At 44.5% G+C, this 71,822-nt stretch overlaps 4 protein-coding genes across 6 annotated transcripts; 2 read left to right on the top strand and 2 right to left on the bottom strand.

Annotated features, from left to right (window-relative positions):
* Positions 1-31,565: 31,565 nt before the first annotated feature.
* On the bottom strand, positions 31,566-33,851 carry LOC147990176 (uncharacterized). Its single transcript, XM_087537377.1, has 8 exons — positions 33,627-33,851; positions 33,176-33,534; positions 33,008-33,081; positions 32,783-32,898; positions 32,657-32,727; positions 32,472-32,613; positions 31,856-31,979; positions 31,566-31,771 (listed from the first exon to the last, which is right to left on the bottom strand). Exons 1-8 carry the CDS (start codon positions 33,849-33,851, stop codon positions 31,566-31,568), a joined length of 1,317 nt encoding a protein of 438 aa, XP_087393503.1.
* Positions 33,852-47,576: 13,725 nt separating this feature from the next.
* LOC125509934 (Tetratricopeptide repeat (TPR)-like superfamily protein) lies at positions 47,577-49,443 on the top strand. The gene has a single exon (XM_048675026.2). The coding sequence runs from the start codon at positions 47,743-47,745 to the stop codon at positions 48,835-48,837; it is 1,095 nt and encodes a 364-aa protein (XP_048530983.1). The 5' UTR covers positions 47,577-47,742; the 3' UTR covers positions 48,838-49,443.
* Positions 49,444-51,084: 1,641 nt separating this feature from the next.
* Positions 51,085-54,749, top strand: LOC125549002 (putative pentatricopeptide repeat-containing protein At3g23330). 3 transcript variants are annotated; one of them, XM_087514066.1, is made up of 4 exons: positions 51,085-52,957; positions 53,101-53,815; positions 53,920-54,350; positions 54,502-54,749. In XM_087514066.1, the coding sequence occupies exon 1, from the start codon at positions 51,129-51,131 to the stop codon at positions 52,674-52,676; it is 1,548 nt and encodes a 515-aa protein (XP_087370192.1). In that variant the 5' UTR covers positions 51,085-51,128; the 3' UTR covers positions 52,677-52,957; positions 53,101-53,815; positions 53,920-54,350; positions 54,502-54,749. The 3 variants fall into 3 exon arrangements, with proteins under 3 accessions (XP_087370192.1, XP_048568473.2, XP_048568467.2); XM_048712516.2 differs by lacking the exon at positions 53,101-53,815 and having other exon boundaries at positions 54,026-54,350; XM_048712510.2 differs by lacking the exon at positions 53,101-53,815.
* Positions 54,750-54,888: 139 nt separating this feature from the next.
* On the bottom strand, positions 54,889-58,656 carry LOC147990175 (uncharacterized). The gene has a single exon (XM_087514060.1). It carries the CDS (start codon positions 58,500-58,502, stop codon positions 56,787-56,789), a length of 1,716 nt encoding a protein of 571 aa, XP_087370186.1. The 5' UTR covers positions 58,503-58,656; the 3' UTR covers positions 54,889-56,786.
* Positions 58,657-71,822: the final 13,166 nt, after the last annotated feature.

The following is a 71,822-nucleotide window of genomic DNA, read 5'->3' as shown; positions in this document are numbered from 1 at the left end:
CAAACGATCAGATATGGAGCCAAAACCCTAATTCCACCGCCGTATCTTTCTGTATCCACGAGATCCCATCTTGGGGACTGTTCCGGAGCTCCGTCGGAGGGGGCATCGATCACGGAGGGCTTCTACATCAACACCATAGCCTTTCCGATGAAGTGTGAGTAGTTTACCTCAGACCTTTGGGTCCATAGTTATTAGCTAGATGGCTTCTTCTCTCTTTTTGGATCTCAATACAATGTTCTCCCCCTCTCTTGTGGAGATCTATTCGATGTAATCTTCTTTTTGTGGTGTGTTTGTTGAGACCGATGAATTGTGGGTTTATGATCAAGACTATCTATGAACAATATTTGAATCTTCTCTGAATTCTTTTATGTATGATTGGTTATCTTTGCAAGTCTCTTCGAATTATCAGTTTGGTTTGGCCTACTAGATTGATCCTTCTTGCAATGGGAGAAGTGCTTAGCTTTGGGTTCAATCTTGCGGTGTCCTTTCGCAGTGACAGTAGGGGCAGCAAGGCACGTATTGTATCGTTGCCATCGAGGAGAACAAGATGTTTTTTATCATATTGCATGAATTTATCCCTCTACATCATGTCATCTTGCTTAAGGCATTACTCTGTTTTCTTGAACTTAATACTCTAGATGCATGCTTGATAGCGGTCGATGAGTGGAGTAATAGTAGTAGATGCAGGCAGGAGTCGGTCTACTTGTCTTGGACGTGATGCATATATACATGATCATACCTAGATACTCTCATAACTATGCTCAATTCTGTCAATTGCTCAACAGTAATTCGTTCACCCACAGTAAAATACTTATGCTCTTGAGAGAAGCCACTAGTGAAACCTATGGCCCCCGGGTCTATCTTCATCATATTAATCTTCCAATACTTAGTTATTTCCTTTGCTTTTTACTTTGCTTTTTATTTTACTTTGCATCTTTATCACAAAAATACCAAAAATATTATCTTATCATATCTATCAGATCTCACTGTCATAAGTGACCGTGAAGGGATTGACAACCCCTTATCGCGTTGGTTGCGAGGAGTTATTTGTTTTGTGCAGGTACTAGGGACTTCGCGCGTGACTGATACGTCTCCAACGTATCTATAATTTTTGATTGCTCCATGCTATATTATTTACTGTTTTGAATGTTTATGGGCTTTATTATACACTTTTATATCATTTTTGGGACTAACCTATTAACCCAGAGCCTAGTGCCAGTTTCTATTTTTACCTTGTTTTAGGGTTTCAAAGAAAAGGAAAACCAAACGAAGTCCGATTGACCTGAAACTTCACGGAACTCATTTTTGGAAGGAAAGAAGCCCAGAAGACTTGGAGTGCACGTCAGGGGATCTGCGAGGAGGTCACGAGGCAGGGGGGCGCGCCCTCCACCCTCGTGAGCCCCTCGTGCCCCCCCCCCCTGACGTACTTCTTCCGCCTATATATCTCCATATACCCTAAAAACACCCGTGAGCACAATAGATCGGGAGTTCCGCCGCCAGAAGCCTCCGTAGCCACTGAAAGCCAATCTAGACCCGTTCCGGCACCCTGCCGGAGGGGGCAATCCTTCCCCGCTGGCCATCTTCATCATCCCGGTGCTCTCCATGACGAGGAGGGAGTAGTTCTCCCTCGGGGCTGTGGGTATGTACCAGTAGCTATGTGTTTGATCTCTCTCTCTCTCGTGTTCTTGAGGTGATACGATCTTGATGTATCGCGAGCTTTGCTATTATATTTGGATCCTATGATGTTTTCTCCCCCCTCTACTCTCTTGTAATGGATTGAGTTTCTTCTTTGAAGTTATCCTATCGGATTGAGTCTTTAAAGATTTGAGAACACTTGATGTATGTCTTGCCGTGCGTATCTGTGGTGACAATGGGATATCACGTAATTCACTTGATGTATGTTTTGGTGATCAACTTGCGGGTTCCGCCCATGAACCTATGCATAGGGGTTGGCACACGTTTTCGTCGTGATTCTTCGGTAGAAACTTTGGGGCACTCTTTGAGGTTCTATGTGTTGGTTGAATAGATGAATCTGAGATTGTGTGATGCATATCGTATAATCATACCCACGGATACTTGAGGTGACATTGTAGTATCTAGGTGACATTAGGGTTTTGGTTGATTTGTGTCTTAAGGTGTTATTCTAGTACAAACTCTAGGGCTGTTTGTGACACTTATAGGAATAGCCCAACGGATTGATTGGAAAGAATAACTTTGAGGTGGTTTCGTACCCTACAATAATCTCTTCGTTTGTTCTCCGCTATTAGTGACTTTGGAGTGACTCTTTGTTGCATGTTGAGGGATAGTTATGTGATCCAATTATGTTAGTATTGTTGAGGGAACTTGCACTAGCGAAAATATGAACCCTAGGCCTTGTTTCAACGCATTGCAATACCGTTTACGCTCACTTTTATCATTAGTTACCTTGCTGTTTTTATAATTTCAGATTACAAAAACTATTATCTACTATCCATATACCACTTGTATCACCATCTCTTCGCCGAACTAGTGCACCTATACAATTTACCATTGTATTGGGTGTGTTAGGGACACAAGAGACTCTTTGTTATTTGGTTGCAGGGTTGCTTGAGAGAGACCATCTTCATCCTACGCCTCCTACGGATTGATAAACCTTAGGTCATCCACTTGAGAGAAATTTGCTACTGTCCTACAAACCTCTGCACTTGGAGGCCCAACAACGTCTACAAGAAGAAGGTTGTGTAGTAGACATCAAGCTCTTTTCTGGTGCCGTTGCCGGGGAGGTGAGTGCTTGAAGGTATATATTTAGATCTTGCAATCGAGTCTTTTAGTTTCTTGTTTTATCACTAGTTTAGTTTATAAAAGAAAATTACAAAAAAATGGAATTAAGTTTGCCTCATACGCTTCATCTTTTTAATATCTGTCGTGAGTATGATGGAAAGGATAATTGTGCTCAAGTGCTAGAAGAAGAAATATATAAAATGTTTGGCACTAAATATTTGAATGATGAGCATGATTGCAATGTTTTTAGCATGAATTCCTTGAATATCCATGATGCTAATGATATGCAAAGCCACAAGCTTTGGGGAAGCTATGTTTGATGAAGATGATATTTTTTGTCCCCCAAGCTTTGATGAGCAAATTTATTATGATGAAAGCATGCCTCCTATCTATGATGACTATTGTGATGACACGTATGCTTTAAAGAATAATGATAACAATGAAACTTGTCATCTTGATTTCAATTTTCAATCCCATGATAGTTACTTTGTTGAGTTTGCTCCCATTACTATTCATGAGAAGAATTTTGCTTATGTGGAGAGTAGTAAATTTTCTATGCTTGTAGATCATGAAAAGAATGCTTTAGGTGCTGGTTATATTGTTGAATTCATTCATGATGCTACTGAAAATTATTATGAGGGAGGAATATATGCTTGTAGGAATTGCAATAATATCAAGTTTCCTCTTTATGTGCTTAAAGTTTTGAAGTTATGCTTGTTTTACCTTCCTATGCAAGTTGATTCTTGTTCCCATAAGTTGTTTGCTCACAAAATCCCTATTCATAGGAAGTGGGTTAGACTTAAATGTGCTAGTCATATTCTTCATGATGCTCTCTTTATGTTTCAATTCTTATCCTTTATGTGAGCATCATTGAAATCATCATGCCTAGCTAGGGGCGTTAAACGATAGCGCTTGTTGGGAGGCAAGCCAATTTTATTTTTGTTCCTTGCTTTTTGCTCCTGTTTAGTAATAAATAATTCATCTAGCCTCTGTTTAGATGTGGTTTTATTGTTTTAATTAGTGTTTGTGCCAAGTATAACCTTTGGGAAGACTCGGGGAAAGTCTTGTTGATCATGCTGTAAAAAACAGAAACTTTAGCGCTCACGAGAATTGCTGCCATTTTTATTTGGAGAGTAATATTTAGTTAATTCTTTTTGAAGATGATTAATAGATAAATTCCTCAGGTCCAGAAATTTATTTGAGAATTTTATGAGTTCCATAAGTATACGTTTGATCCAGATTACTACAGACTGTTGTATTTTTGACAGATTCTGTTTTTCATGTGTTGTTTACTTATTTTGATGAATCTATGAGTAGTATCGGAGGGTATGAACCATAGAGAAGTTGGAATACAGTAGGTTTAACACCAATATAAATAAATAATGAGTTCATTACAGTACCTTGAAGTGGTCTTTTGTTTTCTTTCGCTAATGGAGCTCACGAGATTTTCTACTTTAAGTTTTGTGTTGTGAAGTTTTCAAGTTTTGGGTAAGGATTCGATGGACTATGGAATAAGGATTGGAAAGAGCCTAATCTTGGGGATGCCCAAGGCAACCCAAGGTAATATTCAAGGATAGCCAAGAGCCTAAGCTTTGGGATGCCCCGGAAGGCATCCCCTCTTTCGTCTTCGTTCATCGGTAACTTTACTTGGAGCTATATTTTTATTTACCACATGATATGTGTTTTGCTTGGAGCGTCAATTTATTTTGTTAAGATTTTCTTGCTGTTATTTATAACAATGTTTTGCATCTTTTATTTCAATAAAAGTGGCATTGATAGCCTTTACTATGCCTATTTTAGAAGTCCACATGTTGCTGTTTGAAAACAGAAAGTTTACCGCTGTTGCAATAATTCCCTAGAAAAGTCAGAATGTGATAAAATGTTGAAACCTTTTGCATATTAAGATCTGATAAATTTAATACAGTGGGAATTTTCTTTCATAATTTTTGGATCTAGGGAAGTATTGATGTTGCAGCATTCTTTACAGACTATCCTGTTTAGGCAGATTGCTGTTATGTTTGCATTGTTTGCATATGTTTGCTTCTTTAATGATTCTATTTGAGGATAGGACTATTAAATATTCATAGGCATTTAGTATGCAATGTTGAATAATAATTTTAGTGATTTGCTACAATAGAGTATGATAAGGTTTTGGCAATGGTTTATACTAACTTATCTCACGAGTCCTTGTTGAGTTTTGTGTGGATGAAGCTTTTGAGATTTAGGGAGACCATGATATGAGAGGAATTAAGGAGACACAAAATCTCAAGATTTGGGATGCCCAAGGCACCCCAAGATAATATTTCGAGAAGTCTCAAGCATCTAAGCTTGAGGATGCCCCGGTTGGTATCCCACCTTTCTTCTTCAACAACTATCGGTTAGTTTCGGTTGATCCTAAGTTTTTGCTTCTTCACATGATGTTTGCCATTCTTAGAATGTCATTTTATTTTGCTTTGCTTGCTGTTTGAATAAAATACCAAGATCTAAAATTCTTAAATGTTAGAGAGTCTTCACATAGTTGCATAACTATTCAACTACTCATTGCTCTTCACTTATATCTTTCGGAGTAGTTTGTCATTTGCTCTAGTGCTTCACTTATATCTTTTAGAGCATGGTGGTAGTTTTATTTTGAAGAAATAGATGAACTCTCATGCTTCACTTAGATTATTTTGAGAGTCTTAATAACATGTTAATTTTCTTAAAATCCTAATATGCTAGGTATTCAAGAATAATAAAGCTTTCTTATGAGTGTGTTGAATACTAAGAGAAGTTTGATGCTCGATGATTGTTTTGAGATATGGAGGTAATAATATCAAAGTCAGGCTAGTTGAGTAGTTGTGAAATTGAGAAATACTTGTGTTGAAGTTTGCAAGTCCTGTAGCATGCACGTATGGTAAACGTTGTGTAACAAATTTGAAACATGAGGTGTTATTTGATTGTCCTCCTTATGAGTGGCGGTCGAGGACGAGCGATGGTCTTTTCCTACCAATCTATCCCCCTAGGAGCATGCACGTAGTGCCGAGGTTTTTGATGACTTGTAGATTTTTGCAATAAGTATGTGAGTTCTTTATGACTAATGTTGAGTCCATGGATTATACGCACTCTCACCCTTCCATCCTTGCTAGCCTCTTCGGTACTGTGCATTGCCCTTTCTCACATTGAGAGTTGGCGCAAACTTCGCCGGTGCATCCAAACCCCGTGATATGATACGCTCTTTCACACATAAACCTCCTTATATCTTCCTCAAAACAGCCACCATACCTACCTATTATGGCATTTCGATAGCCATTCCGAGATATATTGCCATGCAACTTTCCATCATTCCGTTCATCATGACACATTCATCATTGTCATATTGCTTAGCATGATCATGTAGTTGACATAGTATTTGTGGCAAAGCCACCATTCATAATTCTTTCATACATGTCACTCTTGGTTCATTGCATATCCCGGTACACCACCGGAGGCATTCACATAGAGTCATCTTTGTTCTAGTATCGAGTTGTAATCATTGAGTTGTAAATAAATAGAAGTGTGATGATCATCATTATTAGAGCATTTGTCCCAAGTGAGGAATAAATAAATAAATAAATAAAAAGATAAAGGCCATAAAAAAGAGAAGACCCAAAAAAAGAGAAAGGCCATAAAAAAAGAGAAGGCCCAAAAAAATGAGAGAAAAAGAGAGAAGGGACAATGTTACTATCCTTTTACCACACTTGTGCTTCAAGGTAGCACCATGATCTTCATAGTAGAGAGTCTCTCATGTTATCACTTTCATATACTAGTGGGAATTTTTCATTATAGAACTTGGCTTGTATATTCCAACAATGGGCCTCCTCAAGTGCCCTAGGTCTTCGTGAGCAAGCAAGTTGGATGCACACCCACTAGTTTCTTTTGTTGAGCTTTCATACATTTATAGCTCTAGTGCATCCGTTGCATGGCAATCCCTACTCCTTGCATTAACATCAATCGGTGGGCATCTCCATAGCCCATTGATTAGCCTCGTTGATGTGAGACTTTCTCCTTTTTGTCTTCTCCACATAACCCCCCTCATTATATTCTATTCCACCCATAGTGCTATGTCCATGGCTCGCGCTCATATATTGCGTGAAAGTTTATAGGTTTGAGATTACTAAAGTATGAAAAAATTGCTTGGCTTGTCATCGGGGTTGTGCATGATGATAGCATTCTTGTGTGATGAAAATGAAACATGACTAAACTATATGATTTTGTAGGGATGAACTTTCTTTGGCCATGTTATTTTGAGAAGACATGATTGCTTAGTTAGTATGCTTGAAGTATTATAATTTTTATGTCAATATGAACTTTTGTCTTGAATCTTTCAAATTTGAATATTCATACCACAATTAAGAAAAATTACATTGAAATTATGCCAACTAGCATTCCACATCAAAATTTCTTTCTTTTATCATTTACCTACTCGAGGACGAGCAGGAATTAAGCTTGGGGATGCTGATACGTCTCCAACGTATCTATAATTTTTGATTGCTCCATGCTATATTATTTACTGTTTTGAATGTTTATGGGCTTTATTATACACTTTTATATCATTTTTGGGACTAACCTATTAACCCAGAGCCCAGTGCCAGTTTCTGTTTTTACCCTGTTTTAGGGTTTCGAAGAAAAGGAAAACCAAACGGAGTCCAATTGACCTGAAACTTCACGGAACTTATTTTTGGAAGGAAAGAAGCACAGAAGACTTGGAGTGCATGTCGGGGGATCTGCGAGGAGGTCACGAGGCAGGGGGCGCGCCCTCCACCCTCGTGAGCCCCTCGTGGCCCCCCTGACGTACTTCTTCCACCTATATATCTCCATATACCCTAAAAACACCCGTGAGCACAATAGATCGGGAGTTCCGCCGCCAGAAGCCTCCGTAGCCACCGAAAGCCAATCTAGACCCGTTCCGGCACCCTGCCGGAGGGGGCAATCCTTCCCCGGTGTCCATCTTCATCATCCCGGTGCTCTCCATGACGAGGAGGGAGTAGTTCTCCCTCGGGGCTGAGGGTATGTACCAATAGCTATGTGTTTGATCTCTCTCTCTCTCTCATGTTCTTGAGGTGATACGATCTTGATGTATCGCGAGCTTTGCTATTATATTTGGATCCTATGATGTTTTCTCCCCCCTCTACTCTCTTGTAATGGATTGAGTTTCCCCTTTGAAGTTATCCTATCGGATTGAGTCTTTAAAGATTTGAGAACACTTGATGTATGTCTTGCCGTGTGTATCTGTGGTGACAATGGGATATCATGTGATTCACTTGATGTATGTTTTGGTGATCAACTTGCGGGTTCCGCCCATGAACCTATGCATAGGGGCTGGCACACGTTTTCGTCGCGATTCTCCGGTAGAAACTTTGGGGCACTCTTTGAGGTTCTATGTGTTGGTTGAATAGATGAATCTGAGATATTGTGATGCATATCGTATAATCATACCCACGGATACTTGAGGTGACATTGGAGTATCTAGGTGACATTAGGGTTTTGGTTGATTTGTGTCTTAAGGTGTTATTCTAGTATGAACTCTAGGGCTATTTGTGACACTTATAGGAATAGCCCAACGGATTGGTTGGAAAGAATAACTTTCAGGTGGTTTCGTACCCTACCATAATCTCTTCGTTCGTTCTCCGCTATTAGTGACTTTGGAGTGACTCTTTGTTGCATGTTGAAAGATAGTTATGTGATCCAATTATGTTAGTATTGTTGAGGGAACTTGCACTAGCGAAAGTATGAACCCTAGGCCTTGTTTCAACGCATTGCAATACCGTTTACGCTCACTTTTATCATTAGTTACCTTGCTGTTTTTATAATTTCAGATTACAAAAACCATTATCTACTATCCATATACCACTTGTATCACCATCTCTTCGCCGAACTAGTGCACCTATACAATTTACCATTGTATTGGGTGTGTTGGGGACACAAGAGACTCTTTGTTATTTGGTTGCAGGGTTGCTTGAGAGAGACCATCTTCATCCTACGCCTCCTACGGATTGATAAACCTTAGGTCATCCACTTCAGGGAAATTTGCTACTATCCTACAAACCTCTACACTTGGAGGCCCAACAACGTCTACAAGAGGAAGGTTGTGTAGTAGACATCAGTGACCTCCTACTGGATTGATACCTTGGTTCTCGAAAACTGAGGGAAATACTTGCGCTACTTTGCTTCATCATCCTTTCCTCTTCAAGGAAATCCAACACAGTGCTCAAGAGGTAGCAATACCCCGAAAGGCATCCCCTCTTTTGTCTTCGTTCATCGGTAAGTTTACTTGGAGCTATATTTTTATTCGCCACATGATATGTGTTTTGCTTCGAGCATCTTGTATGATTTGAGTCTTTGCTTTTTAGTTTACCACAATCATCCTTGCTGTGTACACCTTTTGAGAGAGACAAACAAAAATCGGAATTTATTAGAATACTCTATGTGCTTCACTTATATCTTTTGAGCTATATAGTTTTTGCTCTAGTGCTTCACTTATATCTTTTAGAGCACGGTGGTGGTTCCATTCTGTAGAAATTATTGATCTCTCATGCTTCACTTATATTATTTTGAGAATCCTTTAGAACAACATGGTAATTTGCTTTTAGAAATAATAAAAACTTTCATATAAGTGCATTGAATACTATGAGAAGTTTGATACTTGATAATTGTTTTGAGATATGGAGATGGTGATATTAGAGTCATGCTAGTTGAGTAGTTGTGAATTTGAGAAATACTTGTGTTGAAGTTTGTGATTCTCGTAGCATGCACCTATGGTGAACCGTTATGTGATGAAGTCGGAGCATGATTTATTTATTGATTGCCTTCCTTATGAGTGGCGGTCGGGGACGAGCTATGGTTTTTTCCTACCAATCTATCCCCTAGGAGCATGCGCGTAGTACTTTGTTTTGATAACTAATAGATTTTTGCAATAAGTATGTGAGTTCTTTATGACTAATGTTGAGTCCATGGATTATACGCACCCTCACCCTTCCACCATTGCTAGCCTCTCTAGTACCACACAACTTTCGCCGGTACCATAAACCCACCATATACCTTCCTCAAAACAGCCACCATACCTACCTATTATGGCATTTCCATAGCCATTTCGAGATATATTGCCATGCAACTTTCCACCGTTCCGCTTGTTATGACACGCTTCATCATTGTCATATTGCTTTGCGTGATCATGTAGTTGACATCGTATTTGTGGCAAAGCCTCCATTCATATTTTTTTCATACATGTCACTCTTGATTCATTGCATATCTTGGTACACCGTCGGAGGCATTCACATAGAGTCATATTTTGTTCTAAGTATTGAGTTGTAAGTAAAAAGAAGTGTGATGATCATCATTATTAGAGCATTATCCCAGTGAGGAAAGGATGATGGAGACTATGATTCCCCCACAAGTCGGGATGAGACTACGAACGAAAAAAGAGAGAAAAGAGGCCAAAATAAAAAAAGGCCCAAATAAAAAAGAAAAAAGAAAAAAATGAGAGAAAAAGAGAGAAGGGACAATGTTACTATCCTTGTTCCACACTTGTGCTTCAAAGTAGCACCATGATCTTCATGATAGAGAGTCTCCTATGTTGTCACTTTCATAAACTAGTGGGAATTTTACATTATAGAACTTGGCTTGTATATTCTAATGATGGGCTCCCTCAAATTTCCCTAGGTCTTCGTGAGCAAGCAAGTTGGATGCACACCCACTTAGTTTCTTTTGTTGAGCTTTCATACACTTATAGCTCTAGTGCATCTGTTGCATGGCAATCCCTACTCACTCACATTGATATATATTAATGGGCATCTCCATAGACCATTGATACTCCCAGTTGATGTGAGACTATCTTCTCCTTTTTGTCTTCTCCACAACCACCATTCTATTCCACCATAGTGCTATATCCATGGCTCACGCTCATGTATTGCATGAAAATTGAAAAAGTTTGAGAACATCAAAAGTATGAAACAATTACTTGGCTTGTCATCGGGGTTGTGCATGATTTAATATTTTGTGTGATGAAGATAGAGCATAGCCAGACTATATGATTTTGTAGGGATAACTTTCTTTGGCCATGTTATTTTGAGAAGACATGATTGCTTAGTTAGTATGCTTGAAGTATTATTATTTCTATGTCAATATTAAACTTTTATCTTGAATCTTTCGGATCTGAACATTCATGCCACAATAAAGCAAAATTACATTGAGAAATAGGTTGGGAAGCATTCCGCATCAAAAATTCTGTTTTTATCATTTACCTACTCGAGGACGAGCGGGAATTAAGCTTGGGGATGCTTGATACATCTCCAACGTATCTATAATTTTTAATTGTTCCATGCTATTATATTATCTGTTTTGGATGATAACGAGCTTTATTTTACACTTTTATATTATTTTTGGGACTAACCTATTAACCGGAGGCCTAGCCCAAATTGCTGTTTTTTGCCTATTTTAGTGTTTCACAGAAAAGGAATATCGAACAGAGTCCAAATGGAATGAAACCTTCGTGAGCATTATTTTTGGAACAAACGTGATCCAGGAGACTTGGAGTGGGCGTCAAGAAACAATCGAGGAGGCCACGAGGCAGGGGGCGCGCCCTCCACCCTCGTTGGCCCTGATGAAGCTATGTTCCTAGGGTAGGGTCATAGGCATGACCTAGACACCCTCCCCTAGGACATCATCCTAAAACCAGAAGCATTCGAGGGATAGCATCATCCACTTGACTACGAAGCATTCCACTCAGAAGACTCAAAGTCACTCGACCACGACAACTATCACTCGACGGATAGAAGATCTAAAGTCACTCTGCACGACAACGGTCAGACGTTTACTTCATAGACTTAATAGGCCTTTATGTCACTTTATTGCTAGCGTTACCAGTAACGCCCCCTCTTGATGTACCTTAAACCCTTTGTAACGTGGACTGGATGGGGTCTGGGCACACTCTATATAAGCCACCCCCTCCACTGGCACAAGGGTTCGCACCCCCTGTAAACACACACATACATAATCCAGTCGACCCCCTCCGGGCACCGAGACGTAGGGCTATTACTTCCTCCGCGAAGGGACTGAACTCGTAAAACTCGTGTGTACAACTTCACCATAGCTAGGATCTTGCCTCCTCATACCTACCCCCCATTCTACTGTCAGTCTTAGATCCACGACAGTTGGCACCCACCTTGGGGCAGGTGTCTTAGCGACTTTTTGGTGGAGTTGCGATTTTTTCCGATTCTCATCATCATGGTTTCCGCCGGTGGACTGGTTGAGGGCCACGAGATCCGTCTCGGTGCGCTCGTTTTCGTTGCTGACGACTTCGCCTGGCTTCAGGAAGCTCCACTCGACGTCGAAGGGCTCCTTGTTCGTGGGGCGACACACTTTCGCACGTGCGTCCGCGGTGTCCTTCTCCGGCAGCCGTCGACCCAGTATCGGTCGGCTCCTATGGTGTCCTGGTCCCCCATTGTTCGCCGGCGCAAGCGTTCCGGTCGGTCACGGCTCCAGCGATGGGTGAGACACGCGGTGGCCCGCCAATCGGCCACCTCACAAGTCACGGCAATCGAGCCCGACGAAACCCTCTACGGCCTGTTCGACTGGCTCCGTCGAGATCGCATCCGAGTGTGACAGCAGCGATCCCGCGGCGGAAGTCTTGATGGTCAACTGACCACGTAGTCCTCCTGGCTTCCCTCACGACGACGGTGGTGATGGCGACGGTGATCTGTCGCACGCTCACGAGGAGTACCGCCCCAAGCCCCTTTCTTCGCAGCGGAGGGAAGAGCTTCGCCGCCGCAATATGGATGCACTTCACACTCCTATCATTGGGGAAAACCCAGAGGCCCAGGCCTTGGAGGAAGCGCGCCTGGCCAACTTGGCTGAGCGCACTCGACTGGAGAACAGTCGACGGCAGCTTTTTCTGCCTCAAACTCAGGTATACCACACTCCGATTCAAAATCTCACAGCTGCAGCCCGAATAGCAGAGTCAATTCAGCCTTCCAAGTCAGAAGCTGGCAGAGGTTTGATGCAGATCCGGGCCTTGCTCCCAGCAGCCGGAGAGCAGAACACAACAGTGTCGCAGTCGCGGAATATGATTCATAGCAGGTCTGTGATGGCAGATACAGTTCAGTCGGCCCAGAGCCCAAGATCACCCCGCGGCATGAAGGACGTGGGCACAGGCAAGATCAGTACAGAAACCACGAGCAAGATGATCACCGCCTCGGCCACGATGACCGTCGTCGAGTGCCCACGCCTCCTCCGAGGAGTGGGTCGTATGTGCCTCAGCGGCATGATGACAGACGCCCTCACAGTGGCGAGCGAAGAATACCAGTCGACCCAAGGGAGCCAGGCTTTGATGCGAGATCTATTCTCGTTCAAGGTCTGGTTGACAGGAACATAGCACACAGAGAAGGCCATGACAGAGATTATCCGACTAGCGGCAGAGTGCACGTTTCAGGTCCCGAGTGTTTCAGCAGAGCCATCAGGGCCGCAATGATTCCTCCCAATTTCATGCTGGCGACTGGAGTCAGCAAGTTTACGGGTGAGTCTAAGCCTGACACTTGGCTTGAGGACTACCGAATGGCTGTGCAAATTGGTGGTGGCAATGATGAAGTCGCCATGAAGCACCTTCCTCTGATGTTGGAAGGCTCGGCTAGAGAATGGTTGAACCAGTTAGCACCGGGCAATATATTCAGTTGGGAGGAACTCGCCTGAGTGTTTGTTAGGACTTTTGAAGGTACTTGCAAGCGACTAGCAGGGTTGATAGAATTGCAGCACTGTGTGCAAAAACTGAATGAAACCCTGAGAGACTATATCCAGAGATGGATCACGTTACACCATATAGTGGAGAATGTGTCAGATCACCAAGTAGTTTGTGCCTTAAAGAAGGCATTAAGTATCGAGAGTTGAATCTGAAATTTGGTCGGACAGGAGATATGTCCCTGACTCGGATGATGGAGATTGCCACCAAATACGCTAACGGTGAAGAAGAAGACCGACTCCGGAGTGGCAAGCACACAGCAGTTGCCCAGGACAACGGTGGAGGTACTTCCAATCGAAAACAGAAGCGTAAGGTTGAGCCAGCTGCTCCTGGTGAGGCTTTAGTTGTGGCTCAATGAAAGTTCAAGGGGAAACCCAAAGGGCCCTAGAACCCCAAGAAAGTGAAAGATCAAGACGGAAATGATGTGTTGGATTTACCATGCCACATTCACACCAAGAAAGATGAAGAGGGTAATCTGATTTATCCTAAGCACACCACTCGGCAGTGTCGACTCCTGATCCAGCAGTTCCGAGAGAAACAACTCAAGGAGAAGGAAAAAGAGTCGGACAAGGGTGAGGATAAGGAAGAGGATGATGATGGTTTTCCCAATGTCAACTCCACTCTGATGATTTTTGCTGATGTTGAGAGCAAAAGTCGATTGAAAGTTATCAACAGAGAAGTGAACATGGTTGCTCCGGCAACACCAAGTTATTTGAAGTGGTCCCAGACTGCCATCACGTTCTACCAGTCTGACCATCTAGCACGTATAGCCACCCTTGGGAGGCAAGCGTTGGTGGTCGACCCAGTTGTTGAAGGCACTCGACTGACTAAAGTGCTGATGGATGGTGGTAGCGACCTGAATATCCTTTATGCTAAAACCTTGAAGGGAATGGGGATTCCAATGTCCAAGCTCAGCGAAAGTAATATGAGTTTCCATGGCGTTATACCTGGCAAGAAGGCTGAATCACTCGTCCAGATCGCCCTTGATGTGGTTTTTGGTGATTCCAAGAATTACCACAAGGAAAAGTTGAAATTTGAAGTAGTGGATTTCCAGAGTGCTTATCATTCTATTCTGGGTAGGCCTGCCTATTTACGTTTCATGGCTCGACCATGTTACGTGTACCTCAAATTGAAAATTCCTGGTCCCAGAGGAGTGATCACTATCACTGGCAATCGGCAGAAGGCAGAAGAGTGCTTCCAGAAGGGCTCAAAAATCGCCGATGCACAAATGGGAACAGTCGAAATGCAAGAATACCAGAAAAATGCAGATCCGAGTGATTTGCTGCGCTCCAAGAAGCCTGCCACAGATTCTGCATTTCAGTCGTCCAGTGAAACCAAGCCAATTCATATTCATCCGACCGATCCTAATGCTGCTCCTACTCATATCTCAACATCACTCGACAGCAAATAGGAAGAAGCGCTCATCCAGTTCCTCCGTGAGAACTGGGACATCTTTGCATGGAAACCTTTTGACATGCCGGGTGTACCCAGGGGACTGGCTGAGCATCGTTTGCGAGTTGACCCGAAAGTACAACCAGTCAAGGAACATCTTCGACGGTCCGCCGCACAGAAGAGAAAAGCAATTGGTGAGGAAGTAGCTCGGCTCCTGGCAGCTGAGTTCATCCAAGAGATTTACCACTCCAAGTGGCTCGCCAATGTTGTCATGGTCCCCAAGAAGGACGACTCACTTCACATGTGCATCGACTTCAAGCATATCAATTGGGCTTGCCCAAAAGATCATTTTCCTCCCCCCCCCCCCGCATCGACCAGATTGTCGACTCGACTGCGGGGTGTGAGCGTTTGTCTTTTCTAGACGCATATTCCGGGTACCATTGATATGTCCATTTTGCATCATGCTTTTATATCGATATTTATTGCATTATGGGTTGTTATTACACATTATGTCACAATACTTATGCCTATTCTCTCTTATTTTACAAGGTTTACATAAAGAGGGAGAATGCCGGCAGCTGGGATTCTGGGCTGGAAAAGGAGCAAATATTAGAGACCTATTCTGCATAGCTCCAAAAGTCCTAAAACTTCACGGAAGACGTTTTCAGAATATATAAAAAATACTGAGCGCAAGAAGTTCACCAGGGGGCACACCCTGCCCACGAGGGTGGGGGCGCGCCCTACCCCCTGGGCACGCCCCCTACCTCATGGGCCCCCTGGTGGCCCTCCGATGTCCATCTTCTGCTATATGAAGTCTTTCGATGAGGAAAAAAAATCAGAAGCCATCTCCTCGAGCGAAACTCTGCCGCCACGAGGCGGAACCTTGGCGGAACCAATCTAGGGCTCCGGCAGAGCTGTTCTGCCGGGGAAACTTCCCTCCGGGAGGGGGAAATCATCGCCATCGTCATCACCAACGCTCCTCTCATCGGGAGAGGGCAATCTCCATCAATATATTCATCAGCACCATCTCCTCTCAAAACCCTAGTTCATCTCTTGTATCCAATTCTTGTCTTCAAGTCCGGGATTGGTGCTAGTAGGTTGCTAGTAGTGTTAATTACTCCTTGTAGTTGATGCTAGTTGGTTTATTTGGTGGAAGATCATATGTTCAGATCCTATATGCATATTAATACCCCTCTGATTATGAACATGAATATGCTTTGTGAGTAGTTACGTTTGTTCCCGAGGACATGGGAGAAGTCTTGCTATTAGTAGTCATGTGAATTTGGTATTTGTTTGATATTTTTGATGAGATGTATGTTGTCTCTCCTCTAGTGGTGTTATGTGAACGTCGACTACTTAACACTTCACCATGATTTGGGCCTAGAGGAAGGCATTGGGAAGTAATAAGTAGATGATGGGTTGCTAGAGTGACAAAAGCTTAAACCCTAGTTTATGTGTTGCTTCGTAAGGGGCTGATTTGGATCCATATGTTTCATGCTATGGTTAGGTTTACCTTCATACTTTTGTTGTAGTTGCAGATGCTTGCAATAGGGGTTAATCATAAGTGCGATGCTTGTCCAAGTAAGGACAGTACCGAAGCACCGGTCCACCCACATACCAAATTATCAAAGTACCGAACGCGAATCATACGAACGTGATGAAAACTAGCTTGACGATATTCCCATGTGTCCTCGGGAGCGCTTTTCTCTGTATAAGAGTTTGTCCAGGCTTGTCCTTTGCTACAAAAAGGATTGGGCCACCTTGCTGCACTTTATTTACTTTTGTTACTTGTTGCTCATTACAAATTATCCTATCACAAAACTATTTGTTACCACTTATTTCAGTACTTGCAGAGAATACCTTGCTGGAAACCGCTTATCATTTCCTTCTGCTCCTCGTTGGGTTCGACACTCTTACTTATCAAAAGGACTACGATAGATCCCCTATACTTGTGGGTCATCAAGACTCTTTTCTGGCGTCGTTGCCGGGTTGTGAAGCGCCTTTGGTATGGAAAAATTTATATAGTGTGCTGAAATTTACTATCACTTGTTACTATGGAAAGTAATCCTCTGAGGGGCTTGTTCGGGGTATCTTCACGCCGACCAGTAGAGCAAAGAGTTGCTCCTCAACCTACTAAACCAAATGAAAATGAAAATGTCTTCTTTGAAATTCCTTCGGGTATGATAGAAAAACTGCTAGCTAATCCTTTTGTAGGAGATGGAACAAAGCATCCTGATGAGCATCTAATATATGTGGATGAAGTTTGTGGATTATTTAAGCTTGCAGGTGTACTCGGAGATGTTGTTAAGAAGAAGGCATTCCCTTTATCTTTGAAGGGAGATGCATCGACATGGTATAGGCTATGTGATGATATGGGGTCATGGAACTACAAACGATTTAAATTGGAATTTCATCAGAAGTTTTATCCTATGCATCTTGTTCATCGTGATCGCAATTATATATATAATTTTTGGCCTCGCGAAGGAGAAAGCATCGCTCAAGCTTGGGGGAGGCTTAAATCAATGTTATATTCATGCCCCAATCATGAGCTCTCGAGAGAAATGATTATTCAAAAAAATTATGCTCGGCTTTCTGATAGCAATCGCACCATGCTTGATACTTCTTGTGTTGGCTCTTTTATGATGAAGACTATTGAATTCAAATGGGATTTATTGGAAAGAATTAAATGCAACTCTGAAGATTGGGACCTCGACAAAGGTAAGGAGTCAGATATGACACCTAGGTTTGATTGTGTTAAATCTTTTATGGATACCGATGTTTTCCGTAAATTTAGCACTAAATATGGACTTGACTCTGAGATAGTAGCTTCTTTCTGTGAATCTTTTGCTACTTATGTTAATCTCCCCAAGGAGAAGTGGTTTAAATATCATCCTCCCATAGAATTAAAAGTAGCTGCACCTATTAAAGTTGAAGAAAAGACTATCACTTATAATGATCCTATTGTTCCTACTTCTTATGTTGAGAAACCACCTTTCCCTATCAGGATAAAGGATCATGCTAAAGCTTCAACGGTGGTTCGTAAAAGCAATATTAAAACTTATACACCTTCTGAGCAAAATTAAAATTGAACCTGATATTGTTATTGTTAAAGATCTCTTGGCTGATAATATTGATGGACATGTTATTTATTTCTATGATGAAACTGCTAGAATTGCTAAACCTTGTGCTGAAGATAAACCTAGACTTGTGGTAGGCATGCCTGTTATTTTTGTTAAAATAGGAGATCATTGTTATCATGGTTTATGTGATATGGGTGCCAGTGCTAGTGCAATACCTATTGGCCTATATAGGGAAATTATGCATGATATTGAACCTATTGAGTTAGAAGATATTGATGTCACAATTAAACTTGCCAATAGAGATACTATTTCACCAATGGGAATTGTTAGGGATGTTGAAGTCTTGTGGGGGAAAACTAAATATCCTGTTGATTTTCTTGTTCTTGGTTCCCCACAAGATAGCTTTTGTCCCATTATATTTGGTAGACCCTTCTTAAACACTGTTAATGCTAAGATAGATTGCAAAAAGGATGTTGTTACTATCGGTTTAGATGATATGTCTCACGAATTTAATTTCTCTAAATTTAGTAGACAACACCGTGAAGAAGAATTACCTAGTAAGGATGAAATTATTGGTCTTGCTTCTATTGCCGTACCTCCTAGTGATCCTTTAGAACAATATTTGCTAGACCATGAAAATGATATGTTTATGAATGAAAGAAGGGAAATAGATGAAGTATTCTTTAAACAGGAACCTATTCTGAAACACAATTTGCCTGTTGAAATCCTAGGGGATCCTCCTCCACCCAAGGGTGATCCCGTGTTTGAGCTTAAACCGTTGCCTGATACTCTTAAATATGCTTATCTTGATGAGAAAAGGATATATCCTGTTATTATTAGTGCTAACCTTTCAGAGCATGAAGAAGAGAGATTATTGAAAACTCTGAAGAAGCACCGTGCTGCTATTGGGTATACTCTTGATGATCTTAAGGGCATTAGTCCCACTCTATGTCAACATAAAATAAATTTGGAAGAAGATGCTAAACCAGTTCGTGATCATCAACGACGGCTGAATCCTAAAATGAAGGAAGTGGTAAGAAAGGAAATACTAAAGCTCCTTGAGGCAGGTATAATTTATCCCGTTACTGATAGTCAGTGGGCAAGTCCTGTCCATTGTGTCCCTAAGAAGGGAGGTATTACTGTCATTCCTAATGATAAAGATGAATTGATTCCTCAAAGAATTATTACAGGTTATAGGATGGTGATTGATTTCCACAAATTAAATAAGGCCACTAAAAAGGATCATTACCCCTTACCTTTTATCGATCAAATGCTAGAAAGATTATCCAAACATACACATTTTTGCTTTCTAGATGGTTATTCTGGTTTCTCTCAAATACCTGTGTCAGCCAAGGATCAATCAAAGACTACTTTTACTTGCCCTTTTGGTAATTTTGCTTATAGACGTATGCCTTTTGGTTTATGTAATGCACCTACTACCTTTCAAAGATGCATGATGGCTATATTCTCTGACTTTTGTGAAAAGATTTGTGAGGTTTTCATGGATGATTTCTCCGTCTATGGATCTTCTTTTGATGATTGCTTGAGCAACCTTGATCGAGTATTGCATTGATGTGAAGAAACTAATCTTGTCTTGAATTGGGAAAAGTGCCACTTTATGGTTAATGAAGGTATTGTCTTGGGGCATAAAGTTTCTGAAAGAGGTATTAAAGTTGATAAAGCCAAGGTTGATGCTATTGAAAAGATGCCATGTCCCAAGGACGTCAAAGGTATAAGAAGTTTCCTTGGTCACGTCGGATTTTATAGGAGGCTCATTAAGGACTTCTCAAAAATTTCTCGGCCTCTGACTAATTTATTACAAAAAGATATACCATTTGTCTTTGATGATGATTGTGTAGAAGCATTTGAAATACTTAAGAAAGCATTGATCTCTGCACCTATTGTTCAGCCACCTGATTGGAATTTACCCTTTGAAATTATGTGTGATGCTAGTGATTATGTTGTAGGTGCTGTTCTAGGGCAAAGAGTTGATAAGAAATTAAACGTTATTCAATATGCTAGTAAATCCCTAGACAGTGCTCAAAGAAATTATGCTACTACTGAAAAAGAATTCTTAGCAGTTGTATTTGCTTGTGATAAGTTCAGACCTTATATTGTTGATTCTAAAGTAACTATTCACACTGATCATGCTGCTATTAAATATCTTATGGAAAAGAAAGATGCTAAACCTAGACTTATTAGATGGGTTCTCTTGCTACAAGAATTTGACTTACATATTGTTGATAGAAAGGGAGCTGAGAACCCCGTTGCAGACAACTTGTCTAGGTTAGAAAATGTGCTTGATGACCCACTACCTATTGATGATAGCTTTCCTGATGAGCAATTAAATGTCATAAATGCTTCTCATACTGCTCCATGGTATGCTGATTATGCTAATTACATTGTTGCCAAATTCATACCACCTAGTTTCACATACCAGCAAAAGAAATAGATCTTCTATGATTTGAGGCATTACTTTTGGGATGACCCACATCTTTATAAAGAAGGAGTAGATGGTGTTATTAGACGTTGTGTACCTGAGCATGAACAAGAACAGATCCTACGCAAGTGTCACTCCCAAGCTTATGGAGGACACCATGCTGGAGATAGAACTGCACATAAGGTATTGCAATTTGGTTTTTATTCGCCTACTCTCTTCAAGGATGCCCGTAAGTTTGTCTTATCTTGTGATGAATGTCAAAGAATTGGTAATATTAGTATACGCCAAGAAATGCCTATGAACTATTCACTCATTATTGAACCATTTGATGTTTGGGGCTTTGACTATATGGGACCTTTTCCTGCCTCTAATGGATATACACATATTTTAGTTGTTGTTGATTACGTTACTAAGTGGGCAGAAGCTATTCCAACTAGTAGTGTTGATCATAACACTTCTATTAAAATGCTTAAAGAAGTTATTTTTCCAAGATTTGGAGTCCCTAGATATTTAATGACTGATGGTGGTTCACATTTTATTCATGGTGCTTTCCATAAAATGCTTGCTAAGTATGATGTTAATCATCGAATCGCATCCCCTTATCACCCTCAATCTAGTGGTCAAGTAGAATTGAGTAATAGAGAGCTCAAATTAATTTTGCATTATGGGCCTATAGAACTGCATATAAAAATCCTATGGGTATGTCTCCGTATAAAATGGTTTATGGAAAAGCATGTCACTTACCTCTCGAACTAGAACACAAGGCATATTGGGCTATTAAAGAGCTCAATTATGATTTTAAACTTGCTGGTGAGAAGAGGTTATTTGATATTATCTCACTCGATGAATGGAGAACCCAAGCCTATGAAAATGCCAAGTTGTTTAAAGAAAAAGTTAAAAGATGGCATGATAAAAGGATACAAAAGCGTGAGTTTAATGTAGGTGATTATGTATTGCTATACAACTCTCGTTTAAGATTTTTTGCAGGAAAACTTCTCTCTAAATGGGAAGGTCCTTATGTTATCGAGGAGGTCTATCGTTCTGGTGCCATAAAAATCAATAACTTCGAAGGCACAAATCCGAAGGTGGTGAACGGTCAAATAATCAAACATTATATCTCTGGTAATCCCATAAATGTTGAAACCAATGTTATTGAAACCGTAACCCTGGAGGAATACATAAGGGACACTTTCTGGAACATTTCAGACTCCGAAAAGGAATAGGTATGTGGTACGGTAAGTAAACCAACTCCAAAACAGTTTTTAAGGCAATATTTCTCCGTTTTGGAATATTTAGAAAAATAGAAAAATAAGAAGCAGTACGGGAAGGACACGAGGGCTCCACGAGGGTGGAGGGCGCGCCCTACTCCCCTGGGCGCGCCCCCTACCTCGTGGGCACCTCGTGCGCTCTCCGGACTCCGTTTTCGTACACGACACGTATTTTGGTCGATAAAAATTCATTATATAATCCCCCGGGGGTTTTGACTCCCGTATCACGCAAATATCTCTTGTCTTTATTTTGAGTTGTCCTGCTGCAGATAGAGCAACATGTCGTCCCAGGATTCGGAAGGAGAAAGCTATGTGGCTGATTACCTTGCAGATCCTAAGGTCTATGGGGATGTGGAGCATTGTGGTTCGACTACGGAAGAAGAAGAGGAATATGAACCCAAGGGAAAGGAGGAGACGAGCTCAGATGAAGATGAAGTCCCACTACCTCAACCTGGGGACATGCATGTGGAGTTCAAAAAGTCAGGCCTCCCGGGTAGAGTAAAGAAACCTAAGATCGAGTTTATCCTTTTTCGCCTCTTGCAGGAAAACAAGCAGGAACTATGAAAAAAGATACTGAGCCTGGAACAGGAGATCGAGGACCTAAGGGACCAAAATTCTGTCCTCAAGCGCAAATTAAGGAAGAAGCCTACGCCATCAACAAAACCATCACCTTCTTCACCAACAAAGAAGAATTAAGTATCAAGTATGGGCACTCCCCTTGGCAACTGCCAAGCTTGGGGGAGTTCCCCGGTATCATATCACCATCACTTTTATCTTTACCATTTTTCTTAGTTCGATCCTTTTGGTAATATCTTGATCTAGTACAATAAAAGTTCTTAGTATGATCTAGTTATGAGTTTTGCTTTATAATTCCTCTATGTAATCGAGTCCGTGAGCTATATAATAAAGATTAGTGTTGAGTCAAGGGCTTGATTATTTTGCCATGATCCTAAGTGAATAATAGAAAAGAAAAAGAATAAAAAAGGAAACAAACAGATCATATGGATCTTATGGAGAGTAATGAGCTCACATAGAAAGAGTATGATGAATAAAAGTTGTTGACAGTTGACAAACATAGTTTTGGTCATCGTTGCAATTAATAGGAAGTAATAAAGAAAGAGAGGTCTTCACATATAAATATACTATCTTGGACATCTTTTATGATTGTGAGCACTCATTAAAATATGACATGCTAAAGAGTTGACGTTGGACAAGGAAGACAACATAATGGGTTATGTTTTCTTACATCTGAGATAAATTATATTGTCATGGATCATCCAACATGGTTGAGCTTGCCTTTCCCCCTCATGCTAGCCAAATTCATCGCACCAAGTAGAGATACTACTTGTGCTTCCAAATACCCTTAAACCAGTTTTGCCATGAGAGTCCACCATACCTACCTATGGATTGAGTAAGATCCTCCAAGTAAGTTGTCATCGGTGCAAGCAATAAAAATTGCTCTCTAAATATGTATGACTTATTAGTGTGGGAGAAAATAAGCTTTATACAATCGTGTGATACGGAAGAAATAAAAGCGACAGACTGCATAATAAAGGTCCATATCACAAGTGACAATATAAAGTGATGTTCTTTCGCATTAAGATTTTGTGCATCCAACCATAAAAGTGCATGACAACCTCTGCTTCCCTCTGCGATGGGCCTATCTTTTACTTTTATCTCCTACCTTGCATAAGAGTCATGGTGATCTTCACCCTTCCTTTTTACATTTTATCCTTTGGCAAGCACAATATGTTGGAAAGATCCTGGTATATATGGCTAATTGGGTGTGAGTTTTCATGAGCTATTATTGTTGACATTAACCTTGAGGTAAAACGTTGGGAGGCAAAACTATAAGCCCCTATCTTTCTCTGTGTCCGATTAAAACTCCATACCCATAAGTATTGCGTGAGTGTCAGCAATTGTGAAAGACTATATGATAGTTGAGCATGTGGACTTGCTGAAAAGCTCTTATACATTGACTCTTTCCTATGTTATGATAAATTGCAATTGCTCCAATGACTGAGATTATAGTTTGTTAGTTTTCAATGAAGTTTACGATTCATACTTGAAATTGTGATTGAATTATTACTGTAGCATAAGAAATCATATGGCAAGAATTATATAAGTTGTTGTTCTAAGAATGATCATGATGCCCTCATGTCCGTATTTTATTTTTATCGACACATCTATCTCTAAACATGTGGACATATTTTTCGATTTCGGCTTTCGCTTGAGGACAAGCGATGTCTAAGCTTGGGGGAGTTGATACGTCCATTTTGCATCATGCTTTTATATCGATATTTATTGCATTATGGGTTGTTATTACACATTATGTCACAATACTTATGCCTATTCTCTCTTATTTTACAAGGTTTACATAAAGAGGGAGAATGCCGGCAGCTGGGATTCTGGGCTGGAAAAGGAGCAAATATTAGAGACCTATTCTTCATAGCTCCAAAAGTCCTGAAACTTCACGGAAGACGTTTTCAGAATATATAAAAAATACTGAGCGCAAGAAGTTCACCAGGGGGGCCACACCCTGCCCACGAGGGTGGGGGGTGCGCCCTACCCCTTGGGTACGCCCCCTACCTCGTGGGCCCCCAGGTGGCCCTCCGATGTCCATCTTCTGCTATATGAAGTCTTTCGATGAGGAAAAAATCAAAAGCCATCTCCTTGAATGAAACTCCGCCGCCACGAGGCGGAACTTTGGCGGAACCAATCTAGGGCTCCGGCAGAGCTGTTCTGCCGGGGAAACTTCCCTCTGGGAGGGGGAAATCATTGCCATCGTCATCACCAACGCTCCTCTCATCGGGAGAGGGCAATCTCCATCAACCTCTTCATCAGCACCATCTCCTCTCAAAACCCTAGTTCATCTCTTGTATCCAATTCTTGTCTTCAAGTCCGGGATTGGTGCTAGTAGGTTGCTAGTAGTGTTAATTACTCCTTGTAGTTGATGCTAGTTGGTTTATTTGGTGGAAGATCATATGTTCAGATCCTATATGCATATTAATACCCCTTTGATTATGAACATGAATATGCTTTGTGAGTAGTTACGTTTGTTCTTGAGGACATGGGAGAAGTGTTGCTATTAGTAGTCATGTGAATTTGGTATTCATTCGATATTTTGATGAGATGTATGTTGTCTCTCCTCTAGTGGTGTTATGTGAACGTCGACTACATAACACTTCACCATGATTTGGGCCTAGAGGAAGGCATTGGGAAGTAATAAGTAGATGATGGGTTGCTAGAGTGACAGAAGCTTAAACCCTAGTTTATGCGTTGCTTCGTAAGGGGCTGATTTGGATCCATATGTTTCATGCTACGGTTAGGTTTACCTTAATACTTTTGTTGTAGTTGCGGATGCTTGCAATAGAGGTTAATCATAAGTGGGATGCTTGTCCAAGTAAGGACAGTACCCAAGCACCGGTCCACCCACATACCAAATTATCAAAGTACCGAACGCGAATCATACGAACGTGATGAAAACTAGCTTGACGATATTCCCATGTGTCCTCGGGAGCGCTTTTCTCTATATAAGAGTTTGTCCAGGCTTGTCCTTTGCTACAAAAAGGATTGGGCCACCTTGCTGCACTTTATTTACTTTTGTTACTTGTTGCTTGTAATAAATTATCCTATCACAAAACTATCTGTTACCACTTATTTCAGTACTTGCAGAGAATACCTTGCTGGAAACTGCTTATTATTTCCTTCTGCTCCTTGTTGGGTTCGACACTCTTACTTATCAAAAGGACTATGATAGATCCCCTATACTTGTGGGTCATCAACCATCAGATCCGACTGTATGGACCCGATGAGATAAAAACAGCTTTCATCACACCATTCGGCTATTTTTGTTATGTCACCATGCCATTCGGTCTCAAGAACACCGGAGCTAAATTCACGAGGATGATTCAAAAGTGTCTGCTCACTCAAATCAGTCGGAATGTGGAAGCATACATGGATGACATTGTGATCAAGTCGCATAAAGGTTCTGACCTGCTGGCTGGCCTTTGCCAACCTGAGAAGATATGATATCAAGCTTAACCCATCAAAGTGCACATTCGGAGTTCCTGGCGGAAAGTTACTCGGTTTCCTCGTTTCCGAACGAGGGATCAACGCGAACCTAGAGAAAGTTGGTGCCATACTACGGATGAAGCGCCCTGTGCGTGTGGATGATGTCCAGAAGCTTACTGGTTGTTTGGCCACCTTGAATCGACTCATCTCTCGCCTCGGTGAAAAGGCATTTCCTCTTTACCGACTGATGAAGAAATCTGACAAGTTCGAGTGGACTCCTGAAGCTGATGCAGCGTTTGCAGAACTCAAAGCCCTTCTTTCCACCCAGCCGGTGCTTGCTGCCCCAATCAGCAAAGAGCCTTTACTGCTTTATATTGCAGCCACTGGACAAGTTGTCAGTACAGTACTCACGGTCGACACTACTAGGGAAAATCTTATACACAGGCGCTTACTAGTAGTGCGGGTTTATACCACTCGCTGCTGCTACTTACTAGTGGCACAATTTTTTACCCCTCGCTGCTACTAAGTTGATAGTAGTAGCGCGGGTTTTTAACCCTCGCTACTACTAAGCAGTCTCTGTCGTGCCCCCCCCCCCCGAGACATGCCATAGTAGTAGCGAGGGGTATGAACCCGCGCTACTACTAAGTTGATAGTAGTAGCGCGGGTTTATACCCCTCGCTACTACTAAGTACAAGGTAGGTGAAGTCTCCATATCCTCGGTCGAATCCCTCCTCTCTCCCTCACTCTCCGCCCTCTTTCCTTAGGCTCTCCCATTCCGCTTCTCCCTCCCACCCGCGATTCCCTTCCTCATCCACCACCACCACCGGCCTCGCACCTCATGCCTCCCCTAAATATGGCGACCTCCACACCCACCGTAGCCCCCTCCCCTCCTTCCTCCTTCTCTAATGTTTGAAGGAGAGGGAGATCCAGCAGAGCGCCATCCATGGCGCCAGCCAGATCCGCCATGGACACAATCACAGGTGAGTTGTTCTTCCTACTCCTCTCAATCTCTCTCTCTCTCTCTCTCTCTTCATCTTTCAGATCGAGCAGAGTGCCATCCATGGCGTCATCTAGGGTTTCGGCTCCAACTCCGGCGGCCACCGGTGAGTTGCTGCACCTACTCCTCTCTATCTCTCTCTTCCTCTTCTAATCCCTGTCTCTTTTTTTGTAGCAGCAGCAAAGGAGAGGTGTATCTCCATGGACAACTTCATCCCCTCCAGGACCAGTAGCAGCCATGGATGGAGAGGACGATGACGCCCAGCAGAAGCAGCCGCCATGAATGGAATTTTTTTTAATTCTCAATTAGTTAGTAGTAGCGCGGGGCCCTGACCCGCGCTACAACAAAGTAGTAGTAGCGCGGGTGTCAACCGCGCTACTACTACTAGAAGTAGCAGTAGCACGGGTACCGCCCGCGCTACTGCTAACAGTTAGCTGTAGCGCCCTAGCAGTAGCGCAGGCCCCCGCGCTACTGCTAGGAAATTACCCGCGCTACTACTAGGGTTTTCCCTAGTAGTGCGAGCGGGAAGAAGAAGGAAAAGACTATAAAGTTCAGTGCCCAGTATACTATGTTTCTGAAGTTCTGACTCCATCCAAGCAAAGATATCCACATTATCAGAAGCTTGTTATGGGATTTAGATGATCACGAAGAAGGTTGCACATTATTTCTCTGATCACTCCATTACAGTCGTCAGCGACGCAGCATTGTCAGAAATTCTGAACAACAGAGATGCAACTGGTCGAGTGGCAAAGTGGGCGATTGAACTCCTTTCCTTGGATATCAAGTTTGAGGCAAAGAATGCTATCAAGTCCCAGGCAATAGCAGATTTCCTCGCCGAGTGGATCGAACAGCAACTACTGACTCAGATTCACTCGGACCATTGGACCATGTTCTTCGGTGGATCTAAGATGCTGAATGGTTCTGGTGTTGGGGTAGTATTGGTATCCCCCCAAGGAGATAAGCTCCGCTATGTTCTCCGGATTCATTTTGATTCCTCCAACAATGAAGCTGAATATGAGGCGCTTTTGTACGGGTTGCGTATGGCCATGTCACTCTGCGTCCATCGCCTCATGGTCTACGGTGACCCAGATTTGGCGGTGAATCAAGTAATGAAGGAGTGGGACGTCAGAAGCCCGGCTATGACTGGCTATTGTAATGCAGTGAGAAAGTTAGAGAAGAAGTTTAAGGGTTTAGAGCTCCATCACATACCCCGACTGAAAATTCAAGTAGCGGATGATTTGGCGAAGATAGGTTCCAAGAGAGAAGCCATTCCCAGTAATGTGTTTTTGGAACATATTCATACACCTTCAGTCCAGGAAGATCCTTTCACTGAAGAGCCCCCACCACCAAAGAGCGCCACTGATCCGACTGAAGTCAAAGTCCCGGCCGTGGTCGACTTGATCATGGAGGTTTTGGTCATCACTCCCGACTGGACAGTGTCATACATCGCGTAAATTCTTAGGAAGGAACTCCCAGAGGACGAAGAAGAGGCCCGATAGATCGTCGGCCGGTCCAAAGCTTTTACTGTGATAAGAGGACAGCTGTTCAGATAAAGTGTAACTGGAGTCAGCCAGAAATGCATAACACCAGAAGAAGGTCGAGTGATCCTCAACGACATCCACTCGGGGACCTATGGTCACCATGCGTCCTCTCGGACCATTGTGGCCAAAGCATACCGAGCGGGATTTTATTAGCCACGGGCAAATGAGATGGCACAAGAAATAGTCGACATATGTGAAGGTTGCCAGTTTTACTCCAACATGTCTCACAAGCCTGCGTCAGCCCTGAAGACCATTCCACTCGTCTGGCCCTTCGCTGTTTGGGGTTTGGACATGGTTGGACCTCTGAGAACGGGTAAGAGCGGCTTCACTCATGTACTCGTTGCAGTCGACAAGTTCACCAAATGGATTGAAGCCAAACCTATCAAAAGTCTTGAAGCTAGTACTGCGGTCAGTTTCATCAGAGAGTTAACATTCAGATATGGTGTTCTGCGCAGCATCATCACTCATAATGGGTCGAACTTCAATTCTGATGAGTTCAGAGCCTTGTGCGCTTCCCAAGGCACTCGAGTCGACTATGCTTCAGTCGCCCATCCCCAGTCGAATGGACAAGCTAAAAGAGCAAACATATTGATTCTCAAAGGGCTAAAACCCCGACTGATGCGTGATCTCAAGCACGTGGCAGGCGCCTGGGTCGATGAACTTCTATCAGTGCTTTGGGGTTTAAGGACAACTCCTAATCGGTCGACTGGCCGAACTCCATTCTTCTTATTCTATGGAGCTGAAGCTGTACTTCCGAGTGACTTGCTTCACAATGCACCCAGAGTCGAGCTTTTCTTAGAAGATGAAGCAGAACAGGCTCGACAAGACGCAGTTGATGTCCTGGAAGAGGAAAGAGAGATGGCCCTAATCCGGTCGACCATTTATCAGCAAGACTTGCGTCGATTCCACGCTAGAAACGTGAGGGGTCGAGCATTTCAAGAAGGAGACTTGGTTCTTCGAGTGGATCAGTAGAAACCACACAAGCTCGCCCCTACTTGGGAAGGCCCCTTCATTATCACCAGAGTGCTCCACAACGGAGCATACCACTTATACAATGTCTAGCACAAGAAAGACGAGCCACACGCTTGGAATGCGGAGCTGCTCCGCCCCTTTTACACTTAAGCATTCAGACTGTTGAGATGTAATAAGAAGTACCCTTTAGTTTGATTATCAAAGACATAGTTTTACAGTCTCTTGAAGGATTGTTGTTCCTTTTTTATATGTTCTAAATCCCCCAGTGGGTGCCTTAGATGCGAACCCGTTTCGCCTAAGTTTTTAAAACAAAATCCTACCGAGTGATGAGCAAGCCTCTCACTCGGAGGCTTAGCTGCGAATTCGTTTCGTCTAAGTTTGAAAAATCCTACCGAGTGGTGAGCAACCCTATCACTCGGGGGCTTAGCTGCAGTCCAGTACTCGCCTAAGTTTGAAAAATCCTACCGAGTGGTGAGCAACCCTCTCACTCGGGGGCTTAGCTGCAGTCCAGTACTCGCCTAAGTTTGAAAAATCCTACCAAGTGGTGAGCAAGCCTCTCACTCGGGGGCTTAGCTGCAGTCCAATACTCGCCTAAGTTTGGAAAATCCTACCGAGTGGTGAGCAACCCTCTCACCCGGGGCTTAGCTGCAGTCCAGTACTTGCCTAAGTTTGAAAAATCCTACCGAGTGGTGAGTAAGCCTCTCACTCGGGGGCTTAGCTGCAGTCCAGTACTCGCCTAAGTTTGAAAATTCCTACCGAGTGGTGAGCAACCCTCTCACTCGGGGGCTTAGCTGCAGTCCAGTACTCGCCTAAGTTTGGAAAATCCTACCGAGTGGTGAGCTACCCTCTCACTCGGGGCCTTAGCTGCAGTCCAGTACTCGCCTAAGTTTGAAAAATCCTACCGAGTGGTGAGCAACCCTCTCACTCAGGGGCTTAGCTGTAGTCCAGTACTCACCTAAGTTTGAAAAATCCTACCGAGTAGTGAGCAACCCTCTCACTCGGGGGCTTAGTTGTAGTCCAGTACTCGCCTAAGTTTGAAAAACCTTACCGAGTGATGAGCAAGCCTCTCACTCGGGGGCTTAGCTGGAGTCCAGTACTCGCCTAAGTTTGACAAAATCCTACCGAGTGGTGAGCGACCCTTCCACTCGGAGGCTTAGCTGCAGTCCAGTACTCGCCAAAGTATAAAAACATGTTCCATCCCAATCCGCAAGGATGATGAGACGCAGGTCGACCGCGGTCTGTCCTCGGAGCTTCGACACAAATACATTGTCCGCTCCATCCTTATCCACAAGGACGACGAGGCGCAGGTCGACTACAATCTGTCCTCGGAGCTTCGACACAAATACAATGTCCGCTCCATCCTTGTCCGCAAGGACGACGAGGCGCAGGTCGTCCGCGATCTGTCCTTGGAGCTTCGACACAAATACAGTGTCCACTCCATCCTTATCTGCGAAGATAATGAGGTGCGGGTCGACTGATTACGCCCCCCCTCAGAGCTGCATTACAAATACAAAGATTATTCCGAGTGAAGAAATAAGTTCCACTCGAAGGCAAACACAGACATATTCAGAAGGTAAACCAAGTTCAGATAAATCCTAAAGTTCCAGAACACGGATAAAAGTACTCGGGCATCAGGCCCGAAGGAGTTTAATGGTTACAAAATCACTCGGCATTCCGAGGTAAGTTTAAGGCGAAGTTTAAAGTTTGTTCACTCCACAGGAGGAGGACTTGCAGGCTCGACGAACTCGTCCAGATCAATTCCATCAGCAATCCGAGTGGCAGCATCAATGAAGGTTTCCATGAAGGATTGGAAGTCATGCCTTTTGGTGTTGGCAACCTTGATCTCTGCCAGCTTCTCTTCTCGAGCTTCTTTGTAGTGGACCCAAACCAGTGACAGAGCCACGTCAGCACTGCATCGGGTAGAAGACTTCTTCCATTCTTGCACTCGACCAGGAACCTCTTTGAGTCGAGTCATTAGAGACTTGAGGTCATTTTGAAGCGTTGCCCTTGGCCAAAGTGCTATATCAATGCGCGACACCGCCACCTTCAGGCGAGCAAGATAGCTTGTAATGCTAGCAACACGGGATTCCAGCCGGAGCACGTTCATGGCAGCCTCATCGCCAACAGGAGAAAGGATGAGGTCCAAGCCCGTTTCGATCTGTCCAGTTTCTTCTTCAAAGTTTTGGCAAAACTCTATAGATTCAAAGAATTAATGAGTCGACCGGTTCACGGTGACTTGCAAACAGTAAATCAGTCGGATAAAGAAAAGTACCTTCGAGCATAAGGAAGAGCTTCTTGGCAAGTGCTTTCAGATAAGCTTCCAGGTCGTTTCTCCTACGAGACATGCCTTCCAGCTACTCATTCAGAGTCACTTTATCTTTCTTCAGACGAGTCGCCTCTCGGTTGGACTCGGTAAGATACGCCTTCAGCTTGGTGATTTCCTCCTCTAGTGCACCGACCGAAGCCGGCTTCTTATCAGCAAGTGCAGTCTTCTCCTGAGCCTCCTTTTGCGCAGCTGCAAGATCGAGGTCCTTCTTCACCAGAGCCTGCCTCATTTGCTCTGCAAAATATACATTTGGGTCAGACAGAAGAACGAAGAGATAACTTGAGGGATGGTCAAGATAAACAGTCGACATGTCGTTACCTTCCGTACTAGCCACTTCATCTTTAGCCTTTTTCAAGTTCTGATGGGCCAGCTCCAAGTCAAGGTTGAGTTGTCTCTGCTTTTCCTCGAATTCAGCAAACTTGGAGATAAGTGCACATGATTTCTACAATCAGTAAAAGATATGTCAATGGACAAGATCAAAGATCATTTGCTTCCGAGTGAATAAAACTTGAAAGACTACTACAGAATCAAACATTCTACAGTAGTCTCGGGGACTACACCCAGTGGGTGCACTTATCGTGCCCCCACTGATTCAGATTCCACTCGACATGGTCTTCCCAGACCGAGTGAAAAAAGAAAAGAAGAAGAAGAAGAGAGAAAGATATACTCAGACCCCAACCGATTGCTAGCAGTCGACTGCGGTCTCGGGGACTACACCTAGTGGGTGCACTTAGCGTGCCCCCACTAGTTCAGATTCCACTCGACATGGTTCGCCCAAAACGAGTGGAAGAGTGAAACAACAAAGATGCCAAACACCCACTGGGTGCAGATGCGAAGTGCAGAATAACAAGAAGTTGCACGGAGAAAGGTTTTCAGGTAGCATATCCTAACAGAACAAGCAACAAGATAAGAGTTCAGTCGGAAGCCATCTTACCTGGACATTGGCTCGAAGGGCCGCACTTGCGTCATAAGCAGCATGACTGTTTTCATGCACCACCTTCACCCGCTCCATCATTATGCGGGCTTGGCGAATGGCTTCTGCAGCGGCGCCTGCCTGATCTTCTGGAATGTGATGGCTGGTGAAGAATGAAGTTAGCGGCTCAGTCGCGGCAGCTTGACGTTCCGAGGCATGAAGTTGGATGGTCAAAGCCAACACTGGTGCAGTCGGTGATGTGGGCGTTCACTTGATACTGGATCAGTGAAAGTAACAGAAGCTCAAGTCACATCTTCAGGTTGTTGAATCACTGGCTCTGCTGCCAGCTCCGATTGGGACGTCTTGCCAGCTGATGCCTTCTTGTTCCTCCTGGGCCTCAGCGGCACGTCCTCGACGTCATCTGGAAGTTCAATGACATTGGGAGGAGCTGCAAAAAGATCAGTCACCGAGATTCAGTCGACCCCAGATCAATCGCCATAATTTAATCGATCGGTAAAACGGCCGAGTAACTGAAGACAGGATTATGAGAGTTGTACCCGGGTTGGAGGTGACTGCATCTTCCATCTCTTCATCTTCATACCTGTGGGTGGAAGTCCCGGAGGTAGCAACACTACAAATTTCAAGATTCAGTCGGTCATGTCTATCACGATGGGTCGACCAAGATTCCATTCGTACTAAACCAAGAAATCAGGTCCAACTATTACCAGGAAACACTAGGAACGGCCACTTTGATCTTGGACAAGGCCTTCAGCGGTTTTGACGGCGCAGCTTTCGGTTTCTTCGGTGCCTTCTCAGTCGGCGCTGGAGAAGACGTCCGAGGGCGCTTTGACGTCTGCCCAATCGGCGCGGTCGCTTTGTCAGGGATGCTTGTCGGGTCGTGAGTGTGCTTGGATCGCCTTTCCCTACGGGGAGGTGAGTCGACCTCTTCTTCATCACTCGGGTCGGCACTCTCCTCATCCTCCTCTTCATCAGAGTGCCACTCGCCGCTCTCACCTCCGCTCGCTTCTCCCTCTGGATCCTGCTCCTGCTCCCTGTTGGGCATCGAGTACATCTCAATAAGGGCATGAAAGATAACAAGTGAAGCAAAAATCAATCGGTTGAAAACAAGCAGTTACATGATAAATCAAGAGAACACTCGGCAATTTAGAGTTGAACCTTATCTGGTTTGTGTGAGTTGTTGAATGGAGGGACTCTCCTGGACCCCGTGGGGTTATCTTTGTTGCCAGTGATACCCCTCAGCCACTTCTCCGCCGTATCCTCGTCGACCTCTTCTGGGTGGATCCGAGTGGAATCCCCGATGCCCGAATACATCCACATCGGGTGGTCACGAGCTTGAAGCGGCTGAATGCGTCGCTTAAGGAAGACCTCCAGCAAATCCATGCCGGTCATGCCATCACGGACGAGTTGGACCACCCGCTCAACCAGCACCTTCACCTCCGCTTTCTCCTCCGGGGCCACTTTCAAGGCGGAGGGCTTCTCGACTCGAGCCATGGAAAAGGGGGGAAGTCCAGTCGACTGACCTGGAGTCGGCTGGTCTTCGCAATAGAACCAGGTCGACTGCCACCCTAGGACTGACTCAGGGAGGATCATGGCTGGGAAAGTGCTTCTACCTCTCATTTGAATCCCAAGGCCCCCACACATCTGGATCACATGCGTCCTCTCATCACTCGGGTTGGCCTTCTGGACCGACTGAGAACGACACGTGAAAATGTGCTTGAAGAGGCCCTAGTGTGGTCTACAACCCAAGAAATTCTCGCATATGGACACGAAGGCAGCAAGGTACATGATGGTGTTGGGGGAAAAGTGGTGGAGCTGTGCTCCAAAGAAGTTCAAGAAGCCTCGGAAAAAAGGATGGGGAGGCAAAGAAAACCCGCAGTCAACATGGGTGGCGAGGAGAACGCACTCACCCTCCCACGACCGCGGCTCGGTCTCATCCTCCGAGAGCCGCACTAACTTGTGGGGAATCAGACCCCCCCTCGGCCAGATCGTCGATGTCGTCCTGACTAATCGTTGACCGAATCCAATCGCCCTAGATCCAGCCACGCGGCAGGCCAGACCTCGACGAAGATCCGCCCCGGCTGGACTTTTTCCCCTTCGCCTTCGCCGTCGCCTTCTTCACGTGCTCCAAGGCCATTGTCTTCTCCTTCCCCATTGCAACGGGTGGAGCTCGAATAGAGCGGCGGCGCCGGGAGCAGAGGTGGATGTGGCGGAGAAAACGGGGGAGAAAGAGGAAAAATGGGAACACACTGTGCAAAATACCCCAATCCGGCACCTTATATGAGGTCGTTTCCGAGTGGCTGACCCATGGGTCCAGGCAATCCTATCAAATTCCGCAACAGTCATGCACGTGATACGTGGCGAAAAAGGTGGCACAGTGATCGAGGCGGCCCTGCCTAATCAAACCCAATTATTGCGGCCTCCTCCGCCCCGCGCGCTTCCCAAAATTTGAATCCCACAATATCCGCGAGCAGCAGAGCAACCTGTCAGATGGAAGATTTTTCCCATATCAACACTTGAAGCTTAGCAGTAAAAGTTCACTCGGCAGAACCAAGAATGGATCAAGGCAACCGAAAAGGAAGTTGAAGTCATCGTGATTGCTCATTTGGTCCCAATAAGACGCTTCCGAAGCGCGAAAGTTGAATGGGAGGTGTTCTCAACTCCTCCTCCACTCGAACCCTGAACCATTCGAGGGCTAATGATGAAGCTATGTACCTAGGGTAGGGTCATAGGCCTGACCTAGAAACCCTCCCCTAGGACATCATCCTAAAACCAGAAGCATTCGAGGGATAGCATCATCCACTCGACTACGAAGCATTCCACTCAGAAGACTCAAAGTCACTCGATCACGACAACTATCACTCGACGGACAGAAGATCTAAAGTCACTCTGCATGACAACGGTCGGACGTTTACTTCATAGACTTAATAGGCATTTATGTCACTTTATTGCTAGCCTTACCAGTAACGCCCCCCTCTTGATGTACCTTAAACCCTTCGTAACATGGACTGGCTGGGGTCTGGGCGCACTCTATATAAGCCACCCCCCAACATTGGCACAAGGGTTCACACCCCCTGTAAACACACACACACACAGACACACAATCTAGTCGACCGCCTCCGGGCACCGAGACGTAGGGTTGTTACCTCCTCCGCGAAGGGCCTGAACTTGTAAAACTCGTATGTACAACTTCGCCATAGCTAGGATCTTGCCTCCTCATACCTACCCCCCATTCTACGTACTGTCAGTCTTAGATCCACGACGGGCCCCTCGTTGCTCCACCCACCTACTTCTTCCTCCTATATATATCCATATACCCCGCAAACATCCAGGAGCACCACGAAACCCTATTTCCACCGCCGCAACCTTCTGTACCCAAGAGATCTCATCTTGGGGCCTTTTCCGGAGCTCCGCCGGAGGGGGCATTGATCACGGAGGGCCTCTACATCAACTCCATGGCCCCTCCGATGATGTGTGAGTAGTTTACTTCAGACCTTCGGGTCCATAGCTAGTAGCTAGATGAATTCTTCTCTCTCTTTGGATCTCAATACAAAGTCCTCCTCGATACTCTTCGAGATCTATTCAATGTAATCTTCTTTTGCGATGTGTTTGTCGAGATCCGATGAATTGTGGGTTTATGATCAAGTTTATCTATGAACAATATTTGAATCTTCTCTAAATTCTTTTATGTATGATTATTTTATCTTTGCAAGTCTCTTTGAATTATCAGTTTGGTTTGGCCTACTAGATTGATCTTTCTTGTAATGGGAGAAGTGCTTAGCTTTGGGTTCAATCTTGCAGTGCTCGATCCCAGTGACAGAAAGGGAAACGACAAGTATTGTATTGTTGCCATCGAGGATAACAATATGGGGTTTACATCATATTGCATGAGTTTATCCCTCTACATCATGTCATCTTGCTTAAGGCGTTACTCTGTTCTTATGAACTTAATACTCTAGATGCATGCTGGATAGCGGTCGATGTGTGGAGTAATAGTAGTAGATGCAGGCAGGAGTCGGTCTACTTGTCACGGACGTGATGCCTATATACATGATCATACCTAGATATTCTCATAATTATTCGTTTTTCTATCAATTGCTCGACAGTAATTTGTTGACCCACCGTAATACTTATGCTATCTTGAGAGAAGCCACTAGTGAAACCTATGGCCCCCGGGTCTATTCTCCATCATACATGTTTCCAATCTATTTTATTTTGCAATCTTTACTTTCAATATATATCATAAAAATACCAAAAATATTTATCTTATTATCATTATATCTATCAGATCTCACTCTTGCAAGTGGCCGTGAAGGGATTGACAACCCCTTTATCGCGTTGGTTGCGAGGTTCTTATTTGTTTGTGTAGGTACGAGGTGACTCGCGCGTGGTCTCCTACTGGATTGATACTTGGTTCTCAAAAACTGAGGGAAATACTTACGCTGCTTTACTGCATCACCCTTTCCTGTTCAAGGGAAAACCAACGCAGTGCTCAAGAGGTAGCATAGACCACCACATATGACGGAGAATGACAATCACACCAAGCATATTGGCTAGGGAGGGGCTGATCTAGACAGGGAACCGCACTAGTATTGCTAGACCAAGCCGACGACTTTGCTCGCAAAGGCTCGAACGAAGAGGTTGTCAAAGAAGACGATGTTGCTGCCACTAATGAATATGGAACTACGTCGACAAACAACGCAGATAACCAACCCGTTATCCATGAAGATCAACGGGGAAAATTCTAGGGTTCCTCAGCAACACCGTGCCAAGCATCACAGAGACATGATTGGTGCCGGATGGCGTCTATTTGAAATAATACCACCATCACCATTGGAGCACCGTCACCCTGACCTGGAAATCTACTACATAAATGACGAGAGAACATAATCCTCTCCCCTCCACCTTATGGCACCAAAGCGACGGCCAGATGCGGAGGGGGAAGGAGATTGTTTTTTGGCAGCTAGGGTTTCCCCATGGGATGATCGTTGACACTTCATTTCGACAACAGAGAACCTATGGGTAAGTCTACAAGCCAGAACCCAATATAATTAGAGAGGTGCATACGAAAACAAAACATGTCCCTGCTTGAGCATTAGGATGAAGTATCAAGTAAAATTTGTCTGATCTGTGAAAACTTGATAACTTGCTTCTAGAGATATCAGCTCATGCGACATTTTGTCGGAGCACAATTGTAGCAACCAGACCTCAAACGGTCCAATCTCTGTGTTCCGGTGTCATTCCTGGATCAGTAATACTGACACCACACAGTACTTGAAGGATTTATAACAGAGTAGCAATCACACACTTATTACATCGAGTGTCTCAAAAGAGAACTTATTACAATAAATATGGCTTAAGGCCATCTAATAACGATAACAGCGGAAGGCTTGGAAGATAAGTGAGTCCATCAACTCCAACGGCATCACTGAGTATAGAACCACGACCTAAAACTCCTTAATCGTCGTCTGAAAAGTCTGCAACATTAACGTTGCAGCCCGAAAATGGGTCAGCATATGGAATATGCTGGCAATGTAACACATAGAGAGTAATGGAATGAAACAGCTATACTATATGCATATTTGGCTGGTGGAAAGCTCTATGGTTACAGTTTTGCAAAAAGCCAATTTTTTCCTACTGCAAAGGAATAAATTTATTTAACTATCATAGTGGTTGTTAAACATTGAGAATGGTTGACAGCATTCTCAATCCCAATTAAATATCATTAAACAAACCCATCAAACTTAATTTTATAGTAACATGTTGAGATTCACATGATAATCCAAGTACTAGATACTCAAGATGTCCATAACCGGGGACACGGCTAACCATGATTAGTTTATACACTCTGCAGAGGTTTGCGTACTTTTCCCCACAAGACTTGATCTCCTCCGTTGGATTTCTCGCACTACATGGTGTTTGAGAAACGGATGACCGAGACATAGTCTTTCAGAAGCGCTAGCACCTTACGATGGGTAGACCGTACCACCTACATCCCCTACATCTGCTAGTCTACCACTGTAAGAGTTTGCACGACTTAGTCAACTATGCTAGAGCCCATAATAGCTTGTGGCCGCACACAGAAGTTTCTAGCATGAATAATCTCATGATCCCTTTGAGCCTGGGTGGCGGTCCAAAAGAAAACAGGCAATCCTGGAATACCCAGGTACCTCAATCCACCCAGATGTGTATTTAAATTGCCACCTTAGATAAACCATTGATTTAAAAGAAATCTCACATCTGTCATGGATATCACTCACCCAATCCACATCTACTAGCATAGCATAGCAATAGTAAGCAAACGTAGAAGTAACTCCCAAAGGTTTGATAATAAACAGGTAATAGGTACTACCTCAACTACTTCCCATCCCACAATTTAATTAGATCCTAATCATGCAATGTTTGAGGTTTGATCTAATGCAATAAAACTGGGTAGTAGAAGGTATGATCAAAGTGTTACTTGCCTTGCTGATGATCCGGGAAACCTAGTGATTCGAAGTAACAAGCGGCGCACTCCGGGTACTCTATCGCAAACAAACAAGTATACAATAAGTACTCAACTAATGCACAGGTAAAACTCAAATAAGAGACTTAACCAGAAAGTTTAACTTAAGAACTCCGGTTGGCAAAAAGAATCAAATCGAACGAAGCAACGAAAGACAAACGGCAAAAGAAAATAGGCTTCGATTACTATTCTGGATCTAGGGCATTTTTTACAGAAACAAAAACTTGTTTGAGTTGGTTAAACGGAAAGAGGGTTTCGAGACAAAACTCCACGCGCTTGAATCGCCTGATTCCGATAAACGAACGAGAAGTTATACTAAAACGAAAATCGGATCAGAAATCGCGATCAGAAAAATCGCGGATTTAATCCGAGAAAAAGAAAAACCACGAACAGTTTAACGAACGAACGTTCGTTAACTGGATCTAAACGATGAACACGTTCGTTAAAATGAACGAACCGAGTGAACGTTCACTAAATAGACTAAACCGAAAAAAAACCGCTCTAAAAAATGAATCTAAAAAAAATAAACCGCGGCTTTAAAAAAACTAACCGCCGACGACTACCTCGGGCGGCGTGTCCGGCGAACGGCGGGCGGCGGCGGCGCGGGCAGCGGCGTGGGCGGCGGCGGCGCGCGGCTAGGGTTAGGGTTTCGGGCGCGGGTGGGCTGGCGGCGGCGCTGATGGGCTGGGGCGGCTCGGGGCGGTGCTATTTAAAGGCTGCCCCCGGGCGGAGTCCCGCTCGGATACGGCCCAAAGTCGGTTCGCGTTTTTTAATAATAACACATAGAAAAACAAATAAAATAAATACTAAACGGAGTTCAAAAATCCTGAAATAAATTTTCCCCGGCTTCTAAAATCAAGCCGCACAGTATGAACATTTATTTGGGGCCTAAATGCAATTTTGAAAAATGCGCATTTTTCCTAAATTCAAATAAAATAGCGAATAAAACCAAATAAAATCTTATTTGATTTTTTTATTAAATCCTCAATATTTCTTTATTTTGGGAAAGTCATTTTATTTCCTCTCTCATATTTTTGAAATAACAATTATTGAAGATAAAATAAATAAAATCAAATGATCCTATTTTCAAAATTTGAGACAACTCAAATATGAAAACAACGAAATCCCCAACTCTCTCCGGGGATCCTTGAGTTGCGAGAAATTTCTAGGATCAACCAAAATGCAATAAATATGATATGCAATGATGTTCTAGTGTATAACATTTCAAATTGAAAATTTGGGATGTTACAACAATCCAATGTCACGTCCATCTCATGTGTGATTGTGTTGGTTTGTACCTTCATGTGGTACGTGATTCGGCGATGCTTCCGCATGGCGGGACAGCTATTTTCTCGAATTTCTGATGACATGAAAGCCAATGAACCTTTCTTCCAGCAACGAAGAAATGCCTTCCATCTCATGGGTTTTCCCCCTTTTATGATGTGCCCATCAATGCCACAATTATCCTTCCTACTGCAGGTTTACTCGGGCCGGCTCCAAGTATTGGGCAGAAGCCATGTGTAACCCCAAACATGTTACAACTTGGCTCGTTGCTTTTTGAGATTTCACCAATCGAGCCAAAGAAGGACACAGTGAAGCCAAACTTCAGGACTCCGCCGAGGTGAATTAGTATTGGGCTTTTCATGTACGGTGAAGTAGTCCCAAGCGTGCAAGCAATCAAGTTTATTTTAGTTTAGGCTCGTGATCAATGTGGCCGAAGAGATTAATTAGTTTAAGAGTTAAAGAGTACTAGTTTAGAAAAGTCATCCACGTACAAGTTAGTTGGCTATATATCTGGCCATGGGCCGGGTCGGGCCGGGCTTGGGCCGGGCCTAAAAAAGTCCATGGCAGAAAACTGAGGCCCAGGCCCTTCCAGGCCCTACCATCGGGCCTACTTTTCAAGCCCAAGCCCGGCCCATCTGATAAAAAGCCCTGAAAAGCCCTTAGGGCTTAGGGCCGTGAGCTGGACCTCTTCCTTAAAATGTCAATATGCTAAGCCCAAGCCCGCCCAGGCCTTGCTGGTGGGCTCAAAACTCAGGCCCAAGACGGGCCCACGGTCAAGCCCATCGGGCCTAGGCCCTGGATTTTAGGGCCGGGCCTGGGTAGGCCGACAAGGCCAGGCCTGAGATGACCAGGACTAGTTGGCTAGCTTAAATAAATGTATCTCTCCGAGATGTAAAAGAAGAGTATCGTTTTTTTGTTAGTTTCGGCTAGAGTTTTACACGGCCGTACATACGGCTGGTGGGAGTCACCTTATATTAAGGTATCGTGAGTTGTATCAAGGGGTCAGCTTTTTGGACAGTTGAATATAAAAATAACAGAAAAACGCCTCACGGCGAGGGGCACCCATGATGTGTTCTTGCGATTCCTAAGGTTTCGTTGCTGCTGTGCCTGTGTTGATCTCGTATCAATATTCGGTATAAGTCTACTCCTTTGGCTTTTTTCTATCTCAGTTGGATCCAAAGGCTTCTCCTCTTCTACATCTGTTTGTTTTTCTGCGACTGTTGTTGCCGCTGTTCATTGTTATTTTGCAAGTGCCGTGAAGGATCGAACTGTCGAGGCATATCAAGTGGTATTTAGAGCTAAGGTTGTTCATGGTACTGTGTTGATCAAGATGTCGATATCGGTCAACAAGGATGATGAGGCTGCTGCTGATTCTGAGGAAATTGTACGTTCAGTATACACGGATGATATTCCTCAAAATATTTGGGATGGTTTTGACCACACATGCAACTACATCAAGCAATGTCATGATGCGCTCGACAAAAGGATAGATGTCCTGATCACTCGGTTCGATGGTTTGGCAGACATCATCAATATGCCGGCAATGAATTCTGCATCACCACAGACTGCTCCGGCTGCTCCACTGCGTTTTGCACCACCGGCTCACGATGGACATGTCGGCGTGCATGATCGCCATTTGGCGGCACACCCTCATGGTGGAGATGATGGTTTCGATGATGGCGTTGACCAGGCAGGGTACGCGCCACGACCACGACACTATGCGCCTCGTCCTGAAACTTCCGTTCGTGGTGGAGTGCATGACTGAGTTGGTCAAGATGTGCATGTGCCTTTGGATGATGGAATTGGGCGCATAAAATTTTCAACCCCTTCGTTCTCCGGCAAGTGCGAACCAGAAGGCTATTTGGAGTGGGAGATGCGTGTTGATCAAATTTTTGATGCCCATCATTATAGCGATGAGAAGAAAGTTCAACTTGCTGGAATTGAGTTCACTGGTTACACGCTAATTTGGTGGAATCAAATTTGTCGTTCAAGACATCGCCCGACGACTTGGCGAGGTATGAAAGAATTCACGAGGCGTCGTTTTGTTCCTGAGCACTATAAAAGAGATATGTACAACAAGTTGCAGTGGCTCTCTCAAGGTAATATGAGTGTTGATGAATATTACAAGGAGATGGAATTGCTTATGATACGTACAGGGACAACGGAGGATCCGGAGGCGACCATGGCACGTTTCTTTAACGGGCTAAATATCAAGGTGCAGGATTGTGTTGATGGTGGTCTACTACAACATACAAGATCTTGTGCACCAAGCTGTGCGTGTGAAACAACAGATTAAGCGGCGCCAAGTCAACACAGTTCCCAGTACCAGTTTGAATACATGGCGACGCTCACAATATAAGAGTGAGGATGTCGGTCCTAGCTCCAGGGCGACATCATCAAATCGCTCTCATGGTTCCGTGCAAAAGGATGCTACAAAATCAGGATTGTCGATGGTTGATTCTAGTGCACAGTCGACCGGACGCACTAGTGACATAGAGTGTTTCAATTGTAGAGGAAGAGGACATATGAAGCGTGAATGTCCTAATGAGAAAAGAGTGTTGCTCACGAGAGATGGCTATGCATCCGCTAGTGATGAAGAGGCAGTTTCTGACACTTCTAGTGAAAAATCTAAGGATGCTGAAAATGTGGTTGCGAGTTTTGAAGCTGCTGAATCATATCCATCTTTGATGGTGCAACGCGTGCAAGAGGATTGCATTGAGGATAAGGAACAACGCTGGAATGTTTTTCAGTCTTAGTGCAAAATCAATGACACCAATTGCAAGCTGATTATCGATGGTGGAAGCTACACCAATGCAATCAACAAGGAATTGGTGGAGTCTTTAGGATTACTTGTGTGGAAACATCCACAGCCCCATCGTGTTGAGTGGATGCATCACACTGGAAAATTGAAAGTTACACACATGGTGCGCATAATTTTTTTGATTGGCGACTATACTGATACGGTGATGTGTGATGTTTTGCCAATGGATGCATGCCGCCTATTGTTGAGAAGGCCATGGCAATATGATCGTGGTGCTACACAGGACGGGAGGTTCAACACTTATTCATTTTGGAATAATGGTAAACGACATGTGCTGCGACCAATGTTTGTTAACGTCATCAAGATAGATGTTAATATTTCTCCTTGGAAAAAGGATTGCAACGCTTGTTTCAAAACCGAAGACGGCTTCGATTCAAGAGGGAGAGGATGATGTGCCCATCAATGCCACAATTATCCTTCCTGCTGCAGGTTTACTCGGGCCAGCTCCAAGTATTGGGCAGAAGCCATGTGTAACCCCAAACATGTTACAACTTGGCTCATTGTTCTTTGAGATTTCACCAATCGAGCTAAAGAAGGACACGGTGAAGCCAAACTTCAGGACTCCGCCGAGGTGAATTAGTATTGGGCTTTTCATGTACGGTGAAGTAGTCCCAAGTGTGCAAGCAACCAAGTTTATTTTAGTTTAGGCCCGTGATCAGCGTGGCCGGAGAGATTAATTAGTTTAAGAGTTAAAGAGTATTAGTTTAGAAAAGTCATCCACGTACAAGTTAGTTGGCTAGCTTAAATAAATGTATCTCTCCAAGATGTAAAAGGAGAGGATCGTTTTTTTGTTAGTTTCGGTTAGAGTTTTACACGGCCGTACATACGGCTGGTGGGAATCGCCTTATATTAAGGTATCGTGAGTTGTATCAAAGGGGTCAGCTTTTTGGACAGTTGAATACAAAAATATCAGAAAAACGCCTCACGGCGAGGGGCACCCATGATGCGTTCTTGCAATTCCTAGGGTTTTGTTGCTGCTGTGCCTGTGTTGATCTCGTATCAATATTCGGTATAAAGTCTACTCCTTTGGCTTCTTGCTATCTCAGTTGGATCCAAAGGCTTCTCCTCTTCTACATCTGTTTATTTTTCTGCGACTGTTGTTGCTGCTGTTCATTCTTATTTTGCAAGTGCCGTGAAGGATCGGACCAACCAGCGACTCGTCGGCTAGTCGAGGCATATCATTTTAGGAAGGTGATCGCGACACTTTGGATGGTTACATATGGCTCTCCCACAAATCCATGGGATGACAAATCGTTGAATGGTTGAAGATATAATTATAAAGTGCATAGAAATGTTTGCTGGAACTATTGTGAGTGTGTATGGAGAGCAATATCTTGGGGGACCCAATGTAGAGGACACAACCAGACCTCTAGCGGTTCATAAAGCAAAAGGCTGGTCCAGATGCTAGGGAGTCTTGATTATATGCATTGGTGGTGAGAGATTTATCCTGCAACTTGCTACGACCAATTCACCGAACGTTGCAAGGATCCAACAATAATTTTGGAAGTTACTGCCTCCAAAGATTTCTCAAACCACTACTTTGGGTTGCCCGAATCTCATAATGACATCAATGTCCTGCAGAGATCTCATTTGTTTACAAGACTAGCTGGTGGTACCTCTCCACCTTGCAACTTCAGGGTGATTGAATGACCATCACTATGACCAAGGCTATTATCTAACCGAGGGCATTATCCATCTTGGTCGATATTTTTAAAGAATTTTTCTAATCCTGGGAGCAGGAAACATAAGCATTTTTTCAAGGTGTAAGAAGCTCAAAGGAAAGATATTGAGAGGAAACCAGAGTGTTGCAAGCAAGGTTCTTGATTGTTCGATGGCCTGCTCATTTCTAGAACATGTCTTGACAAATATCATGACATGTTTGTGTGATCCTATGCAATATGATCATAGAGGATGGGAGGGATGTGCCAAGTCCCGTTGATTATGAAGATATTGGCGTCATCATTAAACCTCGTATGCACACATGATGCATTCAAGCATTTCTTGATGCGTGTCGGAAGATTGAATACTGGACCTCTCGTCGTCAGTTGAAGGAGAATCTCACTGAGCATATAGGAGATAGTAATGTCTAAATTTATTTAAAATTCATTTTTTGTTACTTGAACAATTTATTTGATTGGATTATTCATTTCTTTTGGATTATCTATTAATTTGAATTATTTGTCGTGTTTGCATTAATGGGTTTTGCAATAATTTGTTGCATTATTGAATTGTTTGATCTATATTGTTGTAAATAAAGTATAAAGAAACCATGAAAGAAGGAGTGCGGCGTTTCGATGCCCAGGCTCATCTGCAACCGGTCAGAAAAAATTCAAAACAAATACTTAAAAAAATCCATTTTTTTGTGTGGTAGATAACTTGATGCATCATTTGGACTTCTGAGAAACTCTCAGCAAAAAGGACAAATCGGGCCAGAACAGTGCGTGAACAGTAAACATTTTTACAGACTCCAAATTTGTCTTTTTTGCCGAGAGCTGCTCGGATGTCCAAATAATTTGAAATTTGGAGTGGACCTCACACATCAAATTGTCTACCACAAAAAAAAATTTGGATTTTTTTTTAAATTTTCTATTATTTATTGTGATTATTTTTGTCAAGGCAGCTGCAACTGAGCCTGGGCTCAGAAGTGGATTGCCGTGAAAGAAATATGAAAAACACATTATAGCGACTCTTTGTTTGCGCAGAACCTCCGTAGCCTCCAAATGCATATGAAGCGCTCCATATGCTTTATGGAGGTTGCCAATACGGCGACTCTGCTAGAGTTGCTCATATGTCTCTACTCCATACGGCCATCCTAACAAGTTTGTGTTTTCATTTTTCTTTGCGTCCATTGCAAGATTGTATGATGTATTTTGGTTGTATTATAGGTATGGTTCTTTTGAACGAAGAAAAATCCTCTCTTGTTATAAAAAGAAAATTCTGCCAAAAAAGAGGTTTTGTGTTGGAAACCTTATTTTTTTTTCTGGAGTACAACCTCCGTTTGGAATTAACTGTCGCTGTAATGAGTCTATCTAGACGCGACTGAGGGACCAAAAATATGGATTTTCTTTTAAGAAAATGTAAAAATATGTTTTTTTAGCAACTGTAATGGATGCATCTAGACACGATGGATGGACTAAAAACATGGATTTTCTTTTGAGAAAATGTAAAAATATGTATGACCGATCTAGCGAGCGGCCGGCTGCTTGCTAGTTGTCCCGAGCGGCCGGTCTAAAACAGACAATTTTAGTCCCTAATCCATAAAAGATAATAATTTGTCCTTTCCATTTGATAAAATAACTCTAATTAGAAAAAGTACTACGTACTAAAAAAATACTACGAAAGCAAACATATGAACAGATATGGACGTATTTATTTTAGGTTTTCAAATTTTTAAAAAGTGATAATTTTTAGATCGTACTTCGGAATTAAGATCCGTTTTCACCGTTGGATCCCTTGCGACGTGCTCTTCAAAAGTAGATCCCATATGGGGATGTTTTGACGAACTAGTCTTCCTGCCAACTAAATATCAATATGTGTGCAACTAGAGTGCATGCCGCGCCAACTAAGCATATGCGCGTGCCAACAGTCCTTCTGCCAACTAAACATCAATGTGTGTAACTAGACTACATTGCCGCGCCAACTGAGTATATGTGTGTGCCAATAGTCCTGCCAACTAAACATCATTGCGTGTGCAACCAGACTACATTGCCACGCCAACTGAGCATATATGTGTGTAACTAGTCCTGCCAACTAAATATCAATTTGTGTGCAACTAGACTACATTGCCACGTCAATTGCGCATATGTGTGTGCAACTAGTGTCCTGCCAACTAAACATCAATACTGTGCAACTAGACTAAATTATAAGCCAACTGTGCATATGTGTGTGCAACTAGTGTCCTGCCAATTAAATGTATGCGACTAGACTACGTTACATGCCAACTAAACATCAATGTGTGTAACTATGTGACTATGCGGACCAGATTGTGCAACTCTGTGGCCGTGCATGTGCCAACTAGGACTACTATGTGTGCAACTATAACTACTGTGGATGCAGCTCCAAAAAACTGGGTTTGAAAAAAATTGCACCATGCAGTATTAAAGTTGCATAAAGCAGTACTGAAGTTGCACAATATAGCGTGAAAGTTGGCATCAAAAAAATTTCATCGAAACATACTCATGCGGGATCTAGTTTCAAAGATCTCGTCGCAAAGAATTCAACAGTGAAGACGGATCTGAATTCCGACGCGTGGTTTGAAAGATATGGCTTTTTAAAAATTCAGAAAACCAAAATAATTGGACGTGAAGCTGTTTCTTTCAAATCAGACTAACTAATATGAACACATTAAATACTGATAACGACATGCACTAGCAGACAAAAAAACTACTCATGTATAGTTAGGAAGCCCGGCCATTTTTCTTATCAATTAGTGCGCGGTCACTTTTTAGATTTTGGGAAATATGTATGGCCCTGGCCAGTGGTTCAGTGCTGCACTGGCAAAGTGGCAAGTGGTAGACAATGTTGGGCCGTGCGTAGTTCGGTCTCTTTGATACGGAGGAACCCAAGCCAGCTTCCCCACAGGCCCATGGATGCAGTAGCTCGCCTCGTCCCCTCTTCGCCCTAACTCGCCGGCGTCACCTGCTCCGCCCGCTCCCGCCGCCCCCATGCTCCCCCTAATACGCCGCCTCCCCGCCGCTCCCTCCCGCCTAGCCGCCCTCGCACTCCGCCGACCACACCGTCGAGCTGCGACGGCGGCCTCGACGACGACGACAGGGACACCCGCGGTATCATCCTCCCGTCTCGCGGGCTCGCCGCCAGCAGAGAACCCAGCAGCGGATCAGGGGAGCGAGTTGGAGCCCCGACCCGAACCCCTGGACCGGGACTGGGGCTCAACGCTGTCCCGGGCGGACCTTACAGAGGTTGCCGGAATCCTCCGGCGGTTGCGCGACGAGCAGATCAGTCTGGGCCTGGGCACCTTCAATCTGCTGCTGAAGCGAGCGTGCGAAGCAGACGACTTCCTTCTCTTCGCCAAGGTATTCAGACACTTGCTGCTCTCCAAAGCTGCTCCCGACTTGACTTCCTACATGTGTGTCGCCAGGGCCATTGGGGGTCTAGATGACAATGAACTGTTACTCAAGTTTGTGAGAGAGGTATTGGAGATCACAAATGGCAGAGACCCCACGGTGGCGAATCGCATTGTTTTCGCCGCGGGTAGATATGGGCGCCTCGATAAATGCTTGATCATTTTCGAGGAGCTGAAGAAAGATAGGAGATGCTTGGATGTTGTCACCTTCAACACTGTCTTGGACATGCTAGGGAAAGTTGGTCGGGTGGGCGAAATGCTTGGGGAGGTGAAGCTGATGGAGGAACTTGGCATTTCTCCTGACATCGTGACGTATAATACAGTGATAAACTGCCTGCGTAGGCTTGGAAGATTGAGTCTGTGCAAAAGCTTTGCAAGAGAGATGTTTGAGAGAGGCATCAGTCCGGATTTGAGAACGTATACCGCGCTAATTGATTGTTTTGGAAGGGCAGGGCATATTGCTGATGCCCTCGAGGCGTTTGAGCAGATGAAGAAGTCGCACCAACCTTCGATTTATGTCTATCGGGCACTGATCAGTGACATGAAAAAAGCTGGGCGGTTTGAGTTAGCAGAAAAGCTCACCGATGAGATGAATTCGAGTGCGTCTGATTTGTTAGGCCCTGAAGATTTCAGGCAGAAGTCCAAGGGAAGAAGGGCCAGGAACAGCAGCAGGTAAGAAGCAGAAAAGTTATCTTCCAGGTTTGTGTGATTCCTTCACATGCGATGCAACAGCTGCTGGCACCCAGTTCCCGACTTCCCATGGATACTGGTCTTGTTGGCTGACATCTTCAGAAGATGTATCATCTTCAGAAGATGTATCCTATAGGAAGAAGCAGAGAACTACAAAGTTCAGATGACAGTAGCTTGATGATTACAAAGACACTGCAATGATCCTGGAGCTACAGACCTGAATGGCGTATCATGACCGCAGGCCATTGCTGATCCATGATTCAAGAGATTCAGGCACACGAGTCAGTAGCAACTGCAGCAATTCCCAGTTAAGAAATATTTGGTGCATCGCTGGATTGTCGCTTGGAAGGTGCCCGTTACTGGAAAGAGGGGCCGTTGTGCTCTGAACTTGTGGGTGTCAAATTCAGCATTTTACGTTGCTCTTCAGTGCACTGAAGAATAGTGAAATCTTGGCATCTGGTTCATTTTGTAGGCTATGCTTGTAAATCATTAGGCATAATAGCGAACAAATGAAATTTTACACGTGTAAGTTGATTCTATCCAAAATTTCTGGGATAATACCATCTTACAAATCGTGGGCCGGTGCACACTATGTGTCTGTCAATATGCCATGAACTCCTACTCCCTAGAATTTATTTTTTTTGCGAAACAACTCCTACTCCCTAGATGATGGTGTGATGCCATGTCATTTCCATGCAACGTGCAGTTTGTTGAAGTTTCTGTTGTTGGGGGTGCTGGATCGAGGATGTTTACTGCATGCTCTCCTAGGGACTAACTTTAGAAGATTTAATAAGTGAATGCAAACGGAGTCCATAATAATCACGAGATAGTGCGGGGCAGAGAAGAAATTCTAACATTTTTTTTCAGAATGTATGCTCGTATTTAGGTCACGAAACATTACAAAGTCCTGAACCGTACAAGCATGATTAAGCAGAATAACAAAGAGCACACTAAAATAATAATAATAATAATAATAATAATAATAATAATAATAATAATAATAATAAGATCTTCGAAGCTCTGTGCCATCGCCCCTGAACCATTGTGAAAGACTCATGCAACAAAATAATCTGCGACCAAACCCAAGGAGGACATCATCTTTAACCACATCATCATCACCACCACACTGCTCCATCTTTTCTTTGCTCCGGCGCCAAAAGGACAAAGACACACTGGTGCATCCAACAAGCCTGTACCAGCCTTCGTTATCTGTGCCTTTGAGTATCGCCATATGTGTCCCTTTGGATGGAAGTATACCTGGCCAAACCTCGGGCCGGGCCTAGCCAAGCCCGAGGCAAAAAACTCAGGCCCGGGCCCGGGCTGGCCCGGCCATCGGGCCTGGTTTTTTAGGCCCGAGCCCGGCACGGACACGTAAAAGCCCGGCGGGCCTCGGGCCGAGCCCCTTCAGGAAATCGTAAAAATGACGGGCCCAGGCCCGGCCATCAGGCTCAAAATCTAGGCCCGAGCCCGGCCCAGGAGCAGCGTCGGGCCGGGCCGGGTCGGGCTTTTTCGGGCCGGGCTTCCCATGGCCAGGTATAGATGGAAGAGAACTAGGATCCGGTAACGGCGTCGCGGTCGGGCCAACCGCCCGAGGAAAGCAAGGCATCCCTTCAGCAGCAGCACAAAGGAAAAGGAGGACCAACAACAATAGATCATACCGACAATGAGGAGGAAGAAGCTCCATCTCTGCAAAATCACCAACCACTCGAGGACTAGCCCAGCCAGTGTCGTTCGACCTCCAGACACCATAGCCCGCGACCTCAACGAGACTCGGGATTCCCCAAACCGTCGGCTCCTAGACGGAGGCAAGAGTCCCGTCTGACCGCGTATGAAGCCCGAGGAAACTTATTCAGACACGACGCCGCCGAAACGGTCTTGACAACGTCTTTCTTAACCCTAATCCTACTATGAACACAACCAACACACAGATCCGAGGTTCCCCCTCCCTCCCGCCGCCGGAGGGTCGGCGAAGGGAGAGGGAACCAGCGGCACTGCTAGCAAAACACAAAAGGAGCCACGGTCGTCTCTTTTCGCCTCGCTACAATCCGTTCTTTGTGGAGGTCGCTCGTCTCTTCTGCACGAAAATTCGGACATTTTGATGGAAAAAGTTTTGGAAGAATTAATTAAGTGCATGCCAAATGAGAGATTCTTGCAAAAGAGAATTTATTTAGATCTATAAATCTAAAAAAATAGATTTAGAGAGTAAAACAAATTTAGGGACCCCCCTTGGCAGCCCAGCACATTCGTTTGCCCGTCAGTCAAACTCGCGGCGGCTCCATGCGGCCACTCCCGGCGTTCACGATCTCCCGCCTCGCCGCCGTCGGCGCGGACCCCTGCGGCGTGCCGCTCCCCGTCTTCAACTCCCTCCTCTCCAGCCTCGCCTTCTCCGACCCCTCCCACGCGCACCTGCCGCTCCACCTCTTCCGCCGCCTCCTCCTCCTCCCAGCCCGCCGCCCGGACGCCTTCACGCTCTCCTCCCTCGCCTCCTCCTTCCTCCCCCTCCACCCCCGCTCCCACGCCGCCGCCTCCCTCCACGCCTTCTCCCTCCGGCTCGGCCTCCTGCACGCCGACCCCGTCCTCACCAACTCCATCCTGCTCCTCTACCTCCGCTCGCCCCACCGCTCCTCCACCTCCGGCACGGCGCTCTGCCTGTTCGACGAAATGCCCGCCCGCACCGCCTCCACCTACAACACGCTCATCTCCCACGCCCCCGCTGGCATCGACCTCCGGTCCCTGGCGCGCCACATGGTCGCGGACGGGCTCTGCCCGGACAGGTTCACGGTCTCGGCGCTCCTGTCCGCGTGCGCGTCCGAGCGCGAGGGCAGGGAGCTGCATTGCTTTGCCGTCAAGCGCGGGATGTGCGGCGACGGCGATTTCCATGTCAGCAGCGGGTTTGTCTCCATGTACTGCAGGGTCTCCCGGCCAGACCTTGCGCGCAGGGTTTTTGACAGGATGCATCAGAGGAATGTCGTCTCGTGGACTGCCATGGTGGGAGGGTACGCCGAGAATGGCATGTTTGAGAATGCGGCGAAGGCTTTCCGGGCAATGTGGGCGGTTGATGGTATTCTGCCGAATAGGGTCGCGTTGATCAGTGTGCTGTCGGCTGTCGAGGGCCTCATGGGCTTAGCAGAGGGCAAGCAAGTGCATGGTTTCGCCGCGAGGATGGGGCTCTATGGGGAGGTGTCCCTCAACAATGCTTTGGTTGATATGTATGCAAAGGGCGGAGCCTTGCGTTATGCAAGGCGCATTTTCGATGATGGTACTTGGCGCAAAGATGTCATCTCTTGGGGTTCAATGGTACTTGGTTATGGCCTTCATGGTATGGGTATGGAGGCAGTTGCCTTGTTTGATCAGATGCATGCTTCTGGGGTTAAGCCAGACAGCATAGTTGGTCTGGGTGTGCTTTCCGCGTGCTGCAGGGCAGGATTGGTGTTGAAGGGACTTGAGATATACAACTCCCTGGTGAAGGATCATAAAGTCCATCCAACCGAGGAGATGTCTGCTTGCGTAGTTGATTTACTGGGGCGTTCTGGGTTGATTGACCATGCCTTGGACTTCATAAAGTCAATGAGCGTAGAGCCAGGCCCTAGTGTATGGGGAGCACTTCTGGATGCCTCTGTTATTCACAGTAACAAAGAGACTCAAGATTTAGCTTGCAGGTCTCTTCTTAGATTGGAAGAAGAGAGCCCATCAAATCTTGTCTCGGTATCTAACCTACACGCCTCTTCTGGTAGGTGGAATATTGTTGAACAAGTGAGGGCAAAGATTAAACACGGAACATTGAAGAAAACACCTGGTCGCAGTTGGGTAAATGCAGCAATATAGTGACTATCACTATTCTTCTAGGAGTGAATTGTTCATGACTCTTTCAGTGGTTCAGAGCTCTACCAGCGCACATAAACTGGTATGCTCTGGAATCATTGGCATTGTACAGGACTACATCAAAGCAAATTGTACCATTGGCAGTTAAAAGAGCAGAGCTGCTGTATTTACTCTATGCTCATACATGTACGTTCGGGCGGATGTTATTACAGCAAACGAAGTGCCTCTGCAACAACGGTGTGGTTGTTTGCAATGTTCACTCTTCCCATGTACTCTTACACCAGGTAAATATAACTTCTTATAGGTTCATTGTATGGTCTATTTTTTTTTTTGATTGCTTCAGAAATTGGCGCTTCCTTATTTTTCACCAGAATTTGGTGTTTCTTTATTTTGTCATCACATGAAGTGATTGAGTTCCTTTTTCTAGGATAAGGAAGTGAGTTGCTAGATGAGGTTGAGTTGACAGCAGAACCAAGGATGCTCCAAAAGAACATTCTAAGCATAAGAAATTCCAAGAACCTAACTTCCCAAGAGCACTAGACCAAGAGCCACTGACCAGAAAAGATCCAGAAAATTTTGGAGAACATATAGCTTTAGAGAGAGACCATTAAAGAATGCTCAGATGGTTTGTGTGACCATCGACTGAAATGAGCTTGCACTAGTACTCACTTTATATGCAGCTGGGGCCAAAACAAAATTCTCTTTGACTTGAGTTTGGAGGTCTTTGTTTGTCAACAGAACATGTAATTTCCCAGTTTCTCTTGCACATTTATTCATTCCGACTATAAAATGGACGACAACACAAGACATTACTCTCTATGAACATATGGTTGGTCCCTCCTCCCTCTTGCCTTGGGACCGGCTACACAATTGTAGGTGTTACCTTAAAACATCATAGCTGGAGTTTGGTTTTTGAGTAGTAGATTTATAGTGGTGGAACTCTTAGCCGAGTCGGACTCACTGAGAACAGTCTGCTTCAATGGCAAGTGTTTTGGTGTCGCCATACCTTTTCAGAATCCTTCATCTGACAGTGAAACTGTACAACTATGGCTGTTCAGGCAGGCCTGCAGAGAATAAAAGGACAGCTTAGGAAATTATACAAACTTTGATTTGTTCAACTAAATCTAGATCTCTATATAATGGTAATCTCGAAATAGCTTTTAGATGACTCATATGGTTGCTTAGAAAGGGAATCTTAAAACCTCCTAGATGTCTAATATAATTCCTGTTGTACTATTTACTGCAGTCTGCAAAGTCAGAAATGCCACACATTGAATTCCAAGACTAATTTCCTGCGGCACTGATCCAAATCCATGTGCATCAACACTCCTAAGCCAGATTTATTGTTACAGATAAAGAGTCTATGGTGGTAGCTTCCTTGTTGCAAGTTCCACTGGGGTCTCCGAAGCTCGCAAACTTAACCCAAGAGATAATTCTGCCTTTGGGGCAAGGCAGCTCTACTTTTGCTGCTTTGCTATACCTGTGACCGTGAGAACCATTCCATGTTCCTGTCAAGATCCTTTTTCGAGTCATCGTAAAAAAATATGTACTGGATTAGGATGTTATGTAACTGAATCAGGTGCTCCCATGGTATTCTTGCTTAGCAAATTTGATTTAACTATCCTTTGGGAAGGTCAAGGAAGCTACTCGTTGATGGAAAGGACTCTGATTAACCAGGTGAGAGTCCCCGCATCTCTGTTTTCCATTCTTGTACAATTATGAACCTTCGGTAGCTCCGTACGAGATTGCTTAGACAATATATTTTGCGATCTTGCTGCTATTGCTCAATAACCTCCATCCTGAATCATCTTGTTTCTTCTTGGAACAGAAATGCCATGTGAAGAGCCACGACATCAAGAGGTATCTATGTTAGCGAAAAGGGCTCTATCAAATAAGAGTGGTGAGCTGCATTTTCCTCAGTAGCTCGTGCTCCCCCCATCCATATATATAATGCGTTTTTCGAGATTGCCTTTGACTATTGATAAGATTACTAGTATATGAGATGTATAATGTGGAAATTCTATCGTTGGAAGCTCCTTTCACATACAAATTTGATGATATGCTTTGTGTAATTTACATGTCATATTATTGCTCTAACATGTGGTCAAAGTTAACCTCGGAAAACGCTGGATAGATGGATAGTAGCAATTTTTTTTGCTGGGAGTCGTAATCAACATGATCTGTTGACACTACTCACTCGGGATCTCAGATTGGTAGGGTTTGATCTCTAAGTCTGAATCTAATTTTGCCGATCTGTTACTGTACATGGCAAGAAGAAGTGACGATCCAAGTGACAGAAATTCAAGTATTCCGAGAAAAAGACCAGGAACTGTTTTAACAATCTTTCGTACTGCCATGGACGCCAGGTTACGTAGTACTCCCTCCGTTCCTAAATATAAGTCTTTTTAGACATTTCAAATGGACTACAACATACGGATGTATGTAGATATATTTTAAAGTGTAGATTCACTTATTTTGCTCCGTATGTAGTCACTTGTTGAAATCTCTAGAAAGACTTATATTTAGGAAGAGAAGGAGTATTTACCAGTTAATTGCCCGTGCATTGCAACGTGGTATGCATATTTTAGTGGTTCATCATGCACATTACAGTATTTAGTTAGCATTGGAATGTGTTGTTTTTCTCGAGCAAGCTCCTTCATTCCAACGACAACTTATTTCATGTGCTTGGTGAGGGATGCGAGGTGCATTAGCAATGCACCACATCTCATGATGTTGCTCAATGCGAGCTTCTTTGTCTTGGCTCTCTTCTCTTCCCTTTAGCTTTGCTCTTGAAGGTTGTAGGTGGCAGCACGGAGAGATCGCTGTGCTTGATTTGCTTGGTCCACACTATGGGCTTCTTGCCGGTGTGCCTCACGTTCTTCATCTTGGTGGCGTCACTCTTCTTGTTGACGATACCGTTCTTCCTCTTGGTTCATTTGACGGTCATAAGTGTCATGTTGTTCTTGAGCTTCACGTTGTCGTTGTTCATTCTCAAGGATGCGATCTTGCAATCCATTGCCTTGAGGAGGATTTAGAGCAAGATATCCTTATTGTTCTTCATGATGATGGTGACGTCGAGACCGGTATGTACTTGCGCCGGATGGTAGCTCGGATGAATGTGCAATTGAACGCCGTCTTGAAGGTGATGAAGATGAAGAAGGCTTGCACTTGTCGAACTTGTCTTGAATGCGGTCCATATGTGCGTCTAACTTGGCGTTGAGATAGTCCCCCGTGAGATCTTCATATTGGTGCACATCGGTGGCGAGGTGCTCATTCAAGATTGCGTTTGTGCCGTTCATAGCTCATTGTAGTCCGAAGTGGCGAGACTTGGTGACATAGTCCTTCATTTCTTCTTGGCCGTCGAAGACCGGATGAGATGTACCGTCCTTATCTATCAAAGCACTCAAGAAGGTCTGAGTAGAAAATGAGATGAACAATAGCAAAGTTACCTTTCTCCGATGTTGGCGAAGGATCGATAGATCTCATAAGTTGTCGATGCAAAGTGAATAACTTGGTAATTGTTGTTGTCAAATACGTACACCTAACACAAAGCTTATGGAGGATCTTGCTAGGGGTTAGGCACCAAACCAAGCAAATTGAAGTTCAAGGTTTTTGTACAAGTTGGAAATGAACCAAATTGAACTCAAATGCTATACAAGTGATCGCACGTAAGGAGAAATAGGAAAAATAAAGTACACATGCATAAAGATATCTGGGTTTGTGCAACCAAGAAAATGAGCATACAAGATTTTCCTAGGAAGACTAAGCTTGTGTTCATGAATGCTAGGAGACGCTAGCTTGATTGCACTTTTTTTGACGGAACCTCGTCAGAGGGCGGGGAGCTCCCGCATTGCATTAAGAAGAAGAGAATTGGTCCAGTTAATAAGGGAAACCGGACCCAAAAACCGTACATGGCACGGTTAATCAAGGAAAACTGGCGAAGACCACACACACCCGACTAGCACTCAAGGAACATCGTCCGATCCGGATACAAGAGTGCCTAGGCCCAAGACCATTGACAACACAACATACCCAGCCAAATCAATCTCTGCAACCTCAAGAACACGCCTGCAACCAGATGTGCACTCACCCCTAACCTTCAGAAAAATGCCATCACACATTAACCTCCACCAAGGCACGAATTGCCTGGATCGCCGTCGACGTGAGCGGTTTCTTGTACATCTGCAAATAAGTCTTCATCTTCTCTTGCACATCCTCCTCGGTGACTTTCTTAGATGTCGTTCCCTTCGGTAGCTCTCCAAAAGCCTCCGCCAACCTATATTCAGCACGCTTGGCAGTCGGGATGTTGCAACTTTTGTTCTTCTTATCCAAACGTCCACTACGCCTCTCGGGACAAGTAGATGCCCCTTCAATCTGCACATGAATCGGTGCTTCAAGCAAGGACCGCGGCGCTGTGCAACTGAAACTACTTAGGAACTCATCCAATAAGGTGGTTGAAGCCGGACCTTGAGGCATGCCAATGTTACCAAGTAGCTCCTCGGACACCCAAGACATCATATTGGTAGTGCCCCCTGAAGAAAGCATCACTGGAGAGGATACCAAGGGAGGCACCTCTGCAGCCAAGCCAGTGGGCAAAACCACCTCAATCTGCTCCATGTCCTTACTCACTTTGAGTATCTCCTCAACCGTTCCTTGCTCCTCCTCGTGTTGAATCATCATCTTGTGCAAAACTACATCCAAAGTAGGAAGAACATCTGCAGGAAGCGCCATAGTAGCCAGTACCTCAGACGAGCAACCAGCCACACTAGTCTCACTGACGCCCTTAGCACAAGCAACAACGAGAGGTGCCGGTTCCTCATGCTCACACCAGGGGGGAGGCGGATCCATCGGCGCCGAGGAAGAGAAAGGTCCCCCACCGATCCTCAAAGTCCCATCCTCCTGCACCTCAGGAGACCCATTGATGGCCGGCGAAGAAACAACACTGCCACTGATAGCCTCCAGCCACTCTAAGAGGCTCGAAACCTGAACCGCGCAACCCTGCAGAGCGAACGCCATGTCGCGGAGAGGCTGAATGACCTCCTCTGTACGAGTGGCAGCCAGTGCTTGCACCTCGGTGTGCAGGGCCTCGATCTGAGCTGCAAAGTGGGGTTGCAGCAGCCCCAATTCAGCAGCAATGGAAGACTTGACGAGGTCGGCAAGATCTGAGCAGGGGGAGCCGAAGTTGCTACAAGGTGCCTCCTGAACGAGCACAGCCGGAGAGGCAGCAACGAAGGCCCACGAGCGATGTGGCGGATATGGCGGAGGTGCGTGGCAGGGTGGCGCATCCGGTGACCGACGTGGAGAGGCCGCAAGCGAGGGGGAGTGGGGGGTTGAAGCTTGTTTGGCCGGAAGGCGCGTCGGGCACTCCCGCTCGCGGTGGCCAGAGATGCCACAACCCAGGTACCTTATAGGGTCGCGGCAGTCAGCCACAAAGTGCTCCGACGCGAGGCAACGGAAGCAGCGGCCATACGTTCTCCTCTTGAAGGCGAGGGAGACACCGACCCCTTTTCTGGGAGACGGAGCAGGCGCCTTCTCCATCCGCGAACGACGCTGTCCCCCAACCTCCACCCAAGGCTGCTCGGAAGACGTCACAGGTGCCTCGGCAACCAGCTTTGGCGTAGAGTTCGCGGGAAGGCGAGGTGGAGGAGGTGGCAGCAGGAGCTCAGAGCACCCCAGGGAGCAAGGGACGGGAGCCTCCAGCCCTCCAACGGCGGCAGCAAGCGAGGGATCTGGATCTGGATCGGGAGGGGGGCAGGGAGCGGGGGGTGGAGGTGGAGTGGTGGCTGGGAGGGCTGCTGGGGAGATGGAGGAGGAAGCCGAGGAGGCCATGAGACAATGATGAGGAGGAACTCGGGGATCGAATCTACGCGGCGGCCGCAGCGGCGGCGGCGGCGTCGCGGGACACCGATAGGATATCAAGCTCCATAGCACTTATAGGGCAAGATTCCTAACTTGGCACAAATCCTACGTATGCAAGCGTGACATGTCCTATCCAAGTATGGTTTGCACAAGTATCTTTTCTTGACCACTCTTTGTTATAACTTACAATTCTTTCTTTTTGTAGATCCTTCTATATTTTTTTCTCTTCCTTTCCACTATTTTTTTGAGCGTCGACCAAGTATGCTCTAGCATCCAAAAACCAAGGCGCACAGGCATTTCCAGAGGGAGTATTTACCATTTGTGGTGGGGGGATGGGGGCCTAGGGTCAGAATGACCCATGCAACAAGTTCAGGTAAACCCTATTTACAGTTTAAGCATTGGACGTAGCAGTAACAGATACACAAAACAAACGGTCAATCTCATGCCACGGGCCACAACTTTCCCTTGGATTACTCTGCATCTAATGATGCCAACTTCCTTTATTTTCCTTGGTCTCAGAAGCTAGCTCCAGGTAGATCGTACAAAATAACAATTCAAAGCTTCACGCCATGGAGAGGTTAAGCAGATCACGATGTCGGTAAGACCCGAGGATACACGCAAAACGACATTTGTAAGAATTGAGGGCACTCACAAAATGAAATTAATGTAAAGGACGATAATGTAGTGAAATGCTACACTATCATTTGTTGCTAACTGCTTAGTATTAGACACCATACATATGGTAACTAACAGAAATATATTAATATTTATATGCAGCATTTATTTACATATAAGGAAATACGCAACCGGGGTAGCATATGCGCGGTAAGTATCTAACCTGTTGCAATGGTTGGTGAATGATATTATACAAGAAATCAACAACGTTTGTACACAACCAGAAACTAAATTATGAAAAAGGGAAGCACAGCTCAGTACCAGATCAGGAATGTTTTGTATCCACCTACGATATGGTTTGTCAACAACTGATATAGACCAATAAGCAACACAAAATGCTAGACTATTATAGAAGGAGCTAATATAAAAGAAACAACAATATCCAAGAGATAAAATGCCTTACCTTTTCGAAAACTTGGTTCCATGAGCACGAGTCATCCTTCATAAGTGACATTGCCCGGTAATCCTGACATTTATAGAATATTTGATTAAGGTTTATGAATTATTTGAAGCACACACAGTGTTGACAAATAAAATTCAGACAATAATTCCACGAATAACATAATATTTTGGAAGATCAAGACCAACAAAAACTTGCTTGTCGAATTTGTACACCAGTTGTGAAAAGCATTTCTTGTCCTACAAAAAAAAAACATGCAACCAATGAACGTTACAGAAGTAGGTCAAGCATTTGTTAATTCCGCATGCACTACTGAGCAAATATAAAGTGTTTATTGACGAGACAAGTACCCAATCGATAGAGTCATCCATAATGCTGAAAAAACCTTCGGCCTCCAGCTCACACATCAAACTTTGAAGTCCAATTCTCAGCTGAAAAAGTTGAAGAATTCACTATCAGATGGTTAACAACAAGCATGCAGATGCATACTTGCAACTTCAAAGACCAATGCAAGTTGAATTGAGCAAGCTTTAAAAATATCAAATCTTGGAGGATAAATGACAATTGGTAGATAAGTTTTGGTGCTGCTTAGAGAAAAGTGGAGAAAATCAATAAATTGGAGCAGCAGCAAAATTGGCATGCTCCTTTTTCTGCATTACCTATTGGAGATTTCCAAGAAAAAGTTTCATGTAAACTGAGTCCTACTCCCTCCTTTTTTATGTACAATGCTACTATCAGAATACGAAAAACGCACAAATACAAGGCAAGATTTCTTTTCCCTCACCCTCCCAGAGGAAAAAACTCTCCGTTTCCACCTCTCATTAATAGCTCAGGGACTGCATGCATATGTGTTCTCTTGTTTCATTGGCTAGCATGTGCATGCAGCAAGGACATACATACACGAGGAGATGCAGCGGGCAATGAACATGTCATTTATCAGTTCTCTCTGCTCAGCCTTGGTATCTGAGATTTGCTAAAATGGCCTTGTATAAGTAGAAGGAGGGAGCACAAGATATTAAGAATTCCATACACAGCTTGAATGTCAATAACATTGGTTCTACAGAATTTGCACAGGCCCAAAGCCCAAAGCCCAAATCTTGCATAGCTGGTAAACAGCATATGTTCGTCAGAAGAATGTTTGGATAATCAGAACTACAAGATCAGCAAGCCGTTATGAATAGGCTTGCAGAGATTCCGCTGCGATCGAGAATGTGTTGTATAGTCAAGCAACGACGGCCTACCGGTTGATTTTGCTCATTGGAAGTAAAATGACTAGTGTACTGAATGCAACAATATCTCCAAGGCAAATCAAGCATAGCTCAAAAGTAAAGATGTTTTCACTTTTGCGTCACATAACCAACTTAACCTAATTGTTGGTAAAACTTGGAATCTTAAGATGTGTGCAACAGATAGAAATAGTGAAACAGAGCGAGTATTGGAGTATGTTTGCAGTGATACAGTTAAACTGGTTTGTAAAATGTGGGGAATTTGTCGCATCATCCCCAAATGGATGCAAAGATCTTATGTTGCACACTTCATTAGTTGGATATAGTACAAAAAAAAGCTGCAATTTTCCTACTTGTCATGCTAACTAAATATAACTAGTGTGTTCTGAAAGCAAAATATGGGAGTGTAAACGTCTTAAATTTAGGGTACATACATAAATTACTCTAATGTATAGTAGTACTAAATAGAATTTCTGTATAGTATATTCAGCAAAAATCAAGGACAAGCAGAAAAAAATAGAATGCACACCTGCTCATTGTGAACAACTTGTCTCAGATGTTGATAATACGAAGAAAGTTGGTCTTGCCTCCCCAGAAGTATAGCTCTTCGCTATAGAAAGGTACATTGCGATGAATACATTTCCATGAAAATATAGTCCATAAATAAGGGTAATACATTGACCAAATTAGCACCTCAAAAGACAACTTAATGAGAGTATGATCCAGAACTGAAAACCGACTGTGTATAATATCATCATCAAGAATAGCATTCAGTGCATCACCCTGTGAACCTCAAAAGACAAGTGAATGAGCCAATATATTTGCAGACACATATTACTTACATTGGCATTTTTCCTACCATTGAATAACTAACCTTGCAGATAAAATGATCTAATGCACCTGTAGACACATGTGCATCAAATTCCTCATGCAATCTTGCCTGTTCTTTTGCCATATGATACTGGAAAGAGCAACAGTTTCATAACAAAACAAGATGTACCCAAAGTGACGCATTTCACATATTAGTGTTTCTTCATAAAATTTAAATAATGATACATTTTAGGAAATATCTCCATTCTCTCACATATTTTTAGGCAAAATCTCTGCTGTATGCTAATGCATTTATTTCAGCAGGCTCTCCCTCAATTCGCTCTTCAAGGAAATATTCTTTCAACCATTTCAAGGATTTATGTCTAGGAAGTAACTCCAATATAGATAAGATTTTCATATAAAAAATACACTAAATGCAGGACGAAGACTTTGCTCCTGTAATTACCAAGAAAGGTGCAGAATAATTTACTAGGCACATAAAACAGGTCGCTAAAAATAATGCAAGAATAATTTTGTTTGGGCATTAGAATCTTCAGTTATTCTACATACCATTTTGTTCTTTTCATCAATATAATGCAATGGCTGAAAAGAAGAAAACTTGCGTAACTGTTCAATATTTTTTTAAAGTGTGAAGGCAAATTCGATAACATACCTGCAGATAAGTTATGTTATATAGATAAAACGAATCACAGACTATTTCTACGAGCACATCCTTGTGACCCTACATGATGATTTGCAATTTAATTTGAGGAACAGAAAACATAGAAAAAATGAAGTTTCTGCGTGTTACCCACCTCACGTATCAGAGGATGGAACTGAGGCTCCAACCAAGATAACATTGCACATAATTGCTGAGAAAGGAGAGTTATTAGAGTAATCCTGAATTATATGAATGTAAGTATGATATTACTCACCTTAAGTGCAGATGCCCTACAAAAGCTATCAAGATCAGGATACACCTCCGAATTTTCCACAAGTTCCATCACACTCTCGTCATAACTAGAATGCTGCAAGTTCTCCACATACCGTAGTTCTGATGAGTATTGTACCATTTTTTTACCAGCTCTAAAGATAAGAAATAGAACAATTACCTGAATATAAGGTTTAAAATCAATGAGTTCACAAAAAAACTTGCACATTTCGTCATTCTGTGTCTGCCAATACTTTGCAGACATTTTGCGCTTCAGAACCAACAAAATGAAATAATCACTAGGCAATATATTGATATATACAGAAAAAAGAGTATTTTTATTTTCAGAACATGCAGGAGAACAACATATAATTTCATGAAGAAGGAAAGGTACAGAGGAGAAGGCGTAAGAACCCTCGCCCCAAACACACACCCTGAAATAAGCTACGTATTATAGGATCAAGACACACACACACACACACACACACACACACACACACACACACACACACACACACAAATACACAGGACCAGCTTGCCAAGGGGAAGGACCAAGTGTCCGGGGTGAGCAACCTTAGAAGCAGCCCGCAGAGTCCCCAGGCGCCAGCAGTGTTCTCATTTTCCACAGCCTATAAGACCAAAGAGGCACGTGGCTAGCTCCATTAAACATGCAATCGCTCCCATATTCCAATTCTCCCATGAGACTAACATGATGAGATAATTGATCTCTTTCCAGAAATTTTTGGGGACTCCTATGCATGCCCTGCAGTCACCAGATTGAGAAGCGAACCGCAGTAGGCTGGGCACCGATGGTACCCAATCCCAGCCTTTCGAGAATCAACGTCCAAACTTGCCTAGCGAAATGTATGAAGCAAGGATGTGTTGCACCATCGGCAACCAAATCCCAAGTGATGAAGAACCTCAAGTAGGCGACTATGAAAATATATCAAAAGCTTTTGAAATATCCAACTTTAGGAGGACATGTGGTTCCTTTTTCGAGTGTAAACTTCTATACAAGGCTGAAAAATCAAAAGCTTTTGAAATATCCATCTTTGCCATTTGCCAGAGAAGGAAGAAATTATCATGTATCCCCCCCCCCCCCCCCCCCCCCCCCCGCGTCAATTTCAATGACCTATAATGCCAACATAAAAAGTAACAATGTTGGGTGCATGGTAAAAGCAACACCGGTAGTAACATGCATACACTTACCGACAACATAGATGACATGGTCCAGATGTAATCATGAGAAGCGCTATGGCTTCAATTTCTCAAAGAGATCCCGATTAGAATAACGACACTGTAATAAGGAGAAAATCATATAAACACTACTGTTTTGTGATTCAAATTGTATACAACAGGGAATAATAAGACAAATCCATATGATTAAAAAACCTGAAAGTTTCCTACTGAAGTGGTGATATCAGTTTTACTCATGTTGTTGGCTATGCTCGAACCTGGGTCGGGGGGTTAGAGTGTCTCGGGAATGCGCTTGAGAGTTGAGACACTCCTTCGCTTCCATTGCTTGCTTTAGCATCGCTCCTCACCTTGGTGTCCTTGTTTCGGAGGGATGGCTACTCACATGGTGGATTGTGTTAGAGTTATATATTTAGCCATGTACCCCTTTGTATTTTTCTTGTTCTATAAGGTGTTTTCTGCTTATTGTACGACATCTATACATGTATATATACTGACCTATGGTCACCTGAAAATACAAGTTGCATATTTCCTAACATGGTATCAGAGCCCTAGATTTTTTCCGCACGCGCAATCCGTGCTGCTACTGATCCAATCTCTCGCACGGCTGTCGCCGTTACTGCCTCTTTTCCTGCGTGCCCGTGCTGTGCTTTTCTCCTCCTGCCTGCATCACATCTCCAGCCGCAGGGGCTCCACATCCAAACTCGCGTGAGGTGCTCTCTCGATCGGATCCACCAAGGTTGACCACGCATGAGGTGCTCTCCCAATAGGATTCCGCAAGGTTGACCACGAGTGAGGTGCTCTCCACATCGATCCAGGGCAGCCTCAACCAGGTGGGCGTTTCAGGTCGCCGCTGGCTCCATCGAGCTGCCGGCTGCAGGTCTTCATCGCACTTCATCGGATCTTGCTGCCCATCGCCGGATTCCGCCCATCTGCCGCCGGTTTTTCGCTACTCCTCGCCGGTCTAAGCCGCCCCTTGCCAAATCCCGCCGCCAGCCGCTGGTCTTCACTGTCCTACACCAGACCCCCCCCTCCGGCTGTATTTGATCCGTAGGCTTCATATGCTACCCGTCGGGACCCTTTGGTACTCGCTGTGAGCACTTGCTGCTTCATTTGCCTGCCTGTTGATCGACCCGTGGGACTCATCTGCTTGCCTGTTGATCGGTAAAAAAACAGGCACAATGTCTTCATCGTCGGGCTATGTTGCAGTTCCTCGTTGTTCAATGATCTTTGATGGTATTAACTACATCGAGTTCGTTGGCTTCATGCGCATTCATATGCGTGGCATCCATCTTTGTGGCATTCTTTCTGGTGAAGTCCCCTGTCTGTTGCGTCCAGTTCCTCCTGTGGCTCCTACACCGACGTCACCAGTTCTTGCTGTGGATGCTAATCGGGCTACGAAGATGGAGCTAAGCTTGCTGATGATGCTACCGTTCATGCTTATGATGAACAGGTTTTGACTTGTGAGGAGGCTCTTCACACTTATCATCTGTCTCTGTCTGCTTACACTTAGTGGCTTGATAATGATGCTCGTGTTGCAGCTGTTCTCACTTTTAGTGTTCTGCCTCACTTTTTCTCCGAGTTCATTGGTCTCCCTACTGTATTTGAGATGTGGACCCGTCTTTGTCAGCGCTATCAGCTCTCTAGTGATGCCCTATGCATGTCTGTGGTCCGCCAGGAACATGCACTTCAGTAGGGTGACTCCATTATTGATGAGTTCTATGTACAAAGTTTAGCTATCTGGCGTCAACTTGATACTCTTCGCACTGTTGGCTATCGTACTTGCCAGTGTTGCTAGGCTATGCGAGCCAACTTGGAGTTTCATCGTGTCTATGAGTTCTTGTCTCGCTCCCTTAGGAGTTGGAGACCCGACGCGCTCGGTTGTTTGCTCGTGGTCGTATTTCCCTCATGGAGGCGCTCTCTGAGATTCGTGCTGAGGAGACTCGCCTATGTGGTGGTGGTTTACTTGAGGTTTACTCTGTGCTCGCTGCTCGAGCTCCTGCTATGCCGCCTGCTGCACCAACTCTTCCTTGCTCCAATGCTTCGCCGCTCTTGCCCACTCCTACTGGCGGTCAGGGCCGCTCTCGTCCTCATTGCGGCTACTACAACCAGGATGGTCATTCTGAATCTCAATGCTTCCTTAAGAAGCGGCACATGCGTAACAAGGCGCCGGCATCATCTTCAAGGACTCGTGCTTCTACTCCAACACCTTCAGCCAACCACGTTGACTGAGCAGGATATTCTGAGACTTAAGCATTTTCTCGCCGCTGCAGGTTCTTCGTCGGGCATGCTTCCCGCACCGAGAAACCACCCTCTACACAGTCAGGTACATCCTCATGGGTTCTGGACTCCGGAGCTTCTTTTCATATTCCTTCTCATTCTTTCAATTTGTCCTCTCTTAGATCACTTGATTTTCCTGTTCATGTACTCACTTCTGATGGTACTCCTCTTTCTGTTGCTAGTCGAGGCAATCTTACCACTCCTTATTATGTTCCTGATGTTGCTCAAGTTCCTCGACTTACCATGAATTTGTTTTCTGTTGGTCAGCTTAGTGATTCTGGTTGTCGTGTCATCCTTGACATTGACTCTTGTTCTGTTCAGGATTGTCGCACACACACTTTGGTTGGGTTTGGCCCTCGCCGCCGTGACTCTGAGGTTCTTTGGGAGTTAGACTGGTTTCATGTTCCTTCTGCTGCCACCACTACCGATAGTCCATCCGCTTTTGTCGCTTCAGCTACCGGCTCCTTCCAGCAATGGCATCATCGACTTGGTCATATTTGTGGTTCTTGTTTGTCGTCTTTAGTTCGTCGAGGTCTTCTGGGGTCTATCCTAAGGTAATTGAATCGGTCACCTTATCCTACTAGTGAGTCAGTGTCTCAGCGTCCTTTTGATTTAGTTCATTCCAATGTATGGGGTCTGGCTCCCTTTGCTTCGGAAGAGGGCCATCGATATTATATTATTTTCATAGATGATTTCTCTCGGTACACTTGGCTTGTTGCTGCCATGTTGCTGCCATGGTTCACACTCAGTTCTCTTCGCCTATTCGTGTGTTTCGTGCTAGTTGTGTGGTGTTCTTGCTGAGCGGGGGACTCTTCCTTGGTTCTCTTGTCCTGGTGCTCATGCTCAGAATAGTGTGGCTGAGAGAAAGCGTCGTCATCTTCTTAAGATGACTCATGCATTGATGATCGCCGCCTCACTTTTGGGCTAGGCTATCTCTCCACTTATCTCATCAACTTTCAGCCATCCGCTGCTCTACAGGGTCGTGTTCCTTTCGAGCGTCTCTTTGATCGTTCTCCTGATTATTCGGCGCTTCGTTTGTTTGGTTGCGTTTGCTATGTTCTTCTTGCCCCTCATGAATGCACCAAACTAACCGCTCAGTCTGTTGAGTTTGTCTTCTTAGGCTATAGTGATGAGCAGAAGGGCTATCGTTGTCGGGATCCTGTAGGTCGTGCGATGTGTATTTCTCGGGATGTCACTTTTGATGAGTTTCGTCCCTTCTACCCGCGTCCATCTTCCTTGACCCTTCCAGTGGAGGATATCTCTTTCCTCACTTTTCCTTATACACCTATCACTCCCGTTGAGCCCTTGTCTATCTGTCCTGCTACCCTTGCTTGTCCGACTATTGCAGATCTGATGTTGCCATCTCCCATGGTTTCCTTGCCTCGTTTATCACTGGATTCTGCACCTTCATCCTTGAAAGTGCTAATTATTGACTAGAGGGGGGGGGGGTGAATAGGCGATTTTTATGAAAGTCTTCAAGACAGGCAAAGTCTTTGAAGACAGGCAGTAAAACATTAACTGCTAAACTACCCTAGCCATGCAAGGGTCAAGTACAATACAAATAATGCACGAAGACAAGTAGCAGCTAGGTAGAGCAGATCAAGAATGGAGGATAGTATGAAGACAAATATGCAATCAGAGTGAATGTCTTCGAACAGAATAGGCAAGCAAAGACTTCACGAAGCTAAAAAAAAGTAAAGGAGTGAAGTGATAAAACCAATTTCTCACTGGAGACAAGGATTTGGTAAACCAGTTCTAATTGCTATGGCAACTGTACGTCTGGCTAGGGAGGCTGAGATTGAACTCAGAAGACCATGTCTTCACCTTATTCCCCTTGAGCTAAGACTCGCAGATCTCGCCCAATCACTCAGGTAGGTCTTCAAGGTAGACTTCCAAACCTTCACAGACTTCATTCACCGGCAATCCACAATGTCTCTTGGATGCTCAGAACGCGACGCCTAACCGACTGGAAGATCAGTCTTCAAGTGTAATAAGTCTTCGGATCACGCGGAACAGAAAGATTTCAGTGATGCCAAACACTCTTTGGTCTCTGGGTGTTTTGGGTTTTGTCCTCGCAAGGATTCTCTCTCAAAGGCTTCAGAGGTGGGTTGCTCTCAAATGACAAAAGCTGTGCACTAACTCGGAGCAGCCACCAATTTATGGTGGAGGGGGTGGCTATTTATAGCCAAGGGCAACCCGACATGAGATGTTCGAAATGACCCTGGGTCAATGGACAACCGACATGTGTCCAAAGGTTGGATTTCAAGCACATGCGGTAGCTTGACATGGGCTACAAGCAAAGCCGACTCATCCAACTCAGGATGAGATTTTCTCTCATTTGTCTTTGCTCGAAGACAAAGGATTTTGAGTTGAGCATCATGTCAGTTTTCTGACTTTGTTCACCTGGACCCCCACTTAACAGTTCGGTGGTTCCTATGACTCAGGAAAGAAGAAAATAAACTATGAAAGAAACTATGTCTTCGCGCTCCATTGTCTTCAAGCGAATGCCTTCATGTGTCATTATCTTCGACACAAATGTCTTCGTGAACCACCAATGTCTTCATACATTTTTAGGGGTCATCTTCGATGGGTAAACCAAATCAATAGGGACTTCTACGTGTGTTCTCCTGTGAATCTCACAAACACATTAGTCCCTCAACCAAGTTTGTCGTCAATACTTCAAAACCAACTAGGGGTGACACTAGATGCACTTACAATCCTTAGTGACTTCTTTGCCTCCATCCCCTGAGTCTACCTCGGTGATTCCTCCTCGTATTCTTCCATCTTTTCTTCGGTAGTATACTCGTCGTCCACGTAATGTGGATGCGTTTACTGATGTGCCATCTTCCTTGTCTCGGCCTACTTATGGCTTGTGTCCTCGTCCGTTTCCGCCTGTTGATCGCCTTCGTTTTCCAAGCGCTAGCACTGCTGTTCTTGACCCAACTTATCGTGAAGCTGTTGTTCACCCCGAATGGCAGTTTGCGACGGCAGAGGAGTTTGCTGCTCTTGAGCGCACCGGCACATGGAATCTTGTTTCTCTTCCACCTCGTGTCCGTCCCATCACTTGTAAGTGGGTCTACAAGGTTAAGACTCGCTCTGATAGTTCTCTTGAGCATTACAAAGCTCGTCTTGTGGATCGTGGCTTTCAACAGGAGCATGGTCGTGATTATGATGAGACTTTTTCTCTTGTGGCCCATATGTTCGTACACTTTTTGTCGTGGCCCTTGTTCGCCACTGGTCTGTATCTTAGGTTGATGTTAAGAATGCCTTTCTTAATGGTGAGCCATGTGAGGAAGTATACATGCAACCACCACCTGGGTATTCTGTTCTTGGCGGCATGGTCTGTGTCTTCGGCGCTCTCTATGGCCTTAAGCAAGCCCCTCGCGCCTAGTTTGAACGTTTTGCCTCTATGGTGAATGTCGCTGGTTTTTCAGCGAGTGCTCGTGATCCAGCCTTGTTTTCCACCTTTTAGCTCGTGGTCGGACTCTTCTTATATATGACCCTTAGTATATTGCCTTTGCAAAGACCCGTCTTAGTGAGCAGTTTCTTATGTCTGATCTTGGCCCTCTTCCCTACTTTCTTGGGATCGAGGTATCTTCTACCTCTAATGCCTTTTTTTATTTCCCAGGAAAAGTATATCCATGATCTTCTTGCTCGTGTTGCTCTTACCGATGAGCGCACTGTTGAGACTCCTATGGAGCTCCATTTTCACCTCCGTGGTACTGATGGTGACCCTTTGTCTGACCCGACGCGTTATCACTATCTTGTTAGGAGTCTTGTCTATCTAGCTGTCACTCGTCCAGATATCTCCTATCCAGTCCATATTCCGAGTCAGTTTGTCTCTGCTCCCACTTCGGTTCACTATAGTCACCTCCTTCGTGTTCTTCGCTATCTTCGAGGCACGATCTCTCACCCTCTGTTCTTTCCTCGATCCAGTTCAGTACAGCTTCATGCCTATTCGGATGCTACGTGGGCTAGTGATCCCTTGGATCAGCGTTCACTTTTTGCTTACTGTATTTTTCTTAGTCGTTCTCTCATGGCCTTGAAGACGAAAAAATAGATTGCAGTTTCCCGTTTGAGTGCAAAGGCTGAGTTGCGAGCTACGGCTCTTTTGATGGCAGAGGTGACTTGGTTACGTTGCTTAATTCAAGATTTTGGTGTTTCTGTTAGTACACCTACTCTGCTACTGGCTGATAGTACAAGTGCTATTAGCATTGCGGGCGATCCTGTGAAGCATGAGCTCACCAAGCATATTGGTGTTGATGCTTTCTTTGTGCGTGCTGCTGTGCAGGATCATATTATTACTCTTCAGTATGTGCCTTCCGAGTTACAGTTGGCGTATTTCTTTACGAAGGCCTAGACTAGAGCACAACATGGCTTTTATTTCTCCAAACTCAGTGTTGTTGATCCACCATGAGTTTCAAGGGGGTGTTATGAGTTATATATTTAGCCATTTACCACTTTATATTTTACCTGTTCTATAAGGGGTTTTCTACTTATTGTATTGTACCTGTACATGTATATATACTGGCCTATGGCCACCTCAAGTTGCATATTTCCTAACGAATTGTTCCCGAGGCAACTGCTAGCGCGTGGCCAGTTTCAGAAACACCACTACTGTCGTCTCCTACTACCATCACCTGTGGCCAATCCCCTGCTCATGAGAATGAAGTGCACAAGGGTCGTCGCCGCGTGAAGATGGCTATCGGTTCGGCAAAGGAAGTGCACTGCAACTCACGTATAAGTAACTTTGTGAGAGGCTCCATATTACACATCCATGATTGCCAAGGCAACTCTAGCATGCAGACAATTTCTAAAAGGCAATTCTAGCGCGTATCTCATTTCCGGGTGCCCTCTAGAGGAAACTTTCCGCACTCCACTTCTGTTTGGGCTTCCACGTCCGACTCCGGTCGCGCGACTTCGTCCTGGTTGTGTCGCCTCATGCCAGGTGCGCACACTCTGCCCTGCAGCGCCCTGCTCTTAGCAGGTCGCACTCAAGTAGTCCCACACGCCTTCCTGTACCTCCTCCCCCTTCTCCCACCCAAGCTCCAAAGTGAGGGAGAGAGTGATCCAAATGCCCCCCACCCCCGCAAACCCTCACATCTCTCAATTTAGGGATATCCCTCGATTTACAGGGAAATGTTGTGAGAATTTACAAGGCATGTCACTCGAACTTTTTTTGACGAACTAGCAAGAGCCATGCTTTGCATTAATAAGGAGAGAAAAGAGTACAATGCCCATTACAGTTATAGAAGCATAGTTAACATACAACTGCTTGGCCTCACAAACTCGTTAGAATAGATTTCTCCACTAAATCCTAGCAGCCTTCTGAAACAAGCTAATGTCTGCTTTAGCCTTCTCTGCCACCGCAAGCGCCGTAGAGCTCAGGTTCTCGCATTCCTTTCTTTCCAGATGTGCCATGCGATGTACATGTTGCAATCATCACTCTCATCCTGCAACCTTGGTTCGACGCCCTTCCTTGTAAACGAGTCCACCATCCTATGACTGAAGTGGCCGACTGTGCTATCCTCACCACGGTTGCTTGAGACACAGTGAAGCACTGGCAAACCTCTATTGTAAAAGGACTGTGAAGTGGAAAAGGCTCCCTCCTCCCTCGTCGCTCTCGCGGGCGATCGGGGGAGGACGAACCCTAGCGCAGCCGGTCTCGGCTCTTCCTCCCCTCCCCTCGCCGCCGCTTGGGTGCGCCGCCAGGTAAAGCCCGACTAGTGTGTGCGGCGGCGGGGATCCTCCCTTCGCTCGTCGCCGGTTAGCGC

This window comes from Triticum urartu, chromosome 1A, assembly GCF_056163025.1.
Source record: "Triticum urartu cultivar PI428250 chromosome 1A, HENAU_Tu73, whole genome shotgun sequence".
NCBI lineage: Eukaryota > Viridiplantae > Streptophyta > Magnoliopsida > Poales > Poaceae > Triticum > Triticum urartu.
Note: the sequence above shows the minus strand (reverse complement) of the source record. Positions and strands in the feature narration are given on the sequence as shown.

What these genes read in the sequence shown, in the direction of transcription:
- LOC147990176 (XM_087537377.1), bottom strand. Translation starts at nt 33,851, where the DNA reads ATGGATTTGCTGGAGGTCTTCCTTAAGCGACGCATTCAGCCGCTTCAA. An exon ending in CGGAGCTGGCAGCAGAGCCA is followed by an intron (nt 32,728 to 32,782) that starts GTGATTCAACAA and finishes TCACTGATCCAG; the next exon opens with TATCAAGTGAACGCCCACAT. An exon ending in TGAAGTGGCTAGTACGGAAG is followed by an intron (nt 31,772 to 31,855) that starts GTAACGACATGT and finishes TATATTTTGCAG; the next exon opens with AGCAAATGAGGCAGGCTCTG.
- LOC125509934 (XM_048675026.2), top strand. Translation starts at nt 47,743, where the DNA reads ATGCTCCCCCTAATACGCCGCCTCCCCGCCGCTCCCTCCCGCCTAGCC.
- LOC125549002 (XM_048712516.2), top strand. Translation starts at nt 51,129, where the DNA reads ATGCGGCCACTCCCGGCGTTCACGATCTCCCGCCTCGCCGCCGTCGGC.
- LOC147990175 (XM_087514060.1), bottom strand. Translation starts at nt 58,502, where the DNA reads ATGGCCTCCTCGGCTTCCTCCTCCATCTCCCCAGCAGCCCTCCCAGCC.